The 72,089-nt window shown below is 50.8% G+C and overlaps 1 protein-coding gene and 1 pseudogene across 1 annotated transcript; both read right to left on the reverse strand.

The window, feature by feature from the left end:
- Positions 1–45,425: 45,425 nt before the first annotated feature.
- On the reverse strand, positions 45,426–47,226 carry LOC109771656 (cytochrome P450 89A2). Its single transcript, XM_020330354.4, has one exon. The coding sequence runs from the start codon at positions 47,119–47,121 to the stop codon at positions 45,595–45,597; it is 1,527 nt and encodes a 508-aa protein (XP_020185943.1). The 5' UTR covers positions 47,122–47,226; the 3' UTR covers positions 45,426–45,594.
- Positions 47,227–53,334: 6,108 nt separating this feature from the next.
- LOC109771661 (cytochrome P450 89A2-like) lies at positions 53,335–54,180 on the reverse strand (annotated as a pseudogene).
- Between the last annotated feature and the right edge of the window lie 17,909 nt (positions 54,181–72,089).

Genomic DNA, 72,089 nt, shown 5'->3' on the forward strand with positions numbered 1-72,089 from the left:
GCTCCGCCGGAGGGGGCATCAATCACGGAGGGCTTCTACATCAACACCATAGCCTCTCCGATGATGTGTGAGTAGTTTACCTCAGACCTTCGGGTCCATAGTTATTAGCTAGATGGCTTCTTCTCTCTTTTTGGATCTCAATACAATGTTATCCCCCTCTCTTGTGGAGATCTATTCGATGTAATCTTCTTTTGCGGTGTGTTTGTTGAGACCGATGAATTGTGGGTTTATGATCAAGTTTATCCAGCTTTGACTCAGTGGCTATACTGAACTACGACTGCAAGTAACTCTTTTGAGGTGGCGCACACGAGTCCACATATTCACCATATCAATACACCACTATGGATCCGCTCCCGTCTCCCTACGAGAACGCCATCCATAGCACTCACGCTTATCTTGCGCATTTTAGAGTATCCACTTTCACTTGTCTATGAACCGTTATAGGCAACCCAGAAGTCCTTTACCGCGGACACGGCTATTCGAATAGATCATATTAACCCTGCAGGGGTGTACTTCGTCACACACGCTCTCGCCACTTACCACAATGTACACGTCGTGTACCTCGGCAACCTTCAAGCGGAAGCCTGGCGAGGGAGTCGGCCACGACCTGACTAACCACACAAGTCTCTAGTCCAGGTTTATCGCCTATTCGGGTTCCATCCGCAAGGAGATCCGGCCGGGGTGTCGCTCACGGCCCCAAACGATGTGTGCAGGGTTCCCGAGCCCACCATCCGGGTGCCACTCGTTACACCAGGCCACGTGTGCCTAGTCTGTCCCAAGCCCACCTGTACCGGGTGCCACTTGGTAGACTACTAACACTACCTACAAACACCAGAGACTAGTTGCAACTCCTAGACAGAGATCGAGGCGGTTAATAAGCCGAGAGGGGTCGAGTTACCGGAACCCAATGTGTGGTAGTAACTGTTCATGGATCACAAACACAGAACTCAGTTCCTGAGGACGGTTTCAATGAGACAACCCACCATGTACTCCTACATGGCCTCTCACCGCTACCTTTACCAAATCGTGTTCACACACTTAGCTCTCAACAGTAGGACATGTTCACCATATTCCAATTCATTCCCGATGAATCAGACCTGACTCAACTCTAAGCAATAGCAGGCATGACAAACAAGCATGAATGAGTAGGCACATCAGGGCTCAAACAACTCCTACTCATGCTAGTGGGTTTCATCTATTTACTGTGGCAATGACAGGTCATGCAGAGGATAAAGGGGTTCAGCTACCGCAGCAAGTAACAGATGAATCGTTGTTGTCCTAATGCAGTAAAAGAGAGCAGGAGTGAGAGAGTTGGATTGTATCGGAATGAGCAAGGGGGTTTTGCTTGCCTGGCACTTCTGAAGATAGCATTGAGTCTTCATTAGTGTCATCGAACTCATCGTCGGAAACACGGCTATCAAGAGGGGACAATACCGGCAACAGAGAGGAAACACAATCAATGCAATGCACAAATGATGCAAGATCATGACATGGCAATATGAATGTGTTTTGAGCTAATGCAGCTAGCAACATATTAAATGGAGTTGGTTTGAATCCAAGATTCAAATTCAAACTCCATATGTGGAAATTCAAATGCCATTTATATGATTTGGCCTAAACAGCAGCCATAAGTTGTTCTAACTTGCATGAAAATGGTACATATGGATAGATTGGATTTTTCTAATCATTTTTCATATATAAATCTTTTCAATCTGAGTTATAGATTATTTTCTATGATTTTTAGAAGTTTATAGGATTTTCTGGAATTTCCTGGATTATTTTAAATCTAGAAAATCAATTATTGCATCAGCATTGCGTCTGGGTGACGTCAGCAGGGTCAACAGGCCGGCTCAGGTCAAACCTGACCAGTGGGGTCCACTGGTCAGGGAGACAGACACTAATCCCGTGTTGACTCCGGCTTTGACCCGCTGCGGGGCCCGCTGTCAGTGACTCTAGGGGGTTAGTTAGCGCTAATGATGGTGCCACGTCACCAACCACCGGAGTTGGACGCCGGCGACCAAGCCCCACGGCGGAGGATCGCCGGAGTTGCTTGGGACGGCGCTACAGGGGTCAGCTCGACGCGCTGGAGGCACCAGAGGGATGATCATCCTCGCGTGCATCCAGGGGATCACGCGGGAGGCTGCGGGGTGGCCGGAGACGATGGCCACGGTAACCATGGCGGTGGCTGGAGCTTGGCTAGATGCGGGCGCGGGGCTGCAGCTCGATTCCAAGCGAACGGAGAGCACAAGCAGAAGCTACGGGGCCCTAGGAGCTCGACCAGGTGCTCGGACGCGTCGTTGGCCCTCCGTAATGACGACGGCGACAAACGCGGCGGCGGCGAGCTTCGGCCGCGGTGGCCAGGGGGCTAGAGGAGGGATTCGACGGCGGGGAGAGAGGGGTCGGGAGCAGGAGCTCACAGGGAGGCGACGCAGTAGGTCAGTGGGCTCGGGGACGTCCTTGACGGCGCGAATCGACGACGAAGAGCTCGGGTGCCCGAGGTTGAAGACGAGGTTGGTGAGGCCGTTGCAGGGCTGCCGGCGATGCGTGGCTCAGCGGAGAGGACGGGGACGTCACGGTGGAGCTTCTGGGCGCGTTGGTGAGGCGAGGGGAAGGCGGTGGCCGCGGTGGTGGCGATCGGCGGCGACGGGCTCGCTCGGGTGGCTGCGGCGCGAGCGCTGGGGGGAGAGGGAGGAACCAGAGAGGGGGGAGATGCAGGGGGTGTCGTGGCGCTCTTGGCACCCTCCAGCACCAGCGGCGGCAAGCAGGAGGTGGCCGCGCGCGTGCTGGCGTGCGGAGGCCACGCGCCCCTGCCTACTGGCGTGAGGTAGGGGATGACTGGCATCTCCAGTGGGCTGGGCTGCTACAGTAACGGGCCAAGGTAACTCTCTCTCTGCTTTCTGTTTCTGTTTTCTATTTATTTGATCTGTTTTGAATCAGTAGAAATACTAACTCATTTTGGAAACTCCTGAAAATAATTGTGGGCACTATTAGAATTATTTCCAACCGCCCCCAATTGCTTTCATAAGTATTGAAGCATTTAAAATATTTATAGACATTAAATGCTTCAATTCAAATACAATATGATTTAACTAAAAATCCATAAATGGCCAAGAAATATGCTCATCATTTTTGGCACAGGTTTTCACCTTTATCAGAAATCATGAACATTTTCAAAGGCATTTTGGGTTCTTTGGAAAAGATTTTATTTGAACCTATTTGAGTTCTTTTTGGTGCTAGGGTTTGATCAATCCCCATTTCAAATTTCAATAAATTTAGACATGATGCAAGCATGACTAGCTAGCCTAGTGCATAGCAAGGCTAGGGATGTGACACACGTGTCGTAGTATAGGCGCGCATGTGTTCTGGGAACGGGGGTCCCCAGACTTGCCTGCCTGCGGCCCACAGCGTGGCTAAGCAGCAGGTCGTTCAGCCCATCTTCATCAACAAGGCATCCAAGACCCTCGCGACGGTCCAAGCCTCGCGAGACGAACAACGCAAGACCTCCTCTGGAGTGGCCTAGCCGGGCAGGCTCACGAGGAGCAGAGATATCAAGGCGGGGCAAACCTCACGAGGCTCCCGTGACGTGAGCCATGACGAACGGCACCAGGCGGGCGCCAGCGCGCGCAGTGTCCTTATTTCCTCTTTGGTGCTAAGGAGGCCAGCGCAGGCGAAGAGTACCAAGGCATCAGGCAAAGGTTGCCATATTGGTGCAACGAGACCAAGACCAGGAGGACGGCAAGGCGGAGGTCATCGTGGAGCCCAAGACGGCGTCACCCCAGAGCCTTTCGCGGGCGAAGACCACTTTTGTCAGGGTACCTTGTACTAGCTGTCCCCCTTCAAATTGTCCCGCCGTTGTTGGCTCCCTTCCCGCTCGATATTTGGGAAGAGGACCAGGGCCTCTATAAATAGGACTAGCCACCACAGTAGGAGGCAACTGATCTCGAACTGGTTCAGATCATCCTCAACTACACAAGCACGAGAACACCTCAACCTCAGGAGGCTGTTCTTCCCTTGTACTGTTCATCATCATCCCAAGAGGCAATCCACCACCACCACACTGGAGTAGGGTATTACACCACAACAGTGGTCCGAACCAGTATAAACCTCGTGTCTTTCTGTGTTGCGAGTTCGTCGAGTTCGTCCGCGAGATCTTAGCGAGCCAGAGCGTAGATCGGTAGGAGGGAAAGACTTCGCGCGCACCCCAGTGTTCGAACCTTAAGGGTTTGCCGGAACCCCACATCCGACATTTGGCGCGCCAGGTAGGGGTGCGCCGTAGTTTCCCTTCCATCAGTTCGTCGCTCCATCTCTCCATCGTTTCCATGGTGGACGCTCGTCGTGCTCGAGCTAAGCGTCGGTCTGCCCTCTCCGCCCGCATCTCTCAGACGGCTCCCGTAGGCAGGCCACCTCGTCGTTCTCCGTCTCCTGCCGCCAACGCTGCCACCGGCCCGGCGGGGAACGAGCAGCAGGCATCCTCGCTGCATCCTTTGGTGCGGCAAGACGGCAGCACCACTACTCCATCGCTTACCCCTATTGGTTCTTCGTCTCACGCGCACCGCGCTCCCATGGAGGCACGGGCCGCGCTCATCGCGGCGAACGAGCTCCTGTGTTACCGCCCCATCGACGACCTCTACGAGGAGTGGCTCGACCGCGTCGCCGAGCTCGTCCGCGCCGCAGGGGGCTCTCCGGCGCCGTCCCACTCTCTGCCTCCCCCTCAACCAACCGTGGGCGACGGGGCTCATGGCATGCCTCTGCCACCTCAACCCCAAGACGGTGCCTTGGCACCAAGGCGCGCACCTCCGCGGCGTGATCCACCGCGCCCAGCGCCCGCGCGTGAAGAAAGAAGCTGCCAAGAAATCCCGCGGCCGCGAGAAGCTGCACCAGCGCTCCCCGCGCCACCTCGTCAAGACCGCGCGCCGCCTGCAGCGGCGCAGCGCGGACCTCGCCAAGACCAAGCTCCACCTCAGAAGCAGGCCCCGGCAACCACGGTCGGCTGCCGCGCCTTCACCCCCGAGCTGCGTAGCGTCGCCTGGCCAGGCAAGTTCAAGCCAGATCTGCCTCCTCGCTACGACGGCACCGCCGACCTCGCGGAGTTCCTGCAGCTCTATGAGCTGAGCATCGAAGCGGCCAACGGCGACGAAAAAGTCATGGCGGACTGGTTTCCCATGGCTCTCAAGGATGGGGCCCGCTCCTGGCTCCTGAACCTGTAGCACGGCTCGATCTCCTCCTAGGACGAGATGCGCGACCGCTTCATCACCAACTTCCAGAGCACTCGCGACCGCCCACCGGCTGCGGGTGATCTACGCCACATGAAGCAACAACCAGGAGAGACCCTCCAGAAGTACATCCAGCGCTTCAACAACACCCGCCACAAGATCCCCAAGGTCACAGACGAAGCCATCATCTCCGCATTCTCGGATGGCCTCCGTGATGTCAAGATGAAGGAAGATCTCGCTATCCACGAGGAGCTCTGCACATCTCAGGAGCTGTTCAACGTGGCGACCAAGTGCGCAAGAGCTGAGGAGGGGCGCCTCTCTCTCCTTGAGTTGCCAGCTGCAGGAGTGGAGGAGAAGAAGGCCAAGGCCAAGGACGTGAAGCGCAAGGAGGCAGTTGTGCTCGCAGCGGAGCCCAACACCAAGCGAGGCAGAGATCAGCCCGAGTCATCCAAGAACGGTCGACCGTTCTACGCCTTCCACAACCTGAACACCCACAACACCAGCGACTGTCAAGAGCTCAGAGCCATACGGGAAGGATGCTACGGTCGACGCCTCGAGCGCAATGACCGGGGCTACGGCCGCGGAGGAGGACGTGGAGGTGGACGCTGGGACGACCGTGGCCTGCGCCAGGAGTTGCGCGACCGGCCTCGTGAGGACCGCTGGCAGGACCAACCTCGCGAGGGCGCCTGGAGGGATCCGCCTCGTGAGGATCGCCCCCAGGGCAACGCCGGTCTTCCCCCGCTGCCGCCACCAAGAAGGAACGATGACCACCACCAGGACGAGGGGGCTGGGGGCTTCCAGGAGCCGCGTGCGATCGCCTGCATCTTGGGCGGTGCCCAGGCCCCAGCCTCTCAGCACATCTTCAAACAGTTCGCTCGCGAGGTGAACGCGGTGCTCCCCAGCTCGAGGCCACGCGCCCGCTCAGGTGGTCCCAATGTGCCATCACCTTAAACTCGGCGGATCAGCTCAAGTGCGCAGCCACCGCTGGCGCCCTCCCTATGCTGTGCTCCCCGGTCATCAGCAACGTGAAAGTCACCAAGACTCTCATCGACGGCAGTGCAGGGCTCAACGTCCTGTCCATCGACACGTTCGACAACCTCCAAGTGCCATATGAGCAGCTCCAGCCAACCAAGCCTTTCTCAGGAGTGACCGACGTTTCCACCACACCAATAGGGCAGGTCCGCCTGCCTGTCACCTTCGGGGAGCGCAAGAACTACCGCACCGAGCTCATCGACTTCGACGTCGCGCACATCCGCTTGCCGCACAATGCCATCCTCGGGTATCCAGCCCTGGCCAAGTTCATGGCAGTCACTCATCACGGCTACAACGTTCTCAAGATGCCAGGAAGCGGAGGAATCATCACGGTCCCATGTGAAGAAAGAGATGCGGTGTGCTCCCTCGAGCGCGCCTTTCAAGCCGCAGCGATTGACGACCCCGACAGCAGAAGTGAAGGCCCTCCGGAGACCATCCCCAAGAAGAAGCTGACGCGCCGCGCAAGACCCCAGGAGGATGGCGTCGCAGCAGGAGCCTCGTCAGGATCAGCGCCCGCTCCAGGGGCGCCTCCCTCCATCGCATAGGAAGGCGCGCCCGGCGCCCTCCTCGGGCAGGGCTCGGGGGCTCTCTTCTGGAGGGCCTCAGACCTTGCCAACCTCACGAGGGAGGCGCTTGGGCACCACTTGGAAGCGTGCCTCGCGGCACATTTTCCTCAGGAGAGCGCAGGGCAAGGAGTGCCCACCACCCAGGAGTTCATCACCAAGACCACCCAGGAACTGCAAGAAGCAAGAGCCATGCGCGGCCCCAGCCGCTCACAAGGCGCAACTCCCCATCCAGGCGATGATGCCGGTCTGCGTGTCTGTGTCGACGTCCCAAGGCTCAAACAGGGCCGCATCTCAGGAGCGCTTCTGGCCATCGCGTGTAGGCTGCTGCGAGGGCCCACCACACAGCTACGTTCGCATGCCCTTCGGCTTGCCGAGCGTGGCGTCGGCCTATCAGCGCAACATGCGGCAAGTCCTGGCGGCTCAGGAGGCTAGGTTCCACGCCGTCCTGGAGGAGATGGAGACGGTCTTCAGGGAACCTCCTGAACCCCCAAAGCCTCCCGAGGCTCAGGGTCCCGGTGGCTCATGAGGAGTCATTTCTTCGACGCGCGCCTTCAGCTGCACCAACTCTACTTCGTCTACAGAACCAGGTGACATGTTTCAAGTTCGTTTAAGCTGGGAGTGCCCTCGGGCTGCACTATTCCCAGGCCACATGGGTTCATCCCTGTGGCATGTATCCCTTTTGCTTATGTCTTTAGCTTACCTTGCTGGGGGCGCCCCTCGGGCTGCATCATCCCCAAGCCGCTCGGGCCGGACCCGGTGGCATGTATCTTCCTGCATTTATCCAAGTTGATCTGCTCTCCATGCTTAACCTGCCAACTGCTATTGTTGGAGTAATTGGCCACGGGTAGCCTAACCGACTACCCCTGGCTCTTCAGAAAATTTATCAGGCCTTTGGGCCTTCAAGCACTCCAAGCATTTGGGCCGCCTTCCCCGGCCGGCTACCACTAAAGCCGACTCCCGGAAGGCGACCCAGCCTCACCGACTCCAAGAAGCCGGCCAAGAAGGACGCCGACTCCTAGAAGCCGGCCAAGACCACAACCGCTCCTACATAACGACGACCTGACGGGGCATGGCCACAGTGCGGCCCACGACCCCCGAAGCCCGAGGCAGGCATGGCTAAAGAAGGCCGTACGGGAGGGATGTCTCCCGTGCGGCCTGGCACTGTAGCCACGCCAGCCGCGACGTCATCCACGACCCCCTCCTGTACGACCCAAGGACCGCGGGCCCCTTCAGCCAGAGAGAGGCGTGAAGACGGCCCGGCTTTTCCTAGTCGGCCAGGAGCATAGCCGGCCTCCAGAAGCCGGCGACTCCCTTCCTTGAAGCAGGAGCCCCATTAAGGAGACAAGACGAGGTGAGGCTACAGTGATAGCCCCTGATGCGGATCACTGTAGCCACGCTTACCTCGACAAAGCCCTCATCATCAGAGGCGCGGCTACAGTAAGCAGCCGCCGACAAGACCCTAGGCGGTGGGGCCGGCCTGTCGACCGAGTAGCCGGTAGCCGGCGGGACCCACCAGCCGGCGGGACCCAGCAGCCGGCGGAGAAGCCGGCAGGCGTAGACACTGACGGCTGGGGCCAGTTCCCAGTCGGATTACCATTGTACCCCCGGGGGGTAGGACTATATAAACCCCCCGGAGCACCCATGCAAAGGGTTCGCACCTCTGCATATGTGGCTTCCAAGCATAGCACACGCACACGCACCATAGATAGAGAGAAGCAAGAGCTAGCCTTGTTCTTCTTCTCCCTTGATCCCAACAGCTCTAGGAGCGATTGTAACTACTCTTTATCGATCTAGTGATCATGCGGAGACCCCGCAGAGCAGGACTAGGGGTGTTATCTCCTCGGAGAGCCCCGAACCTGGGTAAGATTCGCCGGCGTGCATGTCTTCGCCTCATCCCGTTTCCAGGCACCGGCGACGTTTTATTGGCTCCCACAATGATAAGCCATCCCTTGGCATATGTCGCACCAACCACCCGACATTTGGCGCCCACCGTGGGGCCAGGTGCACCGTCGTCCGGAGACCTGTTCTGGACGGGAACCCTCTTCTTTCCCCGCGAGCGCAGCCAGCCTGCTGCGCCCGATGGCGTTTGCCCCGACGCGCTGCAAGGCGTCGGCGACGCCTGCGCAGCGAGCCGCCTCGCCGATCTGCTCGGCAAGACTCGCATCTCCGACGAGCCTGCGTCCGACGCAGGCACCGACTACCCCGAGAGCCGCCTCGCCAGCCTCCTCGACCAACTTCACGTCTCCAGCGAGCCTGCTGCGGACATGGAGTCTGTCGGCTCCACCGACCCGATGCTCATCGACTCCGACACCGCGTCGCTCGACGCCTACCCCTCCGACGTGGTGGTCTTCGACGATCCACTCCCTCGAGCTGATAGCGGCAGCAGCGCTGTCACCGAAGTGCTGGTCATCAGCCACGTCTCCAACTCGTGTGGGAGCGCCCGCGACGCTCAGCAAGCGGCGATGCACGACCTCTCCATCCCCATCCCAGCCGACGCCGAGACCCTGGAGGCACGCCGTCTTGCCCTCATCACGGAGAGCAAGAAGATAGCCTCGATGAGATGCCTCGCTGAGGCCCACCAGCGCGAAGTCGACCGCGCCGCCTTCGGGACGCCGCCGCCCAGCGGTCCGAGCCGAGCCGGCTTCGTCCAGAAGCGCGGCGCAGCCGTTGCCAGCATGCTGGGCGCAGATCGCCCCGTCTACGCCACCCCGCTCGAGAATCTGCGGGCCGCTCAGGCGGCTGCAGAGGAGCTCAATGGGCTGGGGGCCAATGAGCTCCCTTACATGACAAGACGGATCCAGCAGCTGATCGACGCGGCTGCAGAACGGCACGAAGCCGGCGCCCGTGCTGATAGTCATCCCCCGCGCCGGGAGCACGCCGCGACGTCCCGCTCGCCGACTACGAGCGGCACGCGCCAGAAGAAAGACAAGGAGCCGGCTGCCAGCCGCAGCCGGACTCGCATCACTATCGAGCGCGACGTGGATGGCCGCCCTCGGGCGGTCGAACACCAAGGAAACCTGCCGCCTCCCCCGCCTCGAAGAGAAAGACGCCTCACTCCGCCGCCCATCACGCATCCGACTCTTGGCGGCCGACTCGGCCGCCGAGAAGGAGTCGGCGAGAGTGACGCCCGCCACAGGATCGACCGCCTTGCTCGGTCCTTGGCGTTAGAAGAAGAAGACGATGTCGGCCCGCCATGCTTTGGCCCCCGCATCCGCGACGAGCCCTTCCCCAAAGGGTTCTCGCTCCCCAGAGACACACCCAAGTACAACGGCTCGGTGAAGCCGGAAGATTGGCTCATCGACTACTCCACAGCCGTCAGCATCGCCAACGGCAATCGGCGCGTCGCCGTGAAGTACGTCCCCTTGATGCTGCAAGGGACGGCGCGCACGTGGCTCAACAGCCTCAAGCCATACAGCATCAACAGCTGGCTGGACTTCACCGAGGTTTTCGTCCGCAACTTCACCAGCACCTACAAGCGGCCTCCCAAGCCTCGCCAGCTCTCCCTCTGCGTCCAAGGGCCCAACGAGTCGACCCGCGACTACCTCACGCGATGGGCCGAGCTCCGCAACTCCTGCGAGGGAGTGCACGAGATCCAGGCCATCGAGTACTTCACTGCCGGGTGCCGAGAGGGCACCCTCCTCAAGCACCGACTCCTCTGCGACGAGCCGGCTACCCTCGATGAGTTGCTAATCACCGCCGACAAATACGCCACTTCCGACTCCTCCATGAAGACCGAGCTCCGAGTGGACGCCTCGGGGAAAGTAGTTGCTCCGGCTCCCAAGACGCCGGCTGGCGACCCTAACCGGCGCCCCTACCAGAACGACCACAAGCGCAAGGGCCCCATGCCGACTTCCTCCAGTCGGCAGGTGGCCACCATTGAAGACGAGCAGCCCGAAGAGCGGCCCGCTCCCAAGAAGAAGGGTGGCCGGCCGCCCTGGCAGCCGTCCTTCTCTTACGAGCAAGCACTCGATGCTCCCTGCAAGTTCCACAGCGGCGCGAAGCCGTCCAACCATACAACACGGAAGTGCCACTGGCTCACCCGCATCACCAAGGGCGAGGGGATGGTGCTGCCTCCGCCTCCCGGCCCGCCGCCTCCAGCTCCCCAGCAGCCGGCGGTCCGGCCGGCAGTCGGCGCCATCCAAGACGAGTTCCCCGAAGCGCACGACGCCTACGTCGTCTTCACGAGTCAAGTCGACGACAAGCGCAGCCGACGCCGGCAACACCAAGAAGTAAACGCAGTTGCCTCTAGCACCGCCGAATTCATGCACTGGTCGGAAAAGCCCATCAGCTGGAGCCAGGCCGACCACCCATAGGTGATGCCTTCGCCCGGCTCCTATGTTATGGTCTTGGACATCACCCTTGCGACGGAGAGGCGAGCCGCCAGATTTTCCCGCGTCCTGATAGACGGCGGAAGCAGTATCAACATACTGTACCGCGACACCATGGACAAGCTGAACATCAAAGCAAAGCAGCTCATGCCGAGCCGCACTGTCTTCCATGGTATCGTACCCGGCCTATCTTGCTCTCCAATCGGCAAGATCAAGATGGATGTTCTCTTCAGAGACAAAGATCACTTCGCCGGGAAGCAATATGGTTCGAGGTGGTGGATTTGGAGAGCCCCTATCATGCACTACTTGGCCGACCTGCTTTGGCCAAGTTCATGGCTGTGCCCCACTATGCCTACCTGAAGATGAAGATGCCGAGCTCGAAGGGGATCATCACGGTAGCCGGCGACTACAAGAAGTCCATCGAGTGTGCCATGGCCAGCAGCCGGCTGGCCGAGTCCCTCGTGGTGGCCGAAGAGAAGAAGATGTTGGAGCGGGTTGTGGCCATGGCCGGCAAGCAGCCGGCCTTGTCCCCCAACCCCAAGGACTGTGATGCGCAGGGCTCCTTCCAGCCTGCGAAAGAGACAAAGAAGATACCTCTAGACCCGGAACACCCGGAGAGGTTCGCCGTGATTGGGGCGAACTTGGACAGTAAATAGGAAGGCGAGCTCGCCGACTTCCTCCGTGAGAATCGAGACATCTTTGCATGGTCCCCAAAGGACATGCCGGGTGTCCCGAAGGATTTCGCCGAGCACAAATTACATGTCCAAGCTGATGCGAAGCCGGTCAGGCAACCCCTCCGCCGACTATCAGAAGAGAAGCGAAGAATCGTGGGAGAAGAGATAGCCCGGCTCCTTGCAGCCGGCTTCATCATGGAAGTGTTCTTTCCAGAATGGCTTGCCAATCCAGTTCTGGTTTTGAAGAAGAATAACAAGTGGCGCATGTGTATAGACTACACAAGTTTGAACAAGGCCTGCCCAAAGGATCCGTTTGCTTTGCCACGGATTGACCAAGTGATAGACTCCACAGCCGGATGCGAGCTGTTGTGTTTTTTGGATGCATACTCAGGGTACCATCAGATCAAGTTGGACCCGGCTGACCGCCTGAAGACTGCCTTCATCACACCCTTTGGAGCTTTCTGCTACCTGACAATGACATTCGGCTTGAGAAACACCGGTGCCACTTTTCAGCGTTGCATGCAGAAATGTCTCTTGAAACAACTCGGCAGAAATGCCCACGTCTACGTAGACGACATTGTGGTGAAGACAGAGAAGCGTGGTACCTTGCTGGAAGACCTGAAGGAAACATTTGCCAACTTGCGCCGATTCCAGATCAAGCTCAACCCCGAGAAGTGCGTGTTCGGAGTGCCAGCCGGCCAGCTGCTAGGCTTCCTGGTCTCCGAACGCGGCATTGAGTGCAACCCTGTCAAGATCAAAGCCATCGAGAGGATGGAGATTCCCACCAAGCTGCGAGATGTGCAGAAGTTCACTGGCTGCTTAGCCTCCCTGAACCGTTTTATCAGCCAACTAGGAGAGAAGGCTCTCCCCCTGTACCGACTCATGAAGAAGTCCACTCACTTTGAGTGGAATGATCAAGCCGACCAAGCCTTCCATGAGTTGAAGAAAATGTTGACCACTCCGCCTGTCCTGGCCGCGCCGACTGAGAAGGAGCCCATGCTCCTTTACATCGCCGCGACAAGCCGAGTCGTCAGCACTGTTGTTGTGGTCCAGCGCCCGGAGGAAGGCCGAGCCCAGCTGGTCCAGAGGCCGGTCTACTATCTCAGCGAAGTACTATCTAGCTCGAAGCAAAACTACCCGCACTACCAGAAGATGTGCTATGGGGTGTACTTCGCTGCCAAGAAATTGAAGCCCTACTTCCAAGAGCACCCCATCACGGTCGTGTGCACTGCCCCGCTCGCCGAGATCATAGGCAGCCGGGATGCATCCGGCCGGGTGGCCAAATGGGCCATTGCCTTGGCGCCCTACACGATCTTCTATCAACCTCGCACCGCCATCAAGTCGCAAGCATTGGCCGACTTCCTCGTCGACTGGGCCGAGACCCAGTACTTACCGCCGGCTCCCGACTCTACCCATTGGCGGATGCACTTTGACGGGTCCAAGATGCGCACCAGCTTGGGAGCCGGCGTCGTCCTCACCTCTCCCAAAGGCGACAAGCTCAAGTACACGCTGCAGATCCACTTCGCCGCCTCCAACAACGTGGCCGAGTACGAGGCGCTCGTACATGGGCTCCGGCTAGCCAAAGAGCTCGGCATACGCCGGATCCTGTGCTACGGCGACTCAGACTTAGTGGTCCAGCAATCATCTGGCGACTGGGACGCCAAGGACGCAAACATGGCAAGCTACCGATTCCTCGTCCAGCAGATGAGCGGATACTTCGAAGGGTGCGAGTTCCTTCACGTGCCAAGGGCCGACAACGACCAAGCAGATGCCCTAGCACGGATCGGCTCCACCCGACAAGCCATACCGACTGGCGTCTCCCTCCAGCGCCTCCTCAAGCCATCCATCAAGCCGTCTCCAGAGTCGGATTCCATCTTCGTACCGCCTGCGCCAGAAACAGCCGGATCCGGCTCAAGAAATCCCGCAGGCGGCACGGGGACTTCGACGACTGCCCCGGGGACTGACGTAGTCGCACCCGGCCCAGGGACTTCAGGACCCGGCCCGGGGACTGCAGCAGTCGGCCCGGGGACTACAACGACACAAGAAGCGATGGCCGACTCCAACGCAACACCCAGCCCACCCACCCGAGTCATGGTGGCCACATTAACAGCAGAAGAAGTCACAGCTCCCTCATGGGCCCAGCCCATCCTCAAGTTCCTAGTCAGCAGAGAGCTGCCGGCTGATGAGATCGCAGCAAGACTAGTGCAACGACGAGCCGCAGCATACACAATAATCAACAGGGAGCTTGTGAAGCGCAGCGTCACTCGAATCTTCCAGCGTTGCGTCGAGCCAAAAAGGAGTGGCAATCCTCAAAGACATCCACCAAGGCGAATGCGGCCATCACGCCGCCTCAAGATCCCTCATGGCCAAGGCTTTCCGCCATGGGTTCTTCTGGCCGACTGCCTTGGAGGATGCTAAAGAAATAGTCAAGACCTGCAGAGGATGTCAAGTCTTCAGTTCCAAACAACACCTGCCGGCTTCTGCCCTCAAGACCATTCCCCTCACCTGGCCTTTTGCCGTCTGGGGACTAGACATGGTGGGCCCTTTCAAGACGGCCCGCGGTGGCTTGACACATCTACTCGTTGCTGTGGACAAGTTCACAAAGTGGATCAAAGCAAAGCCGATTAAGAAGCTGAACGGGCCGACTGCCGTAACATTCATCACCGACATCACTACTCGGTACGGCGTGCCGCACAGCATCATCACCGACAACGGCACGAACTTCGCCAAAGGCGCACTGGCACGTTTCTGCGCGACACAGGGCATCCGACTGGACTTAGCGTCCGTTGCCCACCCGCAGTCAAACGGCCAAGTCGAGCGAGCAAATGGACTTATCCTCTCCGGCATCAAGCCCCGACTGGTTGTACCACTTGAGCGATCGGCCGGCTGCTGGCTCGAAGAACTGCCGGCTGTCCTCTGGAGCCTGCGCACTACACCCAACAAGTCAACCGGCTTCACTCCATTCTTCCTTGTGTACAGTGCCGAGGCTGTCATCCCAACAGACATCGAGTTCGACTCGCCTCGGATCACCATGTACACGGAGGAGGAAGCCAAAGAAGCAAGAGAAGACGGCGTCGACCTACTGGAAGAAGGCCGGCTGTTAGCCCTCAGCCGGTCCGCCATCTACCAGCAAGGCCTGCGCCGCTACTACAACCGCAAGGTCAAGCCAAGATCCTTCCAAGAGGGCGACCTTGTGCTCCGGCTGATCCAGCGAACAGCCGGCCAGCACAAGCTCTCGGCCCCTTGGGAAGGCCCCTTCGTCGTCAGCAAGGCACTCGGCAACGACTCCTACTACTTGATCGACACGCAAAAGCCAAGAGCACGCAAGAGAGACGACTCCGGCAAGGAGTCGGAGCGACCATGGAACGCAAACCTCCTAAGACGATTTTACAGCTGAAAAGCAGTATGTATCACGCTACCCCTTTTGTATTAAGTTACAAACCAACAGGCCCCCCGAACAGTACTCGGGGACTGCCTTTTATTTATCTATGAATGACGAGTGTCATATCCATGAATGTATTATTACATTTTGAACTCTTGTCCGGCACCGGGTCCGACTAGTCGGCCCGGGGACTGGCCGCCTTGAGCTATATTCTAAGTTCTTCCCGAAGTCAGCAAAGTAGTGTGCCGGCTCCCAAGTCCTCCCTTGTTGAAAGTCGCAGCTCAAAGAACTGACTGTCCGACTAGCAAGAGGAAAGACAGAAAAGACGCCCACACGAAAAACGGCTAAGGAACAACTAACCTATATAGCAAAGAGACGGCCTCCATATACGCCTGCCGGCTGTCACAGCAGCCGGCTGGCCGGCTTCCTAAAAAACTTAGCTTAAGTCCAGCAGAGCTAAAAGTACTTCCCCCTCCCCAATCGGCCAGGCACTCCCTGGCTACAGTTCGTAGAACAACTGTTTGACTAGGGAGGCGGCAACCAAGGGAGGGCGGCAAAGGAAAAAAGCAGAAGGACAAAAAGCGAAAGTACAAGGAAAAGCCGATTGCATAATTTATATACATAAAGCCGCCTAAAGGCTGGCAACAGACTTGAGTTTCAATACACCCAGTGGGTGGAATTGTGCAGACTTAACCAAACATTGTTCAAAAGCAACAAGACAGGAAAACAAAGAAAGAAGACTAAGGTGCGACTTGGAGGCCGAGCTGATCGGTGAAGGCAGCTCGCTGGCTGAAGGAGTGGCCGCCTAGTTGGTCCCGGCCTGACCACCTCCCGCGGCAGGAGACGCACTCGCACGCGACGTAGTGCTGGAGGCGCGGTCAGGCTGGCCGGCTTCTCCACCAGCCGGCTCGGCGTCTTCACTTTCCTCCTCCTCCTCCTCCTCGCCCTCGTCGCTGGAGTCGATCTCCTCCGCCGAGTCCTCGCCATGCGCCGGGTCCAGCCCGAACCAATCTTCCGGCTGGGCGACTCCATTGTCGTCCACCTCGGGGGCGAAGACGTTGGTGTCGGTGTAGTCGGCGATCGCCGAAGCTCGCCGAATGATGGCCGGCCGCGTCGGCTCCAGCTCCGTGTCGGCTTGCTGCCGCCAGGTCGCCAGCTGGTCCAGGTTCAGGCCGGGATACCAGGCCTTGACGAACTCCAGCGCCCGCCTGGCGCCGGAGCGAGCCGCTGACGCCTTCCAAGCCTCGAAGCGGCCGACGGCCACCTCCAGCCAGTCGGCGGTCCGGCTGGGAGTGCGCGGGACCACTTGGCCGGGCCAGAGGGCGGCCAAGACCTGCGACCCGGCACGCTGAAGCCGGCGGAGCAGCCTGTGAGCCGGCTGGATACGAGCCTGGATCGCCAGGAGCTGCTCCTCCAGCGAGCGGCCGGCGGTCGCCGAGATCTCGAAGCCGGCTTGCCTCTTCGCCTGGCGACGAGCTTCGATGGCCTGGTTGGCAGCAGTTGAGTAGCCAGGGAAGTACTCTACGCGAAGGAGAAAAGGAAAGAAGAACACCAAAATCAGAAAAACAAGCCGAAGTGGCAGATGGCAAGAAAGGATGAAGGGATAGACGACTTACCGTCAACCAGGTCCTCAATCTGGCCATAGCCAGAGACCAGAGTCTGCCTGGCCTCTGCCCAGCCGGCCGCCTGCGTCTCGAACTCGGCCTGAAGGGCGGCCTCGCGATCCTGCGCAGCTTTCAGCGCAGCCTTGTGGCCTTCCTCCTGGTCGGCCAGCTTCTTGACCAGGCGGTCGCGCTCCTGCACCAAGGCGGCGAGCTCCGCTTCCTTGGCACGAAGAGCAGTCTGGGACTCCCCCAGCTGTGCCCTCAGACTGGCGTTGGCCGCTGCAGAGATAGAAGAAGAAGAAGAAGAATGAGAAATCATCAAGGAAGATCCGAGCCGACTGCTCAGCAGTCGGCCCGAATCTCGGGGACTACACCCAGTAGGTGCGCTGACGCGCCCCCACATGAGAAAAAGGTCAAGTCACATACCTCGGCTTTCCGTGAGATCGGCGGTCTTCTGAGTCAACTCCCGAGCCTGGGAGTTGAAGGCGGCCGCTCGGAGATTGTGGTAGTCCTGCAAGACGGACAGAAGACCGACGTGAGAACAAAGCAGCAAAAACAAAAATCTCCAAGAAGTTCCAAGCCGCCTGCTCAGCAGCCGACTCGGAACTCGGGGACTACACCCAGTGGGTGCGCTGATGCGCCCCCACGAGAAAAATCAAGTTCAAAAAAGAGCAAGATGAGAATACTAACCCGGATGGCTGCCCGCGTGGCGAGGAATTCGTCGGTGAACTGCCTCAGCGCCGCGGCTTGGCTCTGCAGCCGGGTCCGGACGTCTTGCGCAGCGACGTTCACCACGGCCGACCCTCCGCCCGGCGTCCACCCCGAGGTAGCGCTGGCCGCCTCCGCGTCTCGGGCCGATGAGCTGGAGCCCACGGCCGGCTGTGGCTCCGACGCAGCCTTCTACGGTTCAGCCGCGGCCTTCCCCGCACGCCGGCTTGGCGGAACCCGGACCGCCACCTCAGCCCCCGCGGCCGGCTCGCCCCCCGCCGACTATGCGGGCGCAGGCTCAGGCTGGCGGCCTTGGGTCGTCCTAGTCGGAGGAGTCGGCTCCGGCGCCTCCCCCAAGATGACGACGTCGTCACCGCTTCCTCCCAGCCCTGGCTGGGAACCGCTGGCTCCCCCCGGCGAGGGATCGACGTCCCCTGGCGCCATGGTGCGCAGGGGGGTGACCATCAAGGCCTCCCCTGCCGCCGCTTCGGCCTCGGCCTCTGCCTGGGCCTTGGCTGCGGCCTCGGCGAGCGCCTTCGCCGCTTCCTCCTCCCGAGCCGCCTGGGCGGCCGCTGCCCTCCGTGCCTCCGCCTCCCGCGCTTCCTGCTCCTCCCGCGCCTCCCGCGCGTTCCTTTTTGTCGCCTCCAGGAGGGCGGCACGGGGATCTACGCGGCGGGTGGTGCTCCCAGAGCCCCCTGGCGACTCGATGACGGAGCCGGCGTCCGCCCGCTCAAGTGATAGCGGAGCCCTGACCGTTGAAAAAGAAGACGAAGACTCAAGAACCACCAAAGGAAAGAAAGAAGGACAGTACAAAGAAAGAGAGAACTTACGCCGACACAGTCTGCGGCTGCTTCACCACTTTGCGGAAACGAGCTGCCTTCGCGGCCGCCTCTTCCCGCCTGGTGGCCGCCGCCCCACCCCTGGGCTTCTTCGTCCGGCTCCCGAACATACCCTGGGTGGCGCGACGTTTCTGGCCCCTACCCCGAGCAGGCTGCGCGCCGGAGGAGCCCGCGCCGCGCCCGGACGCCGGCTGGCGATGCGGGACGGCTTCTGCTTTGTCCTCGTCCGGCCAGTCCTCGAAGGTAGCGGAGAACCCAGAGCCGCCTGCTTCGCCGCCGGCCTGGCCGCCGGCCGGCTCGGCGGCGTCCTCCATATGGACCGCCCCCAGCTCGGGGTCCTCCTGGTCGTGCTCGGTCCGGTCGGGGACGAAGCGGCGCTCCACGTCCGCTCCACCGGCCGGCCGAAGCAGAGGATTCTGTCAAAAGAGCGAGCCGACTGAGTTAGAGTCGGCCCAAAGGAACTCGGCGACAAAGCTGAGAGAGAGAAAGAGAAAAAGAGAAAGGGAGCGTACCGTAGGCGGAGGATTGGCGCGGCTGTAGGGCTCCTTGCCAAATTGCCAGTCATCGGAAAGCTGGCAATTGGCGAGGTAGTTCACCATGTCGGCGGCGTCAGGCCGTGGCATCTCCTTGGTACACATCTGGCTCGGATCGAGCTGGCCACTCATCTGACAGATCAGATGAGGCCGGCTCTGGAGCGGAAGGACCCAGCGCGTGACGAACGCGGCCAGGAGGTCGGGCCCCGTCAAGCCCTCCGACTGGACCATCACCCGCAGGCGGGCGATGGCGGCGTTTCCTCCCTGCGACAGCGTCACCGCCCAGAAGGACCACTGGGGCAGCCTCCCCGCCGGCGGGCCGGCTACGTAAGCCGGCAGGTTGAGGTAGTCACCTCGGGGAGCGATGCTCCACACGTAGAAGTATGACTTCTGCCACTTCTTCACCGATTGGATCAGCGTGATGACGGGGAAGGGGTTGTCGGCGCCTGATCTCCGCGACGCGATGAAGGCGCCGGTCTGAGCCGGCACGCTCCTCACGCGCGTGCCCAGCTTCGACTGGAAGAACTCCCCCTAGAGCTCGAGGGTGGGGAGGACGCCAAGATAGCCCTCGCACAGGGTGACGAAGGCCGACAGCAGCACCACCGCGTTGGGGGTGAGGTGGTGCGGCTGGAGTTGATAGAAGTCCAACCAGGAGCGGAAGAAGGCGCTCACTGGCAGGCCGAAGCCGTGCAGGAAGTGCGAGCGGAAGACCACCCGCTCGCCCTCCCGCGGCGCCGGCCTGACCTCCTTCTCCGGCGCGAGGCGGACCTCCACTTTGTCCGCGCTGGGCAGACGCCGGGTGTTGCGGAGGAAGTCGATGTGGTCGTTGTGAACGATGGAGCCATCCCAATCCCCGCCGAGCTGCTCTACGTGGGGAGGCATAGCGGAAGCTGGCACGGCGGCGGAGGAGCGTGCGAAGGAAGAGCGCGGCGGCGAGGCGCTGTCGCAAGAACGAGCAAAGCGAGAAGACGAAGGGAGTAGGAGGAGCGTGCGAGGGTCTGCCGCCCTCCACCTCCCCCTACTTATAGCCTCACGCGGCCGAAGAGGCCGGACGTGGGGGGGAGACGTGGGATTAACTGCGCCCACTCCCCCCACGTCTCGCGTTTATTATGCATAAATGCGAGCCGAAACTGCCGCACGGAACGTGCGGGCGGTTTCGGGATACAAAGGATCCGCGCTTGGGCCGGGGCGCGGGCGTGGCGAGCCCCCTCCCTGCGGCGACGTCCCGTCACGCGCGTGGGCTGGCAGGCTTTCCGGCCACGTGGCACGCCACGGCCCGAGGCCGGCCCGCGGCCCGGTGCACGAGCCCGCGGGTTCCCGCCCCCTGACTCCAGAAGAATTCGACTAAAGGCAGCACGCCTGCACCAAGGCCGGCTCCTAGCTGCCGGCTTGTCACGATAGGAAGCTGATCGAGCTTCTCGAACCCCACTCCACCTCGAAGCCCAATCAGCTTCGGGGACTACTGTCAGAGTAATTGGCCACGGGTAGCCTAACCGACTACCCCTGGCTCTTCAGAAAATTTATCAGGCCTTTGGGCCTTCAAGCACTCCAAGCATTTGGGCCGCCTTCCCCGGCCGGCTACCACTAAAGCCGACTCCCGGAAGGCGACCCAGCCTCACCGACTCCAAGAAGCCGGCCAAGAAGGACGCCGACTCCTAGAAGCCGGCCAAGACCACAACCGCTCCTACATAACGACGACCTAACGGGGCATGGCCACAGTGCGGCCCACGACCCCCGAAGCCCGAGGCAGGCATGGCTACAGGAGGCCGTACGGGTGGGATGTCTCCTGTGCGGCCCGGCACTGTAGCCACGCCAGCCGCGACGTCATCCACGACCCCCTCCTGTACGTCCCAAGGACCACGGGCCCCTTCAGCCAGAGAGAGGCGTGAAGACGGCCCGGCTTTTCCTAGTCGGCCAGGAGCATAGCCGGCCTCCAGAAGCCGGCGACTCCCTTCCTCGAAGCAGGAGCCCCATTAAGGAGACAAGACGAGGTGAGGCTACAGTGATAGCCCCCGATGCGGATCACTGTAGCCACACTTACCTCGACAAAGCCCTCATCATCAGAGGCGCGGCTACAGTAAGCAGCCGCCGACAAGACCCTAGGCGGTGGGGCCGGCCTGTCGACCGAGTAGCCGGCAGCCGGCGGGACCCACCAGCCGGCGGGACCCAGCAGCCGGCGGAGAAGCCGGCAGGCGTAGACACTGACGGCTGGGGCCAGTTCCCAGTCGGATTACCATTGTACCCCCGGGGGGTAGGACTATATAAACCCCCCGGAGCACCCATGCAAAGGGTTCGCACCTCTGCATATGTGGCTTCCAAGCATAGCACACGCACACGCACCATAGATAGAGAGAAGCAAGAGCTAGCCTTGTTCTTCTTCTCCCTTGATCCCAACAGCTCTAGGAGCGATTGTAGCTACTCTTTATCGATCTAGTGATCATGCGGAGACCCCGCAGAGCAGGACTAGGGGTGTTATCTCCTCGGAGAGCCCCTAACCTGGGTATGATTTGCCGGCGTGCATGTCTTCGCCTCATCCCGTTTCCAGGCACCGGCGACGTTTTATTGGCTCCCACAATGATAAGCCATCCCTTGGCATATGTCGCACCAACCACCCGACAGCTATCACCTGCTCGATTATCGCCTCCCCTGGGGCCTTCAAAAAGGCACGGCACTGGTGCATGGGTCCGTCCCTGCCACGCCGAAAAATCTGAGTGGTCGAGCTCTGGCTCGCGGCACGCGCCGCGCACGTCACCTCACCAGGCCCTCAGTGCCTCCACCTCACCCAGAGCAACCAGCGGCGGGCTAACAGTTGTAATGGCAAACCATGTTTCTTCTTGTGCCTGCTCACAGGGATCCCGAGGGAAGGATAGCAGGCGGCACTGCGAGTCTCTTTTTCTCTCGTGCAATTCGCTTGTGCGTTAAAAGGGGGGCTCCTGAGCATCGCGACTCAGGAGCTCTTACTGGCTCTCCAGCCCTCACCCCTTGGCCTTGACCACGGCATCGTGACCTGGCATACCAGCGGCGGCTAAGCTCGCTCGAGGGCCGGGACCTGAGGACGTAGAGCACTAAGGAGAGCATGAGGGGAGGGGAACTCGTATGGGCCGACCTGGCTATGCCGCGCGAGTTGGCGCGCAGCCCTAGCGCAACATCAGGAATCGCCGTGATGTCAGCAAGATAAGTTTCGCCCTAGGATCGGCTAAATATCTGGGCCTAATGGTCATTCACGCCATGCCGCAGCCCCATTGCGGCCAAGTCATTTTCCTTTCTTGCCTTACCATGGCTGCTTGAGCGCTAAGGGGGACCTCCTGAGCATCGCGCCTCAGGGGCTCTTACTGGACCTCGGGCCGCACACCTCCTGGCCTTGACCACGGCACGCGACCTGGCATACCATCGACGGCTATGGCCTGCCTGGGGACCGGGACCTGTCAGCGTAGAGCAACAAGCCATCGCGAGGAAAGAAAGGGGGACCAAGCCTTAACGGGACATGCGCTCACCAAGTTTTCATAACAAGGAAGATAAGCACCAAAGACATTACATACCCTTACATGCCCCCACGGGGTGATTCATGATTCTTCGCAGGAAACAAAAGCTGATACTAAGGGGAATCCTATCTACACCCTTCCGTGGCAGACGCCATCATCAACAGTGGGCCACGGGAGACCGGCGCCAACCCCATCCAGATCAGCGACGGCCGGACGCCGCAGCCCTGCTCCGAGCGCGGCGAGAGCTCGGGGGCACGTAGCTGTCGTCGCTCGTCTCCGGAAGCTCGTAAAGCTCAGGAGAGCTACTGGACTCCCAAGGGCTACTGTTGTTGGAGTAGCTGCGGGCGGAGCGCGCGTCGGTCTGGCGCTCCTCTCCAGGGCAGCACTCCAGGAGGCGGCCCTCGGCGTCGAATACCTTGAAGAAGAGCGTGGAGGCGCCGTCGTCCTCGAAGTGGATCGCGAGGGCTCCCCTCGCACGGCAGACCCACGCGATCTCGCCCCAGCCGCGAGTCATGAAGATCTTGCTGGTGAGGACCGCTTCAATCTCCGCTCCCGTCACCGGAGTGCTGCAGTTGGCGTGCTGCAGCCAGAGCTCGAGAGGCCCCCTCGGTGGCATCACGTCGGAGAAGAACTGCGGGAAGCGGATCTAGGAGCTTGGAGGCATCGGCGCCCACAGCACCAACTCGCGCGAGGAGTCCGCAGCGTGGACCCCAGGGGCAACGGCACGCGTCGCCGTGGCGCGGCGGCCCCGGACGCGGCGCGGGCGGCGCTGCTCGTCGCTCCGACCTCCCGAGCCCTCGGCTCGGGCATACAAGGGTAGCGGGTACCCCGGAGGAGGCCGCTCGCACCAAGGCCTCGTCACCACCTGCATCGCCGCTTCATCACGGCGATGGATCGACCTCTTCTTCAATGGAAGTGGCCCCGGATCGTCACGGGGAGCTTTTCCTTTCTCTTCGGCGGAAAACCTTCTGATGGGCGCCATTGTTGTCAGCAGTGGAGCAAGGAGGAAGGAGCGAGCAAGCAAGGAAGAGATGGGCAACGGGGGATCCACCCCCCTCCCCATTTATAGCAAGAGAAGGCTAACCGGCGTCTCCCACGATCGCAGGTAATGATGGTTTTCCTTGCATGTCGCAGGGACTTGTCAAGTCGTGCAGTTGCCGAGGCAGCGTGGGGAAGCGGAGACGCCCACGTCCAATCAACCGCCACGCGTCAACCGAGGCCGCAGGCCTTTTGGGACCCGCGGTGCTCCGAACTTGACCTTTGGCTTCGCTGCGAAGCCAAGCCCGAGCGCACCTTGGGCCCGGGGGCTACTGTCGGCGTTCTCGGAACGGGGGTCCCCAGACTTGCCTGCCTGCGGCCCACAGCGTGGCTAAGCAGCAGGCCATACGGCCCATCTTCATCAACAAGGCATCCAAGACCCTCGCGAGGGTCCAGGCCTCGCGAGGCGAACGACACAAGACCTCCTCTGGAGTGGCCTAGCCAGGCAGGCTCACGAGGAGCGGAGATATCAAGGAGGGGCAAACCTCACGAGGCTCCCGTGACGTGAGCCATGACGAACGTGAGCCATGACGAACGGCACCAGGCGGGCGCCAGCGCGCGCAGCGTCCTTATTTCCTCTTTGGTGCTAAGGAGGCCAGCGCAGGCGAAGAGTACCGAGGCATCAGGCAAAGGTTGCCATATTGGTGCAACGAGACCAAGACCAGGTGGACGGCAAGGCGGAGGTCATCGTGGAGCCCAAGACGGCGTCACCCGAGAGCCTTTCACAGGCGAAGACCACTTTTGTCAGGGTAGCTTGTACTAGCTGTCCCCCTTCAAATTTGCCCGCCGTTGTTGGCTCCCTTCCCGCTCGATATTTGTGAAGAGGACCAGGGCCTCCATAAATAGGACTAGCCACCACAGTAGGAGGCAACTAATCTCGAACTGGTTCAGATCATCCTCAACTACACAAGCACAAGAACACCTCAACCTCAGGAGGCTGTTCTTCCCTTGTACTGTTCATCATCAGCCCAAGAGGCAATCCACCACCACCACACTGGAGTAGGGTATTACACCACAACGGTGGCCCGAACCAGTATAAACCTCGTGTCTTTCTGTGTTGCGAGTTCGTCGAGTTCGTCCGCGATATCTTAGCGAGCCAGAGCGTAGATCGGTAGGAGGGAAAGACTTCGCGCGCACCCCAGTGTTTGAACCTTAAGGGTTTGCCAGAACCCCACATCCGACAAGATCTTTGTTGTTCGTGTGCCTTTCAAGGAGAACTTTTGGCTGGCTATTGGTGTGACGATTACGACATCTTCTTTTGTGTTGTTCTGTGATTTGACCCAGTTTCTCCACCCCTCTCTGCTAGTGGTGATGGATTGCAAGCCTGTTCTGCGTGGGTGATGCCAGCCGATGTTGCTTGATAGATTTTTAGATCTCGCCTCAAAGGGCGAGTGGCTATTGCGGTCTTGAAAGCCTGGTACGGCAAGGACGTTCGAGGTATCACTTCTCATTGTTATTGGTTCACTGCAATTTTCAATCTCCGATGGGTGCAATCAGAGGAAGAAGAACACTACTATGTTTTTTAGGCTCAGTTTGGAAGCCAAGTTTCTGAAAAACCTAAGCATTCCAATACTACAGTTTTTGTTGGAACATGCGGTACGCTACGCTAGCGCCAAATAAAATTTTCTACCGCACACCCAAGATCATGCTGCTGGAAATAGATCACGGGATCGGGTTTACCACTAGACGCGCCATCACCACAGCGGAAGTAGAGTTGGTGATGCGTGTAGCTGATCTCCCGGGCCGTCTCCTCCTCGCGTTGCCGATCTCCCGCGAACAGCGAAGACCCGTGAACGGTGATCTCCCGCGAACGGCACCTCGCGGTTCCCTCGAACGGTTCGTCCAAGCACCGCAGATGCGATGCCTCCAAGGTATCCACACGTACGGGGAGCAGCGTCAAGCGGCGGACTGCTAGTTCCGGTCGCGCGGCACGGGCATGGGGAGTGGCGGTGGCTAACCAGGGTTCAATCCGATCAACCCTAAGTGGTGTGCCCACTCCCCTTTGAAAGAACATGCGGTGCCCCCATGTTTGGTTTTGGTAATTGATGACAATCTCTATGGACTAATGGTTGCCTTGAGTTATATTTGAAGGATTTGTCCATAGGCATTTCTTGAAGTCCATGTGGTGGTTTCAAGGAGTTTATGTGGTGACCAAGGTGTTATTAAGGAATTATCCAAAGATTGGTCATGTGAGAGTTGAGCTTATTGCAAGCATGTCTTGGAGAAGAAGATTGTGTGATCATTCATGTATATCTTCAAGACATCATCCAAATGAAGAGAGTTGAAAAGATTTATGGTTGATCAAGACTATGTCAAGAGTGAATCAACTTGATCAACTCACAAAGCGTAGAAGATGTACCGAGAGGGATCAAGCGATCCCATGGTGTGGTGAGCATTGTAAATTACGCTTTGTGTACTAACCCATGATCTTCGTGAGAGTTCTTTGTGGGGTTAGGTTGCGGTGTGCAAGTTCAAGTGAAGCATCATGAAGAGATCAAATGCTTGAAGCTTGCCGTCCATTGTGGTGACAATGGACTTGTCAAGATGTTGCGGTGTGCAAGTTCAAGTGAAGCATCATGAAGAGATCAAATGCTTGAAGCTTGCCGTCCATTGTGGTGACAATGGACTTGTGAAGATGTGCGGAAGAGTGGCTCACCCATAGTGGAGCATGGGGGAGCAATCAACTAGTCTTCATCGAGCCAACGCAACCAAGAAAGGTGGTCCAACTTGAGGGAGTCAAGATCGTCATCATCTAGCTCAAGTGGACCATGTGCAAGGCAAAGGTTTGCTCTTGATAGGTTTTCTATTTTACCGGTCTCAGGATGGTAGGTGGGAGACCGGGTTATAGGATCGATTGCCGTACTATCAAGGGGGGCTCTCGATGAGTAGCTTGATCGTATCGTTCATAGAGAGCTCAAACCATTGCATCCTTGCATCATCTTTATTGGTTCTTGTTTGGTTCTTCTCTTTGTGAGTTTTCGAGCTTATGGTCATCTTGATGACAAGCTCGAGTTCATCGAAAACGGAGTTCACTGTCATTGTTTTGATGCTACTCGTCTTCCTCAATCCAACAAGCTTGAGTTTGCTCAATTCGGAGCTCATATGCAGAAGTTATGGCAGTTTTGGTTTCCTAGCGGTAGTACCGCGGGCCGGAGCGGTAGTACCGCTTGGGTGCTACAAGCGGTAGTACCGCTCTAGAGCGGTAGTACCGCTCCTGAGCGGTAGTACCGCTGGTAGCCCCCAGCCATAGTACCGCTGCGGTCTCGTGCTAGTACCGCCTCGATTCGAGGGGTCTTTTTTCATGTCGGGTTTTACGGTACTAGCCGCGGCAGTGGGGGCCGTAGTACCGCTCGTTTGCGGTAGTACCGCCCTGCCACCGTGGTAGTACCGCTCTGGGCCCAGCGGCAGTACCGCGAGGGGGAGCGGTAGTACCGCTTATAGGGGCAAGCGGTAGTACCGCTCTCTGCGGGGCTGAAGTGGGGGTAACGGTTGGATTGTTCCCCCCACTATATAAGGAGGTCTTCTTCCCCAATGAATCTTAGTTTTTGAGCTCGTGTTCTTCCCCCATTGTTGACCTTCTTCGAGCTTGCTAACTCTCAATCCCTCCATGGATTCTTGCTAGTTTTTGAGGGAAAAGAGAGAGGAGATCTAGATCCACATTTCCACCAATCACTTTCTCCTCTTTGTGAGGGGAACCCCTTGGATCTAGATCTTGGAGTTCTTGGTGTTCTCCTTCTTGTTCTACCCCTCATTTTCCTCCCTAGCATTAGTTGCTTCGGTGGGATTTGAGAGAGAAGGACTTGGGCACTCCGTGTGCCCTTGCCATTGCATTTGGTGCATCGGTTTGAGTTCTCCACGGTGATACGTGGAAGTTACAAGTTGAGAAGCTTATTACTCTTGGGTGATTGGTGCCCTTGAGCTTGTTCCTCTTGGGTGCTTGGGCGCCCTAGACGGTTGGTGGTGTTCGGAGCTCAGTCATTGTGGTGTAAAGCTCTGGGCAAGCGTCGGGGTCTCCAATTAGGTTGTGGAGATCGCCCCGAGCAATTTGACGGGTACCGGTGACCGCCCCCAAGGGTTGCCAAAGTGTACGGGTTCGGTGACCGCCCCCAAGGGTTGCCATTTGTACGGGTTCGGTGACCGCCCTCAAGGGTCCCTTAGTGGAATCACGGCATCTTGCATTGTGCGAGGGCGTGAGGAGATTACGGTGGCCCTAGTGCCTTCTTGGGGAGCATTGTGCCTCCACACCGCTCCAAACGGAGATTAGCATCCTCAAGGGTGTGAACTTCGGGATACATCGTCGTCTCCGCGTGCCTCGGTTATCTCTTATCCGAGCTCTTTACTTATGCACTTTACTTTGTGATAGCCATATTGCTTCTTGTCATATATCTTGCTATCACCTAGTAGTTTATCTTGCTTAGCATAAGTTGTTGGTGCACATAGGTGAGCCTAGTTGTTGTAGGTTTTGTGCTTGACAAATTAACCGCTAGGTTTATTCCGCATTTGTTCAAGCCTAAACCGTAATTATTTTAAAGCGCCTATTCACCCCCCCCTCTAGGCGACATCCACGATCTTTCACCCTTTATATAGACCTCCAACGTGGGCTCAACACTTGAGCCCACTAGGAGTCCACATCCATTTTCCACTCAGATCCAATCCGAATGGGCTACAACCCCTTAAGTGTGCGACCCTATAGGTTCACGTACACATGGACACGACCAGAGTCGATAGTTGGTAGCGGCTCCTAGCAGAACGTGCCAACTCCCATGTGGGCGTAAAGTCGTTTGACGAACCTCAACAATGTGGCATATGCAACATTCCTTTTGCCTCACGATATTTGTTGTCGAGCTCAAGGCGAGTACTTGTCACCCTTGTGTTAGCTCGACCTCTCTTCTCGAAACCATGATACAGATTCCCGAACTGGGTTAACACTTAACCCAAGTCGCATGGCCATGCTCTCCGAATCTGATCACTCGAGAGGGCCCAGAGAATATCTCTCCAAATAGGAGGGGCAAATTCCATCTTGGTCAACCATGTCTCGCGGCATGTCTCACGACTCACCTGAAAGCTACCTTTATAACTACCCAGTTACGGAGTAGAGTTTGATAGACCCTAAGTGAGTCGATCCTCATCCCGAGAACATGCGAGGACCTCAGGTCTAGGACATGGCATAGACATTGCACTTGAGTCTAACAGATGACTATATCTCGCCGCGTCTCAAAGTGGGTCTGTCCGGCTCGGTGATCTCCATCCCCGAGCCCATACTATCGGTTTAGCATCTCCATGCACATGACTTGTGAAACATAGTCATCAACCAAGTCGTATACTAGTCAAGGATATGTGTCCGCATAACCTTATCAACTAGGGACCATTAAAACAATCATCATACAATACATAGTTCCACAAACAAGTCACATACTTATTGATACATATCATTGATGATGTTCAAGGACAATACAAAGGACTCATGAATACATATGGAAATATCATCATCACATGATTGCCTCTAGGGCATATCTCCAACAGTCTCCCACTTGCACTAGAGTCAATCATTTAGGCATCGTATGCCCATGGAGCTCATGTGCGCATCATGCTTCGGACGTGGGAGAGGCTTCGTCAATGGATCAACAACATTTGCATCCGTGTGTACCTTGCATATGTTTACATCACCTCTGTCGACAATGTCGCGAATAAGGTTAAAACGCCTGAGTATGTATTGGGTTTTATGATGGTTCTGTGGTTCCTTGACTTGCGCAATGGCACCACTATTATCACAATAGAGGTCCAATGGATTAGACGCGCCCTCAACCACACCAAGATCAGAAATAAAATTCTTCACCCAAACACCTTCTTTTGCAGCTTCAGACGCCGCAATGTACTCGGCCTCTGTTGTAGAATCAGCTACCGTATCTTGCTTGGAGCTCCTCCAGCTCACTGCTCCTCCGTTCAGAATGAACACAAACCCAGATTGCGATCGACTATCATCCCTATCTGTTTGGAAACTAGCATCGGTGTAACTATTTACAACGAGCTCATCCTCACCTCCATAAACCAGGAACATATCCTTAGTCCTTCTCAAGTACTTAAGGATATTCTTAACCGCTGTCCAGTGACTCTCCCCTGGATCAGCCTGGTATCTGCCCACCACGCTAAGAGCAAAACTAACATCGGGACGAGTACATACCATAGCATACATGATGGACCCAACAGCCGAAGCATACGGAATCCCATCCATGCATCTTCGCTCATCAGGAGTCGTAGGACTCTGAGTCTTGCTAAGACTAATGCCATGTGACATGGGCAAGAAACCTTTATTGGCATCTTGCATGTTGAACCGCTTCAACACCTTGTCAATATACGCACTCTGGCTTAATCCAATAAGCCTTCTCGATCTATCTCTATAGATCTTGATTTCCCAAATGTAAGCTGCTTCTCCCAAGTCCATAGAAAAACTATTTTTCAATGAGTCTTTGACAGATTCAAGCATTTGAACATCATTTCCAATCAATAATATGTCATCCACATATAAGATCAGAAATGCAACTGAGCTCCCACTGACCTTCTTGAATACACAATGATCACAGTCATTCTTGATGAAGCCAAACTCTTTGACAGCTTCATTAAAATGAATGTTCCAATTCCGAGATGCTTGCCTTAATCCATAAATGGATCTCTGAAGCTTGCATACCATGCTAGACTTCTTTGGATCGACAAAACCCTCGGGTTGTGTCATATACACATCCTCGATTAAATTTCCATTAAGGAAAGCCGTTTTGACATCCATCTGCCATATTTCATAGTCGAAATATGCCGCTATAGCAAGAATGATCCGAATTGATTTAGGCATAACTACCGGTGAGTAAGTCTCATCGTAGTCAACTCCTTGAACTTGTTGATAACCTTTAGCAACAAGTCGAGCCTTATGGACTGTGACATTTCCGTCCATATCAGTTTTCTTCTTAAAGATCCACTTGCACTCAATGGCTCGAACGCCATCTGGCAGATCAACCAAGTTCCAAACTTGATTGTCATCCATGGGCTTTAATTCGGATCTCATGGCCTCAAGCCATAACTCGGAATCAGGGCTCTCCATCGCTTCCGCATACGTAGTCGGCTCGTTGTTCTCCAAGAACAACACATTGCAGTCATGCAAATTGCGTAACCTTTCCGACCTCCGTGGAACCGGTGTCGACTCCACTACGGGTTCCCTGACTAACTCCGGTGTGACAGTATCACCTACCGGAACGTCCCCGTGTGGTTCTCGAATTTCTTCTAGTCAGACCGTCCTCCCACTAGCCTTCCGATTGAGAAACTCTTTCTCAAGGAAAACTCCATGTCGAGCGACAAACACTTTGCCCTCTTCACGGTTGTAGAAGTAATATCCCAAGGTTTCCCTTGGATATCCCACGAATATGCACTTGTCCGATTTGGGTGTGAGCTTATCCGACTGGAGTCGCTTGACATATGCTTCACATCCCCAAATTTTCAGAAAAGACAAACTGTGACTCTTCGCAGTCCATATCTCATATGGTGTCTTATCTACAGACTTAGATGGTACCCTATTTAGTGTGAAAGCTGCAGTTTCTAGAGCGTATCCCCAAAATGACAAGGGTAAATCCGACTGACTCATCATTGATCGGACCATGTCCAACAGGGTCCGATTCCTCCGTTCTGACACACCATTTCTCTGTGGCGTACCCGGAGGAGTCAGTTGTGGAACTATTCCACGATTCTTCAGATGATCATCAAACTCCTGGCTCATATACTCACCGCCACGATCAGATCGTAGAAGTTTGATTTTCTTGCCGAGTTGATTTTCCACTTTGTTCTGAAACTCCTTGAACTTTTCAAAAGTTTCTGACTTGTGCCTCATCAAGTAGACATATCCATATCTACTCAAGTCGTCGGTGAAAGTCACGAAGTATTGGAAACCACCTCTGGCTGCCGTGCTCATTGGTCCACATACATCCCTATGTATAAGTTCCAACAACTCGGACGCCCTCTCGCAACTCTTTGCAAAAGGAGTCTTAGTCATCTTACCGAGTAGGCAAGACTCGCATGTCTCGAATGATTCAAACTCAAACGAAGTTAGAATTCCATCATCATGGAGCTTCTTCATGCGCTTTTGACTAATGTGTCCTAGTCGACAATGCCAGATGTAAGTCGGATTTATCTCATTAGGCTTATGCCTCTTGACATTTATGTTATAGACTGATTCACCTTCAAGATCTAGGATAAATAACCCATTTACAACGGGTGCAAAGCCATGGAACATATTATTCAAGTAAATAGAACAACCATTGTCCTTAATACTGAATTCATAACCTTGTCTCATCAAACATGAGGCAGAAATAATGTTTTGACTCAAAGCAGGAACATAATAACAATTATCAAGTTCCATTACAAATCCTGAAGGTAAATTAAGTTGCATAGTGCCGACGGCCAATGCAGCAACTCTTGCTTTATTCCCGACGCGAATGTCAACTTCTCCTCTTGCGACATTCCTAGTTCTGCTTAGCCCCTGCATCGAGTTGCATATGTGAACAACCGATCCGGTATCATATAACCAAGAGCTACTAGAAACATCAGCAAGATAAATGTCTATAACATATACAACAAGTGTACCTGAAGAAGAAGTCATACTTCCAGTCTTCTTGCCCTTCTCGGCAAGCCACTTGCTACAGTTCCTTTTCCAGTGTCCGGGTTCCTTGCAATGAAAGCAAATACTCCCCGAAGCCGTCCCTAACTTAGGCGCAGCGGCTGTAGTTGGAGTTGCCTCCTTATCTTTGCCCTTTGCCTTAGCCTTTTTCTTGGACCAGCTCTTCTTGAACTTAGCCGAGTTCTGCACCATCAACACCTGACGATGTGTACCTTTCTTGATATCCTGCTCTGCCACTTTGAGCATCCCATGCAATTCAGTGAGCTTCTTTTCCATCCCATGCATATGGTAGTTTGAGATGAACGGCCCATAGCTGTCCGGAAGAGAACCCTGAATTGTATCTGTGGACAACTCATCCCCAAGTGGGAAGCCCAGCCTATCCAGAGCTTGCATGTACCCGATCATCTTGATCACATGCGGGCTCAGTGGATCACCCTCTTACAGCTTACAATCCATCAAGGATCGCCAGACGTTGAACCTTTCGGTCCTAACCTGCATTTGAAACATGCTCTTAAGGTTCTCGATCATATCGAAAGCCTCAATATTTTCGAACTGCTGCTGCAGATCGGGCTCCATAGAAGTCAGCATGAGATAGCTGATCTCGTTTGATTCATCAACGAGTTTCTGGTAGGCATTTCTGGCTGTGGCATTAGCATTATCGGCAGGTTCCTCTGGAAGCGGATTCTCTAGAACTTGTTCCTTTTTCTCATGCCTAAGAACAATTCTCAGGTTTCTATACCAGGTCGTAAAGTTTGTTCCATTCAATTTATCTTTTTCCAGGATTGATTTCAACGCAAAAGGGGTAACTTGAGCAGGTGGTGCCATTGATCTACAACAGAAATATGCAAAACACTAAGACATGTATTCATGAAGAGTAATTCATATTAAACATTTTAATAAGATCATTACTCCCACTAAAATCAACATCCTGAAGGAAATATGCCCTAGAGGCAATAATAAAGTTATTATTTATTTCCTTATATCATGATAAATGTTTATTATTCATGCTAGAATTGTATTAACCGGAAACATAATACATGTGTGAATACATAGACAAACAGAGTGTCACTAGTATGCCTCTACTTGACTAGCTCGTTGATCAAAGATGGTTATGTTTCCTAGCCATAGACATGAGTTGTCATTTGATTAACGGGATCACATCATTAGGAGAATGATGTGATTGACTTGACCCATTCCGTTAGCTTAGCACTCGATCGTTTAGTATGTTGCTATTGCTTTCTTCATGACTTATACATGTTCCTATGACTATGAGATTATGCAACTCCCGTTTACCGGAGGAACACTTTGTGTGCTACCAAACGTCACAACGTAACTGGGTGATTATAAAGGTGCTCTACAGGTGTCTCCAAAGGTACTTGTTGGGTTGGCGTATTTTGAGATTAGGATTTGTCACTCCGATTGTCGGAGAGGTATCTCTGGGCCCACTCAGTAATACACATCAATATAAGCCTTGCAAGCATTGTAACTAATGAGTTAGTTGCGGGATGATGTATTACGGAACGAGTAAAGAGACTTGCCGGTAACGAGATTGAACTAGGTATCGAGATACCGACGATCGAATCTCGGGCAAGTAACATACCGATGACAAAGGGAACAACGTATGTTGTTATGCGGTCTGACCGATAAAGATCTTCGTAGAATATGTGGGAACCAATATGAGCATCCAGGTTCCGCTATTGGTTATTGACCGGAGAGGTGTCTCGGTCATGTCTACATAGTTCTCGAACCCGTAGGGTCCGCACGCTTAACGTTACGATGACAGTTATATTATGAGTTTATATGTTTTGATGTACCGAAGGTTGTTCGGAGTCCCGGATGTGATCACGGACATGACGAGGAGTCTCGAAATGGTCGAGACATAAAGATTGATATATTGGAAGCCTCTGTTTGGACATCAGAAGTGTTCCGGGTGAAATCGGGATTTTTCGGAGTACCGGGAGGTTACCGGAACCCCCCGGTAACTTAATGGGCCTTATTGGGCCTAGGTGGAAGAGAGGAGAGGAGGCCAGGGCAGGGCCGCGCGCCCCTCCCCCCCCCAGTCCGAATAGGACAAGGAGAAGGGGGCGGCGCCCCCCCTTCCTTCCTCCCCTCCACCTTTTCCCCTTCCTCTCCTAGTCCAACATGGAAAGGGGGGAGTCCTACTCCCGGTAGGAGTAGGACTCCTCCTGGCGCGCCTCTCCTCCCTTGGCCGGTGGCCTCCCCCTTGCTCCTTTATATACGGGGGCAGGGGGCACCTCTCAAGACACAATTGATCAACGATCTTTTAGCCGTGTGCGGTGCCCCCTCCACCATATTACACCTCGATAATATCGTAGCGGTGCTTAGGCGAAGCCCTGCGTCGGTAGAACATCATCATCGTCACCACGCCGTCGTGCTGACGAAACTCTCCCTCAACACTCAGCTGGATCGGAGTTCGAGGGACATCATCGAGCTGAACGTGTGCTGAACTCGGAGGTGCCGTGCGTTCCGTACTTGATCGGTCGGATCGTGAAGACGTACGACTACATCAACCGCGTTGTGTTAACGCTTCCACTATCGGTCTACGAGGGTACGTGGACAACACTCTCCCCTCTCGTTGCTATGCATCACCATGATCTTGCGTGTGCGTAGGAATTTTTTTGAAATTACTACGTTCCCCAACAGTGGTATCAGAGCCTGGTTTTATGCGTTGATGTTATGCATGAGTAGAACACAAGTGAGTTGTGGGCGATATAAGTCATACTGCTTACCAGCATGTCATGCTTTGGTTCAGCGGTATTGTGAGATGAAGCGGCCCGGACCGACATTACTCGTACGCTTACGCGAGACTGGTTTCACCGTTGCGAGCACTCGTTGCTTAAAGGTGACTGGCGGGTGTCTGTCTCTCTCACTTTAGTTGAACCGAGTGTGGCTACGACCGGTCCTTGCGAAGGTTAAAACAGCACCAACTTGACAAACTATCGTTGTGGTTTTGATGCGTAGGTAAGAACGCTTCTTGCTAAGCCCGTAGCAGCCACGTAAAACTTGCAACAACAAAGTAGAGGACGTCTAACTTGTTTTTGCAGGGCATGTTGTGATGTGATATGGTCAAGACATGATGCTATATTTTATTGTATGAGATGATCATGTTTTGTAACCGAGTTATCGGCAACTGGCAGGAGCCATATGGTTGTCGCTTTATTGTATGCAATGCAATCGCCATGTAATTGTTTTACTTTATCACTAAGCGGTAGCGATAGTCGTAAAAGCAATAGTTGGCGAGACGAGAACGATGCTAAGATGGAGATCAAGGTGTCGCGCCGGTGACGATGGTGATCATGACGGTGCTTCGGAGATGGAGATCACAAGCACAAGATGATGATGGCCATATCATATCACTTATATTGATTGCATGTGATGTTTATCTTTTATGCATCTTATCTTGCTTTGATTGACGGTAGCATTATAAGATGATCTCTCACTAAAATTTCAAGATAAAAGTGTTCTCCCTGAGTATGCACCGTTGCGAAAGTTCTTCGTGCTGAGACACCACGTGATGATCGGGTGTGATAGGCTCTACGTTCAAATACAACGGGTGCAAAACAGTTGCACACGCGGAATACTCAGGTTAAACTTGACGAGCCTAGCATATGCAGATATGGCCTCGGAACACGGAGACCGAAAGGTCGAGCGTGAATCATATAGTAGATATGATCAACATAGTGATGTTCACCATTGAAACTACTCCATCTCACGTGATGATCGGACATGGTTTAGTTGATTTGGATCACGTAATCACTTAGATGATTAGAGAGATGTCTATCTAAGTGGGAGTTCTTAAGTAATATGATTAATAGAACTTAAATTTATCATGAACTTAGTACCTGATAGTATCTTGCTTGTCTATGTTAATTGTAGATAGATGGCCCGTGCTGTTGTTCCGTTGAATTTTAATGCGTTCCTTGAGAAAGCAAAGTTGAAAGATGATGGTAGCAATTACACGGACTGGGTCCATAACTTGAGGATTATCCTCATTGCTGCACAGAAGAATTACGTCCTGGAAGCACCGCTAGGTGCCAGGCCTCCTGCAAGAGCAACACCAGAAGTTATGAACGTCTGGCAGAGCAAAGCTGATGACTACTCGATAGTTCAGTGTGCCATGCTTTACGGCTTAGAACCGGGTCTTCAACGACGCTTTGAACGTCATGGAGCATATGAGATGTTCCAGGAGTTGAAGTTAATATTTCAAGCAAATGCCCGGATTGAGAGATATGAAGTCTCTAATAAGTTCTACAGCTGCAAGATGGAAGAGAATAGTTCTGTCAGTGAGCATATACTCAAAATGTCTGGGTATAATAATCACTTGATTCAACTGGGAGTTAATCTTCCGGATGATAGCGTCATTGACAGAATTCTTCAATCACTGCCACCAATCTACAAGAGCTTCGTGATGAACTATAACATGCAAGGGATGAATAAGACAATTCCCAAGCTCTTCGCAATGCTAAAGGAAGCGGAGGTAGAAATCAAAAAGGAGCATCAAGTGTTGATGGTCAATAAGACCACTAGTTTCAAGAAAAAGGGCAAAGGGAAGAAGAAGGGGAACTTCAAGAAGAACAGCAAACAAGTTGCTGTTCAGGAGAAGAAACCCAAGTCTGGACCTAAGCCTGAAACTGAGTGCTTCTACTGCAAGCAGACGGGTCACTGGAAGCGGAACTGCCCCAAGTATTTGGCGGATAAGAAGGATGGCAAGGTTAACAAAGGTATATGTGATATACATGTTATTGATGTGTACCTTACTAATACTCGCAGTAGCACCTGGGTATTTGATACTGGTTCTGTTGCTAATATTTGCAACTCAAATCAGGGGCTATGGATTAAGCGAAGATTGGCTAAGGACGAGGTGACGATGCGCGTGGGAAATGGTTCCAAAGTTGATGTGATCACGGTCGGCACGCTACCTCTACATCTACCTTCGGGATTAGTATTAGACCTAAATAATTGTTATTTGGTGCCAGCGTTGAGCATGAACATTATATCTGGATCTTGTTTGATGCGAGACGGTTATTCATTTAAATCAGAGAATAATGGTTGTTCTATTTATATGAATAATATCTTTTATGGTCATGCACCCTTGAAGAGTGGTCTATTTTTGTTGAATCTCGATAGTAGTGATACACATATTCATAATATTGAAGCCAAAAGATGCAGAGTTGATAATGATAGTGCAACTTATTTGTGGCACTGCCGTTTAGGTCATATCAGTGTAAAGCGCATGAAGAAACTCCATAATGGACTTTTGGAATCACTTGATTATGAATCACTTGGTACTTGCGAACCGTGTCTCATGGGCAAGATGACTAAAACACCGTTCTCCGGAACTATGGAGAGAGCAACTGATTTGTTGGAAATCATACATACAGATGTATGTGGTCCGATGAATGTTGAGGCTCGTGGCGGATATCGTTATTTTCTCACCTTCACAGATGATTTGAGCAGATATGGGTATATCTACTTAATGAAACATAAGTCTGAAACATTTGAAAAGTTCAAAGAATTTCAGAGCGAAGTTGAAAATCATCGTAACAAGAAAATAAAGTTTCTACGATCAGATCGTGGAGGAGAATATTTGAGTTACGAGTTTGGCCTACATTTGAAACAATGCGGAATAGTTTCGCAACTCACGCCACCCGGAACACCACAACGTAATGGTGTGTCCGAACGTCGTAATCGTACTTTATTAGATATGGTGCGATCTATGATGTCTCTTACTGATTTACCGCTATCGTTTTGGGGTTATGCTTTAGAGACGGCTGCATTCACTCTAAATAGGGCACCATCAAAATCCGTTGAAATGACACCTTATGAACTATGGTTTGGCAAGAAACCAAAGTTGTCGTATCTTAAAGTTTGGGGTTGCGATGCTTATGTGAAGAAACTTCAACCTGATAAGCTCGAACCTAAATCGGAGAAATGTGTCTTCATAGGATACCCAAAGGAGACTGTTGGGTACACCTTCTATCACAGATCCGAAGGCAAGACATTCGTTGCTAAGAATGGATCCTTTCTAGAGAAGAGTTTCTCTCGAAAGAAGTGAGTGGGAGGAAAGTAGAACTTGACGAGGTAACTGTACCTGCTCCCTTATTGGAAAGTAGATCATCACAGAAACCAGTTTCTGCGACACCTACACCAATTAGTGAGGAAGTTAATGATAATGATCATGAAACTTCAGATCAAGTTATTACTGAACCTCGTAGGTCAACCAGATTAAGATCCGCACCAGAGTGGTACGGTAATCCTGTTCTGGAGGTTATGTTACTAGACCATGACGAACCTACGAACTATGAAGAAGCAATGGTGAGCCCAGATTCCGCAAAATAGCTTGAGGCCATGAAATCCGAGATGGGATCCATGTATGAGAACAAAGTATGGACTTTGGTTGACTTGCCCGATGATCGGCAAGCCATTGAAAATAAATGGATCTTCAAGAAGAAGACTGACGCTGACGGTAATATTACTGTCTATAAAGCTCGACTTGTTACGAAAGGTTTTCGACAAGTTCAAGGGATTGACTACGATGAGACCTTCTCACCCGTAGCGATGCTTAAGTCTGTCCGAATCATGTTAGCAATTGCCGCATTTTATGATTATGAAATTTGGCAAATGGATGTCAAAACTGCATTCCTGAATGGATTTCTGGAAGAAGAGTTGTATATGATGCAACCGGAAGGTTTTGTCGATCCAAAGGAAGCTAACAAAGTGTGCAAGCTCCAGCGATCCATTTATGGACTGGTGCAAGCCTCTCGGAGTTGGAATAAACGCTTTGATAGTGTGATCAAAGCATTTGGTTTTATACAGACTTTTGGAGAAGCCTGTATTTACAAGAAAGTGAGTGGGAGCTCAGTAGCATTTCTGATATTATATGTGGATGACATATTGTTAATTGGAAATGATATAGAATTTCTGGATAGCATAAAGGGATACTTGAATACGAGTTTTTCAATGAAAGACCTCGGTGAAGCTGCATATATATTGGGCATCAAGATCTATAGAGATAGATCAAGACGCTTAATTGGACTTTCACAAAGCACATACCTTGACAAAGTTTTGAAGAAATTCAAAATGGATCAAGCAAAGAAAGGGTTCTTGCCTGTATTACAAGGTGTGAGATTGTGTAAGACTCAATGCCCGACCACTGCAGAAGATAGAGAGAAGATGAAATATGTTCCCTATGCTTCAGCCATAGGCTCTATCATATATGCAATGCTGTGTACCAGACCTGATGTGTGCCTTGCTATAAGTTTAGCAGGGAGGTACCAAAGTAATCCAGGAGTGGATCACTGGACAGCGGTCAAGAACATCCTGAAATACCTGAAAAGGACTAAGGATATGTTTCTCATTTATGGAGGTGACAAAGAGCTCATCGTAAATGGTTACGTTGATGCAAGCTTTGACACTGATCCGCGCTTTGACACTGATCCGGATACGTGTTTACATTGAACGGTGGAGCTGTCAGTTGGTGCAGTTCTAAGCAAAGTGTCGTGGCGGGATCTACGTGTGAAGCGGAGTACATAGCTGCTTCGGAAGCAGCAAATGAAGGAGTTTGGATGAAGGAGTTCATATCCGATCTAGGTGTCATACCTAGTGCATCGGGACCAATGAAAATCTTTTGTGACAATACTGGTGCAATTGCTTTAGCAAAGGAATCCAGATTTCACAAGAGAACCAAGCACATCAAAAGACGCTTCAATTCCATCCAGGATTTAGTCCAGGTGGTAGACATAGAAATTTGCAAGATACATACGGATCTGAATGTTGCAGATCCGTTGACTAAGCCTCTTCCACGAGCAAAACATGATCAGCACCAAGACTCCATGGGTGTAAGAATCATTACTGTGTAATCTAGATTATTGACTCTAGTGCAAGTGGGAGACTGAAGGAAATATGCCCTAGAGGCAATAATAAAGTTATTATTTATTTCCTTATATCATGATAAATGTTTATTATTCATGCTAGAATTGTATTAACCGGAAACATAATACATGTGTGAATACATAGACAAACAGAGTGTCACTAGTATGCCTCTACTTGACTAGCTCGTTGATCAAAGATGGTTATGTTTCCTAGCCATAGACATGAGTTGTCATTTGATTAACGGGATCACATCATTAGGAGAATGATGTGATTGACTTGACCCATTCCGTTAGCTTAGCACTCGATCGTTTAGTATGTTGCTATTGCTTTCTTCATGACTTATACATGTTCCTATGACTATGAGATTATGCAACTCCCGTTTACCGGAGGAACACTTTGTGTGCTACCAAACGTCACAACGTAACTGGGTGATTATAAAGGTGCTCTACAGGTGTCTCCAAAGGTACTTGTTGGGTTGGCGTATTTTGAGATTAGGATTTGTCACTCCGATTGTCGGAGAGGTATCTCTGGGCCCACTCAGTAATACACATCAATATAAGCCTTGCAAGCATTGTAACTAATGAGTTAGTTGCGGGATGATGTATTACGGAACGAGTAAAGAGACTTGCCGGTAACGATATTGAACTAGGTATCGAGATACCGACGATCGAATCTCGGGCAAGTAACATATCGATGACAAAGGGAACAACGTATGTTGTTATGCGGTCTGACCGATAAAGATCTTCGTAGAATATGTGGGAACCAATATGAGCATCCAGGTTCCGCTATTGGTTATTGACCGGAGAGGTGTCTCGGTCATGTCTACATAGTTCTCGAACCCGTAGGGTCCGCACGCTTAACGTTACGATGACAGTTATATTATGAGTTTATATGTTTTGATGTACCGAAGGTTGTTCGGAGTCCCAGATGTGATCACGGACATGACGAGGAGTCTCGAAATGGTCGAGACATAAAGATTGATATATTGGAAGCCTATGTTTGGACATCGGAAGTGTTCCGGGTGAAATCGGGATTTTTCCGGAGTACCGGGAGGTTACCGGAACCCCCCGGTAACTTAATGGGCCTTATTGGGCCTAGGTGGAAGAGAGGAGCGGAGGCCAGGGCAGGGCCGCGCGCCCCTCCCCCCCAGTCCGAATAGGACAAGGAGAAGGGGCGGCGCCCCCCTTCCTTCCTCCCCTCCACCTTTTCCCCCTTCCTCTCCTAGTCCAACATGGAAAGGGGGGAGTCCTACTCCCGGTAGGAGTAGGACTCCTCCTGGCGCGCCTCTCCTCCCTTGGCCGGCGGCCTCCCCCTTGCTCCTTTATATACGGGGGCAGGGGGGCACCTCTCAACACACAATTGATCAACGATCTTTTAGCCGTGTGCGGTGCCCCCCTCCACCATATTACACCTCGATAATATCGTAGCGGTGCTTAGGCGAAGCCCTGCGTCGGTAGAACATCATCATCGTCACCACGCCGTCGTGCTGACGAAACTCTCCCTCAACACTCGGCTGGATCGGAGTTCGAGGGACATCATCGAGCTGAACGTGTGCTGAACTCGGAGGTGCCGTGCGTTCGGTACTTGATCGGTCGGATCGTGAAGACGTACGACTACATCAACCGCGTTGTGTTAATGCTTCCGCTATCGGTCTACGAGGGTACGTGGACAACACTCTCCCCTCTCGTTGCTATGCATCACCATGATCTTGCGTGTGCGTAGGATTTTTTTTGAAATTACTACGTTCCCCAACACATCCCTCGGTTGATACTTAGTGATTCAAGATCCAAGATCAACATGTCAACTAGTGAGCTTTTGCATCACCGCTAGAGGACAAGATCACTCGGTAAGCAACTCTTGCTAATCGTATCTCCATACGACTCTTGTTGTTGGGGACATCTCATGCCTCGCCAACTCCTATGCCTCGTAGCCCAAAACTGTTTTGATAGCCACGACAAGTCAACCAATGCTCCACGTGTAAGTGTCCGACACAAACCCATCACTTCAAGGAGATCTAGTGGCACCCTAATTTCATAGGCCCGCCACTAAATATACTTGACATGTGAAGGTGCAGCATTTGGGGAGGCATTTTTACTTGACATTCTTTGAGGGATCACCCTACTTAAAACATCTACCATGCAAAAGGAAGGGTGCATAAAAGGGATAAACTTTCACAGGCAGTTTATGTATGTGTGATATGGTATAGCCCCTTTTCACAGCGCGTGGTGATCTCCATCTCCACGTGCACAGTCTGCCCATGTATGGTTGTCCTCGTGGTGATCTCCATCTCCACGCCATGGTGTCAACCGCCAAGTGTTACATAAAATACTATGCTATTAAAAACTAATAGCTACTGAAAGTAAATTACATTACATGGCTTCTCATGTTGACACGCAGGTCATTAATACAATAATGGGACAACCATATGGCTCCTGCCGGTTGCCGCACTCATGACACACAAGTCATGAAACAATAATATACAAGCAACATACATGGGCTATACCAAATCACAGTCATTCCCGACAAAAATGAGTCAGACGTTCTACCGCCGAAGATAAAACCTCCTGAAACTCTATCTTCCAAGCGGATTTTGGCCTAGCCAGAAGCGCCGAAACCTCCTGAAACATGCTGAAATCTGTTGGAGCTAATCTAACTTTTTGTTAGCTTCAGTTTGACAGGTCGTGGAGCAAAATCGGAGTTCGTATGCAAAAGTTACAGTTGTTTTACCGAGACCGCTCCAACAGATTTCAGCACCGCGGAAATCACATTTCCAAGGTGTTGATCTATGTTCCGATTCGATCAATCTCATTGATCTTCGCGTGCTGCATCCGGATTTACGTTCCACTGTCTACCCCGATGGCGGATAACCGACCGGTAGGGGTAAGTCGTGTCACGACCTCTGCATCACGATCACGGAAACAAGATCACGAAACCAACCTTCAACACTGACATGCGCGACCGATCTCATCGACCCGCACCTGAACCGATCTACATATCTCATATGCATATCATCGAATCTATTACCACACAGCGGAGGCTCTGATACCACTGTTGGAACACGCGGTACGCTACGCTAGCGCCAAATAAAATTTTCTACCGCGCACCCAAGATCATGCTGCTAGAAATAGATCACGGGATCGGGTTTACCACTAGACGCGCAGTCACCACAACGGAAGTAGAGTTGGTGATGCGTGTAGCCGATCTCCCAGGCCGTCTCCTCCTCGCGTTGTCGATCTCCCGCGAACAGCGAAGACCTGTGAACGGTGATCTCCCGCCAACGGCACCTCGCGGTTCCCTCGAACGGTTCGTCCAAGCACCGCAGATGCGATGCCTCCAAGGTATCCACACGTACGGGGAGCAACGTCGAGCGGCGGACTGCTAGGTCCGGTTGCGCGGCACGGGCATGGGGAGTGGCGGTGGCTAACCAGGGTTCAATCCGATCAACCCTAAGTGGTGTGCCCACTCCCCTTTATATAGACCTCCGAGGTGGGCTCAATACTTGAGCCCACTAGGATTCCACATCCATTTTCCACTCAGATCCAATCCGAATGGGCTGCAGCCCCTTAAGTGTGTGACCCTATAGGTTCACATACACATGAACACGACCAGAGTCGATAGTTGGTAGCGGCTCCTAGCAGAACGTGCCAACTCCCATGTGGGCGTAAAGTCGTTTGACGAACCTCAACAATGTGGCATATGCAACATTCCTTTTGCCTCACGATATTTGTTGTCAAGCTCAAGGCGAGTACTTGTCACCCTTGTGTTAGCTCGACCTCTCTTCTCGAAACCATGATACAGATTCCCGAACTGGGTTAACACTTAACCCAAGTCGCATGGCCATGCTTTCCGAATCTGATCACTCGAGAGGGCCCAGAGAATATCTCTCCAAATAGGATGGGCAAATTCCATCTTGGTTAACCATGTCTCGCGGCATGTCTCACGACTCACCTGAAAGCTACTTTTATAACTACCCAGTTACGGAGTAGCGTTTGATAGACCCTAAGTGAGTCGATCCTCATCCCGAGAACATGCGAGGACCTCAGGTCTAGGACATGGCATAGACATTGCACTTGAGACTAACAGATGACTATATCTCGCTGCATCTCAAAGTGGGTCTGTCCGGCTCGGTGATCTCCATCCCCGAGCCCATACTATCGGTTTAGCATCTCCATGCACATGACTTGTGAAACAGTGTCATCAACCGAGTCGTATACTAGTCAAGGATATGTGTCCGCATAACCTTATCAACTAGGGACCATTAAAACAATCATCATACAATACATAGTTCCACAAACAAGTCACATACTTATTGATACATATCATTGATGATGTTCAAGGACAATACAAGGACTCATGAATACATAAGGAAATATCATCATCACATGATTGCCTCTAGGGCATATCTCCAACAGTTTTTTATACCGTTGACAACAAAGACTGTAGTATCTGAAAATGTCAGTTTTCAAAGTACTACTAAGATAGTGCCATGTTTGGCAATCAAAATATACATTGTTGTATTTACTGACCGCATGAGAGATCTTTTGTTGTGTTTCTCAGTTTTAAAAAAAGAGGTCCTTGCCTCTTTTTTTTAAAACAGCAAAATTACCACAGTTTTGTGCATGTTATGGTTTATAATGGTGCCACTTTAACTAAAGCCAAACACTTCAAAGTATTTGAAACCATAGATTTTCAAAATACTGTGGTATTCTTGAAATACTTTGAAAATACTTTGCAACCAAACCCACCCTTAATGTAATTTTACTTTTTTTTACGTGTTGTTCTACGTCCTGTTGTCTAGCCATGGTGTTAGCCTTTGTTTTCTTCGATATTAGTCGGATTTAAGATGCCTTTGGTTGTCTTTATTAAAAAAAATTGAGTTGACCAAATGAAATCTAGTCACAGGGTCCAACGAAGAAGATTCATTTGCGGAGTATATATATCACTTCCATGACAACACTCAGGTTAACTCTAATACAGGATGCAAATAAAGTAGCGTTAACACTAGTCAGAACTGAAGTCACCCAAGTAGCATGCTGGCGGAAACAAAGTTATCTTGGACGGATACATCTATTTTAACTTTTCTTCAAAAAATCTTCACATGCCCGGAGTTGTATACTCCCTCCCGAACCATATTACTTTTTCTCAAACGGATGAACGACGAGTAATATGCATTGGAGGGGAGTATTTTTTTTTTTACAAACTAGGAGTACTTGTCATCAACACTCCGGAGATATCTCTGCCCCGCCTTCCTCTCTTTCTCGGAGACTTATCGTGCCTACGAGCACTGGCTCCTGCCTCATCCACTCATGTCACGCTTTCCGAGCTCTCGCGCATCCGTGTCAACAAGCTCCATCTGGACCAGGAAATTCAACCAGGCAGGAAATCTGTGCTCTTGCTTGCTCAATCAACTAACATATGTAACCGGCCTCTGAACGAAGAATCAATTGCTGGAGTAGTAAACACGCAGCACGAACCAGTAGACAGTGGTAAACACCTCAATTTCTCGAAAGCGGCACTAGTAATATTCCATCGTACAGCAACGAATTAACCATTATCAACATGGAGTAACTAAACAAGAACGACCGAAGCGATAGGAGTGGACTATTGGTCGGATTTGACTACTGGCTGATGGAGATGGACTTTGTCTCAGGCCCTTCGGGGCACGAGGCGTGGGCGCAGCGGCTTCTTCATGACGACGGTGAACTCGTTCTTCTCGGCGAAGTCCACCTCCTCGCCGGCGACCTCCTCCCACTCGAACTCCCTCACCATGTTGGCCACGAAGTACTCCAGGTGGAGCATGGCGATGCCCAGCCCGGCGCAGATCCTCCGGCCCACGCCGAACGGCATCATCTTGATCTCCCGGTTGCCGGTCACGTCCACAGCTTCGCCCGCGCCGCCTGGCAGGAACCGCTCCGGCACGAACTCCGTTGGCTTCTCCCACTCCCGCTCGTCCCTGCTCATCTCGGCCACCATGAAGTTCACCGTCGCCCCCTTGGGAATCAGGTACCCGCCGATTTCCATGTCTTCCGCCGCCTTGTGCGGTAGCACGAAGTGCGCCGGTGGGTGCTTCCGGAGGCCCTCGAGGACCACCGCCTTGAGGTACGGCATCTTGTGGACGTCCTCCTCCGAGACCTCGTCCTGGTCGTCCCCCTTCGTGGCACTGATCTCTTTGTAGAGCTTCTCCTGGATGGCCGGGTTCTTGACCAGCTCGGCCATGATCCACTGCAACCCGGTGGAGGTGGTGTCGGTCCCGGCGTCCAGGAACTCGGAACAGAGGTTGATCATCTCGTCGTCGGTCAGCGGGCGGTTTCCCTCCTCGGGGAGCTTTATGTCGAGCAGGGCGTCGACGTAGGAGTGCTCGAACGTGCTCTCTTTCTTGGGCTCGCCGCCGCTTTTCCTGTACTCCCGCCGAGCGTTGATCAGCGGCACGAACAGGTCCTTCTTCCGCCGCTGCATGGCGTGCACGGTCTGGAGGCGGTCGCGGTAGAGATGCTTGGTCACCGACGGCAGGAAGGAGAAGATGGGCATCTTCCTCGACCTGTAGATGAGCAGTTCGCGCTGGGCGGCAGCGATCGCGCGGACCGTGGCCTCGTCGAGCCGCTCACCGAAGCACATGAGCACGAGGAGGCAGAACATGGCGTACTGGAACGTCTCCACGACGGCCGCGCCGCCGGACGACGACTCATCACGCAGCTTCTCGGCGAGCACGCGGCGCACCCAGGAGCGCGCGGGCGCGAAGAGTCGGACGCGGGACGGGTGCAGCGTCTCGGAGACGAGGTTGCGGCGCAGGAGGCGCCAGACGGGCCCGTAGCTGGCGCGCGTGATGGTGTTGTTGTTCTCGCCCAGCAGCTTGAGCGAAGGGAGGGCGGGGCGGTCCGCGAGCGTGGCGCCGCGCTCGACGAGCGCCGCGTGGGCGAGGCGGCGGTCGGCGACGAAGATGGAGAGGCGGGACCCCACGCGCAGGGACACGATGGGGCCGTAGCGCGAGAAGAGGCGCCGGAGCAGGGGCTCCACGTCGGCGAGCGAGTTGTTCAGCCACACCACGCTGCCGAGCACCGGCAAGGACGGCGGGCCCGGCGGGACGCGGAGCCGGCCGCCCTTGCGGCCGCGGAGGAGTAGGATCAGCGGGATGGCGAAGAGGATCGAACCGAGGAAGATGTGCCACGTGTCCATGGCGAGCGTGTGGTGCTCTTCCGCTCTCTGCTGCTGCTGGAATGGATGCGGAGGACTGAGATGAGGACGGTGTGGAGCTGTGCGGTTGCCGTTTTAACCAGCGGATGGAACGTGTTGATCGTGTTTACGTCATCGCCCTAGTGCTTGGAAAAGAAGGAAGGGAATGTTCGACCGTGTGCTGACGTCAGGGCTGACGAGCCCTTGGAATCTTCCGATAGTCAATCTACATTGGCACTTTCGAATTGCTGCTCAAGGAAAGAAAATTACTCCCTCTTCGATTTTTAATCGTGAAAAATCGATAAGAAAAGGCAAATAGTAATAGATAGGAAAATTAGTTTTTCTTTGTGTGATATCAATGCTTTGAAACGGTTTCCCACATACTAAGGAAATCGCTCGCGTGCGAAGGAACGTTTCCGCTAAGTAACTGCCCGTGCATATAATTTGCACATTTCTGGTGATAAATTATTAATGATTTTTTAGGCAATCACAGTAATTACCTGTCATCTTATTGTTAATGTGTACTATAATTGATTAAAAAAATCTAGCTGTCAATTAATGAGCACCCATTGACATACCTAATAAACAAGATTTTATTTGGTAAGCAAGTAAGAGTTGGTTTTCATGGAAAACATGGTGGGTAAAATCATAGATGTGATGTGACATGGGTGGGGGAGGGGTTATTAAAAAAATGGATAATTGGTTTTATGCCTCTAGTGGTTTGGGCGGGAACTAGTGTTTTCGAAAACTAGGGGTAAATGTGCCGAGTGTGACCCAACTAGGGCATAAAACCAATTATCCCTATCAAAAAATATGGAGGGGAGGAGGCATGTGTAGGAACGTTGAAGAAAGGAAGTAGCAAGAGAGGGAACACTAGAGGACATTGTTTTGGTACCCCGAACATATTTGCTCCTGATAGCTATGTTGTTGTTTGGTTCTTCACGATTGGTGTTAGTTCATGAGTTGTTCAGTGCCATGAAAATAGACATATGCTACACCCTCTGTTCATAAATATAAGATGTTCAAACTTTTTGTGAATCAGATATATATAGACATGTTTTAGTGTGTTTGTTCACTCATTTCAGTCTATATGTAGGTCATATTGAAATATTCAAATCATCTTACATTTATAAACGGAGGGAGTAATAGTCAAGGTCTTCTCCATGCCACGGTCTCAGCCGTCTTCTCATTTAGCGGTCTCATCGGCGGTTGGAGGACTAGGAACCCATCCCTTTTGTTTTTCTTAGTTTTAACAAGTACAATTATTTCCCTTAGGTTTAGTTTCCCTCGCAGCATCAACCAGGTGGTATTTATGATGGCAAGTTAAATAAGGTATTTTCGGCCTCTCCCTACTTTGAGTCTTCGAGATGTTTGGTCTAGCGTCTGGGAAAGGCCTATGAGGTTAGGCGTTGTCAGATATGTTGGCTCTTTTCGTATCTTGGCCGTTGGTGTGTCAACCAGGGCTAGCGGTTGGCTGGCTTTTGGTGCGACGACTCCACCTTTTTCTTTCGGTTTGTTATGCAACATGGTTGGTTTCTTCAACCCTCTAGATTGGTGGTAAAGGATTGCAACTCTGCACTTCTTGTATGGAGAAAGAAAAAGGAAGAGGACAGGCAAAGGATGGGATGTTTGACCGTATACTAACATTGGGACTGATGAACCCTTGTAATCTTTGAATAGTCAATTGCTTGATCAACCTAGAATGACACTCTTGATTTGCTGTTCAAGGAAAGAAAATTAGCTTATGTTTCTTCCTTCAATTTTAATAGTGGGAAATTGATAATAAAAAGCAGATATTAATATCTAGATAAGACAAAAAATTGATAAAGAGAGCTCCCTCTCCGATTTCTATTATTAGAAACTACTTGTCTGTAACAAACTATCACAACCAGAATGAAAAGCTACGCAAAAAGCAGCAAAAGACACGATGCGCGATCGAGACAAAACAACATGAGCTAGACCCATCTATCTATCAAGATCACAAGGAGGTGAGGCTACATCAGCCTATATGCCAATAACCACTAGGGCAATGTTTAAGACTCCAACATCATCATCCTGGGAATTCCACAAACCAGATCTCCAGAACAGATGTTACGACCAAATCCATACAGTTTAGATAATTCGAGTAGCAGGAAACAGAAGCAAAAGTATCCATCTGGGAGGGTAAAAGCCAAGTCCGGCGGCAACCGGTGAAAGCCAAAGAGAACTTCAACTTGGTGGAGGACTGTATCTTCCATCTCCATTACCCGGCAGCAATCCTGTGGGTCATCCTCCATCCCAGCGCGGCAATAAAGACTTCACCAGCGATCATCTAAAAAAATTACACCCTCCCACATTAGGCTTTGTCTTTCTGGGTTTATCTGCAAGATGAATCGATCATGAAGCATTTTAATGATCAAATTAACAGGCACACAAGGATCAGTAACATTATTATTATCAAAAATCACATCATTTCTCAATGGGACATTTGCATTTGTGCCCCTAACTCGAACCCACTACTCAGATTTGCCCCTAATTTTGGAGCATGCTCAAATTTGCCCCTTTGTCGTTAGTTCCCCTTATAAAAATACCTTCCGTTCCGTTTTCGTCCGGTCAAAGGGCTTTGACCGTCTACTAGACGTTTTCCGGACATTGTTGCCCCTGCCTCCTTATGTCATTGACATGCAGCACCCACTCTAAAAAATGAAAGGAAAAACTATTTCTCTCAGCCCTCTATCTCACACACTTACATATTGGTTCAAACTAGGAAACATTAAACTATGGAAAAGACTCTATCACTTACAGGTAGACCCAACTGAAATAATAATAAAATAAATTATTATCTCTCATAATCTCTCTCTCTCTCTCTGACCTGTGCACGGCTCGATTGATGATGGCCATCGCCGGCGCACCTACGGGTGAGGACCACGGGGGCGGAGACAACAGCAGTTGCGGCTGCCACAGCGGCCTCGCGACCCATGGAAATATTCTTACTCGTCCCTTTCCTCTACTTCTTGCCGTAGAGTGTGCCGAGGACGCCATTGTTAGGCACCGTGGCCAGCAACTCGAGACAGCGGAGCATGTCCATGAGCAACGCCGGCCGGCTCTTGTCCACCCCACGCGGTGAATCAGGCATGGACCACCCGTAGACGACGCCCAGGACCCCATCCTCCACCACGGTCATCGCTATTGACTTCCGAAATTATGCGGCCCCGAGCCAGCGGACCTCCCCGGCATCCATCCCGTCATCTATGTAAGGTCGTGCCCCTAATGCCCTCTTCCGCCGCTCAATTTCGTGCCCGTAGCTCACAGCATGAAGTCGGCCGCCATGACCGACCATGGGTGGTCGTGCGCGTGCATTACCACCTATTGCTGCAACGCCTAGCACGCTTGGCGTGTGTCGAGCAGATACACCGTGCGCCTCGCGCCCTCCTCTCGCAGTCATCTGGCCACCTACGGTGAGCCGCCGGTGAGCATGGTCACTCACGACAAATATGACTGGACGGAAACGGCACGAAAGGGTATTTCTATGAGGGGAAATAACTGTAGAGGGGAAAATTTGAGCATGCTTCAAAATTAGGGGCAAATTTGAGTAGTGGGTTTGAGTTAGGGGCACAAATGCAAATGTCCCTTTCCCAATTTCCAAATTTTCTAGAATATAGCCAAAATCCCAACAGATACCAGGTTTCTTTCATTCTTATTAAAATAATTAACCATGTCTTAAACATATCACCAACATTACCAGGTATGTTTTGTACATCAAAGGAACATTTTATAATATTCCAGAGCAACTTAGCAATGGAGCATCTGAAAAGGAGACGATCAACACTCTCATCGTGCATACACGAAGGGCATTTTTTATCACCAGTCCAACCTCTTCTAAGAGATTTTCTTTGGTCAGAATACTATTTCTTAGCACCAACCAAAGAAAAACCTTCACACTAGGGGGCATCTTAATCTTACACATGAAGTTATGTGGATATTTCACCCCATTCTCAATAGTATGTCTACAGTAAGACTTAACAATATATATGCCGTTTTACACGGAGACCATTTAATTTCATCTCTCTGTTCAATCAAAGTCACAATGGCACAACCCTCTTGTGGTCCCACAATTCCAGTGAGTCCCCATAAAGAGTTCTTCTAAAATGGACAGGATCTAATCCTTTATTCAAAATCGCACTTACTAATTTATTTTTATCAAAACACAAATTATAAAGCCTAGGGAAATTATCTTTGAGTGCTTTATCTCCAACCCACCAATTTTCCCAATTCTCACATTCTTCCCATTTCCAACCAAAAATCTACATAATGACAGGAATGATCTTTGTGTTTAATAAGTTCATACCAGAATTGTGAGTCCCCTTGTTTATATTTAATCTTAGCCACACCCCTCATTTTTTTGGTATTTATTAACCAACAACTCCTGCCATAGTCCATCAGTATTAAACAATTTCCACCACCATTTTACAAGCAAAGCTTTCTTCATTAAAGCTAAATTTGGAATTTCTAAACCTCCCATATCTTTAGGTCTACACACCTCAGACCATCTCCACTTAATGATATTTTTTCTTATCTTCTTCTTTCCACACAAGTTTAGCCCTAAAAAATCCATCCTCGTATTAACCCCAATAGGGAGTCCATAAAAGGACATCATAAAGTATGGAATGCCAGTTGGTGAGGATTGAACAAGATTTATCCTCCCAGCACTAGCAAGCAGCTTACCTTGCGAATTACTACATTTCTTCTCCGTTTTATGCTCGGGTAGTTTCCAAATTTTATTTCTAATTCTCTTCTCATCAATAGGTTGCCCAAGGTATCTCATAGGCAGAGAACCCATAGCGCGGGTGAAAATCTTTGCAAATTCCTATGCCTTGTTGACAGTATCTCCAAACAAGAAAAAATCACTTTTATGAAAATTAATTTTCAAGCCTAGCATTTGTTCAAAAAGACAAAATAAAACATTTAGATTATGTGCACTATTATAGTTATCTTGCAAGAGGAAAATTGTGTTATCAACATATTGTAACATATTAATCTCATTGTCAATATTTTCCTCCAACACACCCATAATCAGTCCATTTATTCTGGCTTTATCCATTAACATGGCCAAGGCATCCACAACCAAATGAAAGATAAGAGGGAAAAGAGAGTCCCCCTGCCGCAGCCCTTTGTGAGTAGGAAAATAGGGTCCTAGACTTTCATTGACTTTTATACACATTTTGCCCCCATTTATAGTGTGCATAACCCAGTCAATCCATTTATCTTGGAAATATTTAATTTTAAGCATTTGCAAAACAAAAGTCCATTAAAATTTGTCATAGGCTTTTTCAAAGTCTACTTTAAATAGCAAAACACTTTGTTTCCTATTATTAATGCTATTCAAAGCCTCATGTAGAATGAGTACTCCCTTCATAATGTACCTCTTTCTAACAAAGGCAAGTTGTATTGGGGAAATTACCTCACCAGCAATCCCATTAAGTCTGTTCATAAGTACTTAGGTTTTAAAACTTACATTCAATAGACTGATGGGCCTGAATTTATGAATTTGGTTTGCATCTTTAGTTTTAGGGACAAAAGTGAAAATTTCCATAATTGAGCCTAGATATGTGTCTAAATGTCCAGTATGAAAATCATCAAACCTTAATGTCATTTTCAACCAGATCCCAAAAGTGTTGGTAGAACTCAACAGTAAACCCATGATGGCCTGGTGATTTATTATGAGTCATCCCAAACAATGCATTTTTAATTTCCTCTAAAGAGATTCAGCTTTTAGCTTATCCACAACATCACTAGGTATTGTCCTACAATTATCAATATCCAAGGATATAGTCGATCTCTCTGGATGACCAAAAAGATATTTATAATATTTAGTAATATATCCTATAACATTCTTGTCTCCATCATTTTTGCCTTCTTGTTGTTCAAGGCAAGTTATTTTACAATGATAATTGAGATACATTGTCAAAAGTTAAAAGTGGCAAAAGTGAAATGTTAAATTTTAGAGTGGCATAAGGAAAATGGGCAAAAGTTAAAGTGGCAAAAACAAAATTTCCCTAGATTTATATCCTTGGTGTGACTCTAATTTAAAATAAAGATGAGAATGGTATTTGCTCTGTTAACTGAAGCTCAAAAAGATCAGATGAGATTCCATGAAACATCAGTCGCTGAGATATACACATCTAAACATTCGGTTCAGACAAGTAGGTTTGGCAAGTAGTGTGATTGTAAGCACTGTCAGCTCCTGCTTCTAGGCACCAACCTCGCGCATAGTGGTTTGGCCATGATGAGGGTGAACTCCGGCTTCTCGGCGAAGTCCACCTCATCGCTTGGAACCTCATGCCACAACTCATTGACCAAATAGCCCACAAAGTACTCCAGATGAAGCCTGGCGATGCCGAGCCCGGCACAGATCCTCCTACTGACGTCGAACGGCATCATCCTGATCTCTCTGCTGCCAGCCACATCCATCCCCTCGCCATCGCCTCCCGACAAGAATCGCTCTGGCACGAACTTCGTCAGCTTCTCCATCTCTCGTTCGTCCCTGCCCATCTCTGCCACCATGAAGTTCACAGTGGCACGCTTCGGGATCAGGTACCCGCCACATGCTCTCCATCGCCTTGTGCAGCAGCATGAAGTGCGCCAGTGGGTGTGTGCGTAGTCCCTCAAGGACGACGACTTTGAGGTAAGGCATCATATGGATATCCTCGTCGGAAACCTCTTCCTAGTCGTCTCCAGTTGTGATGTTGATCTCGTCATAGAGCTTCTCTTGGATAGCCCACATAAATATTCCTAAGGAGTACCTTAACATCATGTTTGATTGTGGACCTTTTATGAGCACCTAGCATTCTAAACCAAGCATATTTTAGAATTTCTCCACTCTTTTGTTTAAAGTGGATCATTTCTAACTCGGGAGAAGCGATAGAAAGTGAAGAACTAGTCATGATAACGATAAAAAAACAAAAGTAAAACCTACTGGAATTTAACTATTTTTTATTTTTTGAGTTTTTTGGAAAGCGGAAAAGCAAAATAACAAGAAAAAAAGTAACTAAGCAAAGTAGATAATTAGGAAGGTAAAGGTCTGCAAAATCTATGGTTAAATACGCAAAACAGAACCAAACAGCAACCCAAAAAGACTTGGCAAAACCGTGATAGCTTGGATTGAGTATACGTGAAGTCCCTAGCAACAGCGTCAGAAAAAGGCTTGCTTCCTTTGAACCAGGAAGGTGTTTGGCCCCAAGTGCAAAGGTTTATAGCAAGCAGCAATTTCCCACAAGTGAATGACCTTAAGGTTTATCGAACCAGTAGGAGTTGTAGAACATCCAATTATCAGTACATGCATGCACAAATACAAAAAATGTCTTGGCCCTCAATGAAACTAGCGAGGTTCTCAATCTCATCACTAGCTTTGCTGGTTACAAGGATTAAATGTACGAGTGTATGGAAGATTTGATTGCAGCAAGAAAGTAAAAACAAGGAATTGTAAAGAGAGTGTTTGATCGAGGTTGAAAGAATAGGAGAAGAATGGACCGTGAACCAGAGGTTCACTAGTAGTTTCTCTCCAAAAGATAGCATGGTGTGGTGAACAAATTACAATTGCATAACGATTAAATTGCAACTTTTATAACTATGACTATCCACGGCATAATCAGCATAGGAGCATCACGTCCAAGCTAATATTCCACCCAAGACTGATGTCTAGCATGTATCTTAAAGTATTAAGTAAAACATGGTGTTGCATTAAGTATGAAGACATGAAGTAGATGACATATTGTCTTCACCCTACACAAAGGACAACTACCCAATCATCTTTTTATCCCTAGTGGGAACAACACAATGCAAGCCTTTTACATTTTCTGTGGAACCTAACTATCATACACAACTCCCTCTTGGAGATCAAATATCAAATTTGGCGAAAGAAAGATAAATAGATCGGACAGGATATATTGAAGAGAATAATGCAACAAAGAAACTAAAGATATCAAACAAATTCATATATCTCAAACAAGTTTTGTAGTGGCTGGCCATCAGGGTGCTACTTTTTGTAGAAATTACGTAGCTTTGATTCAGGCTCGGACTCCTTGGTTTGAGCATGCACCAAATGCTCTTACCATGGAAGCCTATGTGGTACGGGATGGCGTGCAATTAGCATGTGATATGAGACTACGACATGTGCTTACTGAAACTGACGCTCAAGGTGTGATTGACCTATGAAAGCAAAGAGGAGAAGGCAGATCGGAACTAGCAGGTCGGTGTTTATCTTAGAGAGGTTCTTTTTGGAGAAAGAGATGGCTGATGTCTACTATGCAACTTTATTCTTGTAGACTCATGTTGGGCCTCCAAGCGCAGAGTTTTGTAGGATAGTACCAATTTTCCCTCAAGTGGATGACCTAAGGTTTATCAATCCGTGGGATGTGTAGGATGAACATGGTCTCTCTCAAGCAACCCTGCAACCAAATACAAGAAATCTCTTGTGTCCCCAACACACCTAATACAATGGAAAATTGTATAGGTGCACCAGTTCAGCGAAGAGATGGTGATAAAAGTGTAATATAGATGGCAGAAATATATTTTTATAATTTGAATAAATAAAAATAGTAAGGTAGCAAATAGTAAACGGGCACAAAAATGGTATTGCAATGCTTGAAAATGAGGCCTAGGGCGTACTTTCGCTGGTGCAATCTCTCAATAGTGCTAATATAATGGGATCATATAACCACCCTCAAAGTGCGATGAGGAATCACTCCAAAGTTCCTATCTAGCGGAGAACATAAGAAGAACCACCTCGAAGCTATTCTTTCCGATCGATCTATCCAAGAGTTCGTACTAAAATTACACCAAATAATTTCAGATTCATAATACTCAATCCAACACAAAGAACCTCAAAGAGTGCCCCAAGATTTCTACCAGAGAAACAAAGACAAGAACGTGCATCAACCCCTATGTGTAGATTACCCCAATGCCACCTCGGGAATCCGCGAGTTGAGTGCCAAAACATATATCAAGTGAATCAATACGATACCCCATTGTCACCACGAGTATTCATATGCAAGACATATATCAAGTGCTCTCAAATCCATAAAAGTATTCAATCTGATAACAATGAAATCTCAAAGGGAAAACTCAATTCATCACAAAAAAATAGAGAGGGGAAAACACCATATGATCCGACTATATCAACAAAGTCCGCGATACATCAAGATCGTGACATCTCAAGAATACGAGAGAGAGAGATTAAACACATAGCTACTGGTACAAACCCTCAGCTCCGAGGGTGGACTACTCCCTCCTCATCGTGGTGGCCGCCGGGATGATGAAGATGGCTGAGGGAGTCCTGGATTAAGGGGTCCTCGGACGTCCGGGCTATGTGACGTGGGCCGGACTGATGGGCCATGAAGATACAAGATAGAAGACTTCCTCCCGTGTCCGGATGGGACTCTCCTTTGCGTAGATGGCAAGCTTGGCGTTCCGATATGAAGATTCCTCCTCCGTAAACCGACTCTGTACAACCCTAGGCCCCTCCGGTGTCTATATAAACTAGAGGGTTTAGTCCATAGAGGCAATCACAATCATACAGGCTAGACATCTAGGGTTTAGCCATTACGATCTCGTGGTAGATCAACTCTTGTAATCCTCATATTCATCAAGATCAATCAAGCAGGAAGTAGGGTATTACCTCCATCGAGAGGGCCCGAACCTGGGTAAACATCGTGTCCCCTGTCTCCTGTTACCATCAACCTTAGACGCACAGTTCAGGACCCCCTACCCGAGATCCGCCGGTTTTGACACCGACATTGGTGCTTTCATTGAGAGTTCCGATGTGTCGTCATCAGGAGGTTCGATGGCTCCATCAGTCCTACAACAATGCCGCCCTGGAGGAGGTTTTTCTCCCCGGCCAGATCTTTGTATTCGGCGGTTTCGCACTGCGGGCCAACTCGCTTGGCCATCTAGAGCAGATCGACAGCTACGCCCCAGGTCACCAGATTAGTTTTGGAAATCTGGACTATGTCGCTGATATCCGAGGAGACTTGATCTTCCAAGGGTTCACAACCCCAAACTCCGCTCTGGCTTTAGATCCGGAGCGCATAGCCAGGTCCGAAGACGGGATTCCTGAGCCTGCCAGACTATCTGCGGCCACTAAGCCCAGTACGGGAGAGCCAGAGGAAGTAGTGTCGCTGGCAACCCTCGTGAAGCCAGACTCTTCTCCGGACACTGGCTCCGAACCCTCGGAGTCAGCATCGTGTGAGCTCGGCCAAGGAGTCTCCCTCCCGCTATACTCCACGGACTCTCTTCTCACCGGCCAAACCTCGCCTTTAAGCGAGGCTCTGGACTTGATGCGATCCCTCGTCATTACAGAGGAGCAACATCCGAACTACGCCCAGCCCGGATTAGGGGCTGAGAGAGGGGAATTTTACATCCCACCCACCACCCACTTCATAGCCACTGTCGAGGACTTAACTGACATGCTCGATTACGGCTCCAAAGATGTCGACGGTATGGACGACGATGCCGGAGAAGAACAGGCCCAAAACCCGTCGTTTACCGGACAATGGACGGCCACCTCTTTGTATGACGTGTACATGGTGGATACACCCAAAGAGGGTAACGGCGATAACGAGAAAAATACAGTCGAGGATAAACCTCCTGAGATACAACCAAAGCGTCGACGTCAGCGGCGCTGCTCTAAATCACGTCGTGGAAAAGACAGCAGTACCGGCACGAGAGACAACAATACTCTGGACGATGCCGAAGACCAAGAAGACCCCGTCGAGCCAACCTCCGAACAGGACGATCGGGAAGATGGGCAAGTTAGCCCTGATGAGCAGGCTGTAAACGAAGACTCGGAGGACAGTAATTATCTTCCACTCTCTGAGGATGAGGTGAGCCTCGGCGACGAAGACTTTATTGTGCCTGAGGAACCCTCGAGCAGGAGCACTTTAAGCGCCGGCTTATAGCCACTGCAAGGAGCCTGAAAAAGAAACAACAGCAGCTTCAAGCTGATCAAGATCTACTCAACGACAGGTGGACTAATTTCCTGGCAGCCGAGGAATACGGCCTCGAGCGCCCAACCAAAAGATATCCGAAGCGTAAACTGCTACCTCAATTCGATGACGAGGCACTTGAGCCCATTCCATCAGCGTGTAATGCGGCTGACCGACCACCACGTGGCCGGGACAAAACGGCAACTCAAGCCGAACACCAGCCCATACCACCTCCCACAAAGGTAGAGACACAACAGCTCGGGGATATACATATGACCTGCGGCAGGACCTGGAAAATAGAGTAGGTTAGACCAGATCGATCTACGGATCGCGGGGGCATGCCCCGACGCGCGACGACGGCTATCTAGCCGGACATGATAAGCATAACTGCGTCCGGGCCGAAAACCGCAGACGGACTCCATCCGAGCTACGTTGCGACTTGGCCCGATATAGAGGCGCCGCACACCCCCTCTGCTTCACTGATGAAGTAATGGAGCATGAATTCCCAGAAGGGTTTAAACCCGTGAATATCAAATCATATGATGGAACAACAGATCCCGCGGTATGGATTGAGGACTTTCTTCTCCATATTCATATGGCCCGCGGTGATGATCTTCATGCCGTCAAGTACCTCCCGCTAAAACTGAAGGGACCAGCTCGGCACTGGTTAAACAGTCTGCTAGAAAGCTCCATTGGCAGCTGGGAGGACTTGGAAGACGCCTTCCGCGACAACTTCCAAGGTACATACGTCCGACCTCCGGATGTCGGTGACTTAAGTCACATAGTTCAACAGCCCGGAGAGTTAGCCAGGAAATTCTGGACTAGGTTCCTAACTAAAAAGAACCAGATCGTCGACTGTCCGGATGCCGAAGCCCTAGCGGCCTTTAAGCATAGCATCCACGACGAATGGCTCGCCCGACACCTCGGCCAAGAAAAGTCGAAGTCCATGGCAGCCCTCACGGCACTTATGACCCGCTTTTGCGCGGGCGAAGATAGTTGTCTAGCTCGTAGCAATAGTAACGCAAGCGAACCTGGCACCTCTGAAGCCAGAAATAGCAACGGCAAGCCCCGACGCAACAGGCACAAGCGTTGAAGCAACGCTGACAATACCGATGACACGGCGGTCAACGCCGGATTCAGTGGCTCCAAGTTCGGCCAGCGGAAGAAGCCATTTAAAAGAAACAATCCGGGCTCATCTAGCTTGGACCGCATACTCGATCGTCCATGTCAGATCCACGGCACCGCAGATAAACCATCCAATCATACCAACAGAAGCTGTTGGGTCTTTAAACAGGCCGGCAAGTTAAATACCGAGAACAAGGAGAAGGGGTCACAGAGTGAGGACGACGACGAGGAGCCTCATCCGCCGAACACAGGGGGACAAAAGAAGTTCCCCCCCAGGTCAAAACGGTGAGCATGATATACATTACCCATATCCCCAAGAGGGAGCGCAAATGCGCGCTCAGGGACGTCTACGCGATAGAGCCAATCACCCCAAAATTCAACCCATGGTCGTCCTGCCCAATCACCTTCGATCGCAGGGACCATCCGACCAGTATCTGTCATCATGGTTCGGCCGCATTGGTCCTCGACCCAATCATTGATGGATTCCACCTCACGCGAGTCGTCATGGACGGTGGCAGCAGCCTCAACCTGCTCTATCAGGATACAGTCCGCAAGATGGGCATCGATCCATCAAGGATCAAACCCACAAAAACTACCTTTAAAGGAGTCATACCAGGTGTAGAGGCCCGCTGCACGGGCTCAATCACATTGGAATTCGTCTTCGGATCCCCGGACAACTTCCGAAGCGAAGACTTGATCTTCGATATCGTCCCCTTCCGCAGTGGCTATCACGCACTGCTCGGACGAACTGCATTTGCTCGATTCAATGCGGTGCCACAATATGCTTATCTCAAACTCAAGATGCCCGGACCACGCGGTTTCATAACAGTAAATGGAAACACGGAACGCTCCCTCCGTACCGAGGAGCACACCGCGGCCCTGGCAGCGGAAGTACAGAGCGGCCTTATCAAGCAGAATTTTAATTCAGCGGCCAAGCTTCCGGACACTGTCAAACGAGTCCGGACTACTCCGCAGCTTGACAGTCCATCTCGTCAGGAGTTCGACTAGCAATTCGGCCTCCGTCTCAGTCCCGACCAAATGGCGGCGTACGTACCGCGCATACATAACTACGCACCCAAAATACCATGGGCAAAGACGGACGCATAACTCGATTGTGGTCCATAATACGGCTCGACCTTCCCTAGGCACACATACTTTCCCTTTTCTTTTTATCCCTTTCAGGTTTCTTTTCCACAGGCCCCTCACGACGGCCTGATCATCGATCCTTTCGAATGATGGATATACCAAGGTGGCAAGTGGCATAGACGTGTGGGGGAATCTCTAGGTGGTCTTCTTGACGATCACTCTACCTGTTTTCAGGACCCGCATGCAGCTCCCCCTCGGTCTCGGCATGTTAAATAGCCCTTTTGCTTATCCCACTATTTGTACAAATATGCTTTGACGTATTAATCAAATTATAATGGAAACAGTTTGCGGCCCAACTTATGTGGCACTTGCTTACTACTTCATTTTATTTTGCTATTCTTATCGATTGCACCCGTACACTTTGGTACGCTTTAATTTGCCAGGGGCTTCATTGCGCTCCATACTACGGCAACAGGTCCGAACACTTTTTACAGTATAGTTCGCACCCCGAATTTAGCATTATATGCATCGGCTCCGAATCATGTCTTTGGTCAATAGTTGGGTTGCCCAGCTCCTGTGCTTACTACCTTACGTTCCGTCCTATCGGCTAGGGTAGTCAAGGGAGAACTACTGTGATTGTGTTCCTGGTTTATCCGGATAAACACCTCAGTAGAGAAAGCCGAAAACTGACTGTCATGATGCGGCGAGAGCTGTGCAGCTATTCGGAGGTTAAAATCTCTCGCGATTTTTCCCGCATTATGCGACGGAACGGCCTCCACCCGATCAGGTGTCTACAGCACCCTAGTCCGGATTAACAAATACTAGGGGCCGCGCCTACATTCCTAAATGACAAACTCCCATGGCTAAGTGAGGGTGATAAAGCCACATAGTCCGATTGTCTGGTTCGTCGCGCTAAACACCTCCTTCAAGGACCAAACTTTTGGATCAAGAGTGTTTAGGTTTCAACCCGAACACCCCCGTACTACCTACGTGGGGGCTGAAGCCGACGACTGGCCAACTCTCAGATTTAATAAAACGGTCGCAAAGGAGGTAAAAATTTAAATAAACAACAAGCATTATATTACATATCGGCTTTGTTTCATAATACAGGACGAGATAACATGAATGTATTCATTCAAAGATAATGTCTTTTGCACACTGGCCCTCCACAATGCGGGATCCCTTCAGGACATCATCAAAATACCGCTCAGGCGTGCTGTGCTCCTTGCCCGCGGGCGGTCCCTCGGTTGCAAGCTTGACGGCGTCCATCTTCGCCCACTGCACCTTGACACGGGCGAAGGCCATCCCGCGCACCTTCGATGCAGACCGACCGCTTGATGGTGTCAAGCCGAGGGCAGGCGTCGACCAGCCGCTTCATGAGCCCGAAGTAGCTGCTGGGTATGGCTTTGGCAGGCCATAGACGGATTATAAAATCCTTCATGGCCAATTCGGACACCCTATGCAGTTCGGTCAGCTATTTCAGCTGGTCGCTAAAGGGCACCGGATGCTCTGGCGCAAGGTATTGTGACCAGAACAGCTTCTCTGTTGAGCTCCGCTCTTCGGCTCGAAAGAACTCCGCAGCATCAGCAACACTGGGCGGCAGATCCGCAAACGCCCCTGGAGAACTCCAAATTCGGGTCAGTAAGAGGTACCTTTTCTTCACATATTTGCTCTGCATAATAAAGGCCTTACCCGCCACGATTTTCCTGGCCTCCTGGATTTCCTGGAGGGCGCCCTGGGCTTCAACCCGGGCCTCTTGTGCACTTTGGCGGGCCTTAGCAAGTTCGGACTCTTGGTCCGCACTCTTGCGCTCCAAGGACTCGTACTTCTTTACGGCGTCCAGAAGCTCCTGCTGGACCTCCCCGACCCTCGCCTCATGTTTTTCGCGGGCGGCTTGTTCCTTTGCCGCTCTCTTCTGGGCCTCGGCCAGCGCGTTCTTGAGGGACTCCACCTCGGTCGCAGCTCCTACGAAATATCATGATAACATGATCAACACAAACAATTCATATCATTCTAGAGCTGAATAGGCCATTGCATACCTTGCTTGTCCTCTAGCTGATGTTTCACACGGCCGAGCTCTTCCTCGGCCCGCTCCAGACTCTGCTTCAGTTTGGAGACTTCGGCAGAATGGGAGGTCGCAGCCAGCATCGACGCCTGCTTATTCGCATAGACATGTATGGTTAGTCTCCGGTGAAAATTATTTGATCCTCTGTCTGGCTTTTCTTTTCGAACATCGGACAGAGTCTCAGGGGCTACTGTCTATACTATGACATTCTTTTTGCATAATTACGTTACATACCTCAAAGCCTGTTAGAAGGCTGGTGCAGGCTTCGGACAGTCTTCTCTTAGCGGACTGAACCCTCTCAACCACCGTACCCATGAGGGTACGGTGTTCCTCAACAATGGAAGCACTTTGCAGCGCTTCCAGGAGAGTATCCGGTGCCTCTGGATGGACAGAGGTCACCGGCGGAATAGGTGCACCTCCTTCTTTCGAAGGAGGCTGATTGCCTGATTCCGGAGCCGTATGGGCCTCCGGAATAGTATTCGGCTAGGGGCCGAATTGGATATGGCCCCCATCACCAGTCTCCGAGGGGATTTGCTCCCCCACATGTCCGGCGGCCGAGGTATCACCCTCTAGCGCCACCGTGATGGCCTCCTATACCTCTCCCTGGCCTGGGAAGGTCCTTCGGGACAACACCTCGGCATCGTCCGTGGCCTTGGGAGAAGAGGCCGCCGGAAGTGACCCGCTGTCCATCACATTTCGATCCAGCGAATTCCCCGAAGATGAGGATCGCTAGGGGCAGGCGTGGGCCGGACTGTAGCACATGATTCGACATATTAAAACCACAAAGTAAAGAAGTTGGATATATGTGTGTATAAGTGCCTTCGAGTACTTACGATTCGACCAGGGGCTTCTCCCTGGGGTGCCACTCGGAACTGCTATCAGTGTCCAACGCGGAGTTGTCCGCGAGGGAAACCTTCCCCTTCTTGGATGCCTCTGCCTCCAGATTCATGGAGGCCGCCCTTTTCTTCCTTCCCCCCTCAAGGGGGAGTTGCTTTCCTCCTCCTCCTCCTCATCCTCGGTGGTGGGGGAGGAGTGGGTTTCGGCGTCTTCGGACATCACGTCCGAAGTGCCTTTACGGCGAAGGCCGCCTCTTCCCGCCAGGCCCTTCTTCTTGGCCTTCTTCTCCGGCGCCTGGTAGGGCGCCAGGACTAGCATCTTTGTCAGAAGTGGGATAGTTGGGTCTTCAAGCAGCGGAGCCAGACACTGGATCCGCTCCACCTTCTTTGTCCAGCCCTGAAAAGATAGATAGGGAAGCTTAGACATCTTCCTCGAATGTACAGGTGAAGGATACACCTTGAAATACAAAAAACTTACCGAACTGGCGACACGGGTCAGGTTGTGCCCACGGTCCTCGGTCGTCTTTGGCCACGTCTCATTGGCCTTAAAAAGCACCTTCCAGGTGCCTTCGTGTGTAGCACCGAAGAACTGTTGCAAGGTCTGGTGCTTGGCCGGATCAAACTCCCACAGATGGCAAGTCCGGCTTTGGCAAGGAATGATCCGTCAAAAAAGCATCACCTGGATCACATTGACAAGCTTGATGTTCTTGTCCACCATGCTCTTGATGCGCGTCTGCAGCGCTGTCAGCTCGTCCGATGAAGCCCAGTCCAGGCGCTTCTCTAGCCAGGAGGTGAGCCGCATCGGGGCCCCGGACTTAAATTCGGGAGCCGCGGCCCAGGTGGTGTCATGGGGCTCTGTGACATAGAACCACTGCTGTTGCCACCCTTTGACGGTCTCCACGAAGGTACCTTTGGGCCATGAGACGTTGGACAGCTTGCTCACCATAGCGCCTCCGCACTCTGCGTGTTGATCACCCACCACCTTCGGCTTCACATTGAAGATCTTTAGCCACAATCCGAAGCGAGGTGGGATGCGGAGGAAGGCCTCGCAGATGACAATGAATGCCAAAATGTTGAGGAAGGAATTTGGAGCTAGATCGTGGAAATCTAGCCCATAGTAGAACATGAGTCCGCGGACGAAGGGGTGGAGAGGAAACCCTAACCCGCGGACGAAGTGGGGAATGAACACCACCCTCTCATGGGGCTCCGGGGTGGGGACGATCTGCCCCTTGGTCGGAAGCCGGTGGGTGATTTCCTGGGCCAAGTACCCCGCCTCCCGGAGCTTCGTGATGTCCTTCTCCGTGATGGAGGAGGCCATCCACTTGCCCTGCGCTCCAGATCCAGACATGGTCGGAGTGCTTTTTGAGGCGGAAAGGATTGAAGCTTGGGCGCTGGAGCTCGAGAATGGGTGGGCAGAGAGAAAGAAGGCGTGGGTGAAAGGGGAATCCTTATCTCTTTATAAAGGCAACGAATATCAAGCGCCTCCCCATTCGCCTAAAACTCGCATATTCCCCAAGGGCCGTGCAGACAACGCGGTTGGATTACCCATGCCCGTATTGATGAGAATCCCGCAATAAGGGGACACGATCTCTGCTTTGACAAGACGTGCCAATGAAAACCGCATCTCGAAACACGAAGCGGGAGGCTAAAAAACGGTTCGAAATAATGACCGGGCGTAAACGTGGCGTCTCACTATAGAAGATGTCAGTAGATGGGACTTGTTAAATATTATACACTTTGCGGAGCTTGTTTTGCAGAGCCGGACACGTTCTCTGTGTTCGAAGACTACTTTGAAGTATTCGGAGGAGGAACCCGCCTTGCAATGCCGAAGACAATCTGCGCGCCGGACATATCGTCATTGAAGCCTGGTTCAGGGGCTACTGAGGGAGTCCTGGATTAAGGGGTCCTCGGATGTCCGGGCTATGTGACATGGGCCGAACTGATGGGCCATGAAGATACAAGATCGAAGACTTCCTCCCGTGTCCGGATGGGACACTCCTTTGCGTGGATGTCAAGATTGGCGTTCGGATATGAAGATTCCTTCCTCCGTAAACCAACTATGTACAACCCTAGGCCCCTCCGGTGTCTATATAAACCGGAGGGTTTAGTCCGTAGAGGCAATCACAATCATACAGGCTAGACATCTAGGGTTTAGCCATTACGATCTCGTGGTAGATCAACTCTTGTAATCCTCATATTCATCAAGATCAATCAAGTAGGAAGTAGGGTATTACCTCCATCGAGAGGGCCCGAACCTGGGTAAACATCATGTCCTCCGTCTCCTGTTACCATCGACCTTAGACGCACAGTTCGGGACCCACTACCCGAGATCCGCCGGTTTTGTCACCGACAATGGCCACCGGTGATGATTCCCCCCTCCGGTGGAGTGCCGGAACGGGATCTAGATTGGTTTCTTATGGGTACAGAGCCTTGCGGCAGCGAAACTTCTGATCTAGGTCAACCACGAGGGTTTTTGGAATATTTTTGATTTTATAGGGCAAAGAGGGGGTGCGGGAGGCCACCGAGGTGGGCACAACCCACCTGGGCACGCTTGGGCCCCCAGGGGCGCCCTGGTGGGTTGTGCCCCCCCTTAGGGCACCTCCAGGTGCTGCTCTGGCCCATCGGGAGTCTTCTGGTCCATAAAAAATCCACAAAAAGTTTCGCGGTGTTTGGACTCTGTTGGATATTGATTTCGTAGGATGTAAAAAACAAGCAAAAACGGCAACTGGCACTGGGCACTGGGTCAATAGGTTAGTCCCAAAAAATGATATAAAGTTGCTATAAAATGATTGTAAAACATCCAATAATGGTAATATATTAGCATGAATACTTCATAAATTATAGACACGTTGGAGACGTATCAGCATCCCCAAGCTTAACTCCTACTCGTCCTCGAGTAGGTAAATGATAAAAGAGATAATTTATGAAGTGTGAATGCTAGCAAAGTGCACAAGTTTGATCAATGACAATTTCAATCACTTTTCCTAGCATCATAACAACAATTCTTTCTTATAAAGCTTCTCATGTTATAGTAGCAACCAATTCACATGTTAATGTTCAAACAACGAATTCTCTTGAAACTCAACAACCTATATTCTCAGTCACCAAGCAATTGCAATTCAACTTATTCAACAGAGTCTAAGTAAGAGCTCCACATACTGAACCATCATATAGTCTTCTATGATTGCTAACACTCACCGCATACACATGAGCAAAACGTTTCGACCGGACACATAGAAAGATAGGGGCTTTTTCGCCTCCCAACGTATTCACCTCAAGGGTGATGTCAACAATAATAACTCATGCTACCCATATCCAACTGGATATATGTGCCTAGATCTTTCCTCACCACATGATGCTTGCCAAAAGATAAAAATAAAAAGGAATAGAGAGAAAAACTTTGAGTCTTTGCATAAAAGTAAATACTGAATAGTAAAAGATAGGCCCTTCGCAGAGGGAAGCAGAGGTTTCCATGCGCTTATTTGTTTGTATGCTCAACCCCTTAGTGCAAAAGAACGTCACGTTATATTGCCCCATATGATAGCAACCTTTATTATGCAGTCTGACGCTTTTATTCTTTGCCATCACAAGTTCGTACAACGCTCAATTTTCTCTTACACTAAATGATCTAACACTTTTAGAAGCAATTTTTATTGCCTTATTGCACCGATGACAACTTATTGAAGGATCTTGCTCAATCCTTAGGTAGGTATGGTGGACTCTTGAAAATAAGATTTGGGTTTAAGGGTTTTTGGATACACAAGTAGTATCTCTACTTGGTGCGGAATTTTTGGCTAGCAAAGATGGGGGGGCAAGCACCACATGTTAAAGGATCTATGACAATATAACTTCTATGTGAATATGAAATTACATAAACCATTACGTTGTCTTCCTTGTCCAACATCAACAATTGGCATATAATATTTTGATGGGGGCTCACAATCACAAAATATTTCCAAGATAGTGTATTTGCATGTGAAAGTTCTCTTCCTTATAGTAACTGTCGGGTGGTTGGTGCGACATATGCCAACAGATGGCTTATCATTGTGGGTGCCAATAAGACGTCGCCGGTGCCTGGAAACGGGATGAGGCGAAGACATGCACGCCGGCAGATCTTACCCAGGTTCGGGGCTCTCCGAGGAGATAACACCCCTAGTCCTGCTCTGCGGGGTCTCCGCATGATCACTAGATCAAGGAAAGGTAGCTACAATCGCTCCTAGAGCTGTTTGGGGTTCAAGGGAGAAGAAGAACAAGGCTAGCCCTAACTTCTCTCTCTCTATGGTGTGTGTGTGTGTGTGTTATGCTTAGAAGCCAACTATGCTCAGAGGCCAACCCTTTGCATGGGTGCTCCGGGGGGTTTATATAGGCCTACCCCCCGGGGGTACAATGGTAATCCGGCTGGGCGCTGGTCCCAGCCGTCAGTGTCTACGCTCGCCGGCTTCTCCGCCGGTTGCTGGGTCCCGCCGACTGATGGGTCCCGCCGGCTGCCGGCTTCTTGGTCGACAGGCCGGCCCCACCGCCTAGGGTCTTGTCGGCGGCTGCTTACTGTAGCCTCGCCTCTGATGACGAGGGCTTTGTCGAGGTAAGCGTGGCTACAGTGGGCCGCCTCGGGGGTTCTCACTGTAGCCTTACCTCGTCTTGTCTCCTTAATGGGGCTCCTGCTTCGAGGAAGGGAGTAGCCGGCTTCTGGGGGCCGGCTACGCTCTTGGCCGACTGGGAAAGGCCAGGCCGCCTTCACGCCTCTCTCTGGCTGAAGGGGCCCGCCGCCCGTGGGCCGTACGGGAGTCTGTCGTGGATGACGTCGAGGCTAGCATGGCTACAGTGCCGAGCCGCATGGGAGACGGCCACCCCGTACGGCCTCCTGTAGCCATGCCCGCCTCGGGCTTCGGGGGTAGTTGGCCGCACTGTGGCCACACCCCGTCTTGTCGCCGTTATGTGGGAACAGCTTTGGTGGTTGTGGTCTCGGCCGGCTTCTTGGAGTCGGTATGCTTCTTGGCCGGCTTCTTGGAGTCGGCCACCCCGTAGTCGTCCTGGGGAGGGGTTGCTTGAGGCTGGGTCGCCTTCCGGGAGTCGGCCTCAGAGGTAGCCGGCCAGGGAAGGCGGCCCAAATGCTTGGAGTGCTTGAAGGCCCAAAGGCCTGATAATTTTTCTGAAGAACCAGGGGTAGTCGGTTAGGCTACCCGTGGCCATTTACTCCGACAGTAACCATTCAGGACTTGCTTGTATGACCAATATTGTGATTGTCAAGCTTCAAAATATTTCACTTTCTAAACCCAATGTGAAGCTACCACTTGGCATGATATGATTTCAACTTCATTACATTCAATTTATTCAACAATTTACTCATAGGATATAAGTGAAGCACAACAGTAAATGACAAGCTACTCCAAAAAGATATAAGTGAATCAAATGAGTAGTTAAGTAAATAGATAGCTATGTGAGGACTCTCTCTTATTTAAAACTTTCAGATCTAAGTATTTTATTAAAACAGCAAGCAAAATTAAAATAAAATGACATTTCAAGGATAGTACAACTCATGTGAAGAAGCAAAAACTTAGGATTAACCGATACTAACCGAGAATTGTTGATGAAGAAAGGTGGAATGCCTACCGGGGCATCCCCAAGCTTAGATGCTTGAGACTTCTAGAAATATTATCTTGGGATGCCTTGGGCATCCCCAAGCTTGAGCTTTTGTGTCTCCTTAATTCCTTTTATATCACGGTTTTCCTAAATCTTAAAAACTTCATCCACACAAAACTCAACAAGAACTCGTGAGATAAGTTAGTATAAACCAATGCAAAAACTTTATCATTCTCTACTATAGAAAATCACTAAAATTATTATTCAACATTGCATACTAAATGCCTCTGCATATTTAATACTCCTATCCACAAATAGAATCATTAAACAAGCAAACATATGCAAACATAACAGCAATCTGCCAAAACAGTACAGTCTGTAAAGAATGCAAGAGTATCAATACTTCTTTAACTCCAAAACTTATGAAAATTTACCACACTGTAGAAAATTTATCAGAGCTTATTGTGCAAAATGTTTAAACATTTTATCACATTCTTACTTTTCTCGGGAATTTTTGCAACATCGATAAACTTTCTGTTTTGAAACAGCAACATGTAGACTTGCAAAATAAGCATGGCAAAGGCTATACTTGACATTTTTATTGAAATAAAAGATGCAAAACATTATTCTAAATAACAACAAGCAAATACTAATAAAATAAATTGATGCTCCAAGCAAAACACATATCATGTGACGAATGAAAACATAGCTCCAAATGAGGTTACCGATAATGTTGGAGACGAAAGAGGGGATGCCTTCCGGGGCATCCCCAAGCTTAGTTGCTTGGATCTTCCTTGAATATTACCTTGGGGTGCCTTGGGCATCCCAAATCTTAGGGTCTTGTCACTCCTTATTCTCCTCATATTGACATCTCACCCAAAACTTGAAAACTTCAATCACACAAAACTTAACGGAACTTTGTGAGATAGGTTAGTATTATAAAGAGCAAACCATTTCACTTTTGGTACTGTCAAAGACAAGATTCATAATTGTTATCACACAATTCCTACTGTAGAATATCATTTCCACAATTTATATTGAGCAATATAAGCCATGGAAACTAGAAAACAAGAAAACTATGCATTGAAAACAGAATCTGTCAAAAACAGAACAGTCTGTAGTAATCTGTACTCCAACCATACTTATGCTACTCCAAAAATTCTGAGAAATTAGGAAAACCTGGGAAATTTGTCTATTAATCTTCTTCAAAAAGAATCAGCATTTTATCACGCTTCTGTTAAAAATAAGAATTGTTTTCCTGAGCACAAAAGTTTCTGTTTTTCAGCAAGATCAAATCAACTATCACCGTAAGCCATCCCAAAGGTCTTACTTGGCACTTTATTGACACGAAAGAAATAAACATGATTACTACAGTAGCCTAATCATGTGAACACACAAAAACAGTAGGTAAAAGTGTTGGTTTGTCTCCCAACAAGCGCTTTTCTTTAATGTCTTTTATCTAGGCATGATGATTTCAATGATGCTCACATAAAGGATAAGAATTGAAACATAAAGTGAGCATCATGAATCATAAATTCCTCTCTCATAATAATTTTCAGTAGCATCATGAATAGAATCAGCAATATAACCATCACATAAAGCATTCTTTTCATGATCCAAAAGCATAGAAAATTTATTACTCTCCACATAAGAAAATTTCTTCTCATTCACAATGGTGGGAGTATCATAGGAAACTTGAATACTATAAATTGTTCCACATTAAGAGAGTAATGTTCAGTAAAAGGATATTAAAAATTTTGACAATAATTATCACTACTTTTTATAACATAAGTATTATCACAATAATCATCATAAGTAGGAGGCATGCAATCATCATAGCAAATTTGATCATTCAAAGTAAGGGGACTAAAAAGATCATCTTCATTAAGCACAGCCTCCTCAAGCTTGGGACAAACATTAATTGCAGAAAATAAATTCTCAAACATGTCATTCTCATCAAACATAGCATCCCCAAGCTTGTGGCTTGGCATATCATCAGCATAATCATTCTCATCATTAATAGTATGAATAGCACCAACGGTATAACAATTGCTATCATCATAATTTTACAAGTTGGTGCCAAAAAGATTTCCAAGATCATAAGTAGTATCATTATCTTCCCAATCATAATTATCACAACAAGCAATGGGCATAACAAAATCATCATCAATAGTGCTCTCGGACATTGCGCCATAAGACATAGAAGTAATATCATCATCAACTGCAGCATCTTCCACAATTATTTTTGACTCATTTTCATGAGGCATAAAAATAATAGGAGAAACATTATTTGGGAGAGATACCTTTTTACCTATATTCTTTCTTCTTTTCCTTTTCTTCTTCACCACCTCACGTGTGGGTTTAATTAATTTTTTCAAACTTCTTATTAACGAGATTGGTTGAATAGGGAGCTCCTCCTCATCACCTATTTCATCATGAGAGACAATAGGAGGGAAAGTAGAAATTGCCCTTTCATTAGTATTCCTTTTATATTCTATTGGTTTTCCCATCTTTCTATAGTTGGCAATATAAGCATTCTCATTGCAATTTACCATGCAAAACATATAGATATTCTTTAGTTTAGTTTCAATGTCATCTGTGAGAATGAATACTTCAAACCAACTATTTTTATGTGCCAATTCTTCACTCCCCAAAAATATAAAAAGCTCATTATAAAGTTCAAGGGTGATCAAGTTATTGTAATATTTGGACACGATTCGATCATAAAAGAGTTTGCATTGGAAATTAAGATGACCAACCTTATTGCAAAGCTCACAAGTAATAGGACAAAGAGAGCATAATTTTGTAGCAAATTCATCTATCACTTTGAGCAAAGAATTGGTTCTATCATGTTTATGCTTCTTGCAAAATCTATCTTCCCTATAAGGCACGTCTTCACAAACTTTATGCACTCCACAAAAATTGACATGCTTATAAGAAACATTTTTGTCATGACTTGTGCAATCATCATTAGCATTTTGGATATTCAAAGAATTCATGCTAACAACATTACAATCATGCTCATCATTCAAATATTTTGTGCCAAACATTTTATTGACTTCTTCTTCTAACAATTGAGCACAATTTTCTCAACCATCATTTTCAAGAAAGATATTATAAAGATGATCAATAATATGATGCAACCTCAATTCCATTTTTTATGTAGTTTTCTTTTATAAACCAAACTAGTGATAAAACAAGAAACTAAAAGATTCAATTGCAAGATCTAAAGATATACCTTCATGCACTCACTTCCCGGCAACGGCGCCAGAAAAGAGCTTGATGTCTACTAGGCAACTTTATTCTTGTAGACTCGTG

Source organism: Aegilops tauschii, chromosome 1 (assembly GCF_002575655.3).
Source record: "Aegilops tauschii subsp. strangulata cultivar AL8/78 chromosome 1, Aet v6.0, whole genome shotgun sequence".
Taxonomy (NCBI): Eukaryota; Viridiplantae; Streptophyta; class Magnoliopsida; order Poales; family Poaceae; genus Aegilops; species Aegilops tauschii.

Bases quoted from the DNA above. Each gene is read 5' to 3' on its own strand.
- LOC109771656 (XM_020330354.4), bottom strand. From the start codon at position 47,121: ATGGACACGTGGCACATCTTCCTCGGTTCGATCCTCTTCGCCATCCCG.